Source organism: Pistacia vera, unplaced genomic scaffold, assembly GCF_008641045.1.
Source record: "Pistacia vera cultivar Batoury unplaced genomic scaffold, PisVer_v2 Contig281, whole genome shotgun sequence".
In the NCBI taxonomy this organism is placed as follows: Eukaryota; Viridiplantae; Streptophyta; class Magnoliopsida; order Sapindales; family Anacardiaceae; genus Pistacia; species Pistacia vera.
In genome coordinates, this window is record NW_022196092.1 from 19,333 (window position 1) to 91,421 (window position 72,089).

At 34.2% G+C, this 72,089-nt stretch overlaps 3 protein-coding genes across 3 annotated transcripts in view; 2 read left to right on the forward strand and 1 right to left on the reverse strand.

Annotated features, from left to right (window-relative positions):
- The first annotated feature begins 9,436 nt into the window (after positions 1-9,436).
- Positions 9,437-27,987, forward strand: LOC116134028. The gene is made up of 2 exons (XM_031419672.1): positions 9,437-9,941; positions 27,770-27,987. Exons 1-2 carry the CDS (start codon positions 9,437-9,439, stop codon positions 27,985-27,987), a joined length of 723 nt encoding a protein of 240 aa, XP_031275532.1.
- Positions 27,988-48,277: 20,290 nt separating this feature from the next.
- Positions 48,278-48,661, reverse strand: LOC116134029 (F-box/LRR-repeat protein At3g48880-like). Its single transcript, XM_031419673.1, has one exon. The coding sequence runs from the start codon at positions 48,659-48,661 to the stop codon at positions 48,278-48,280; it is 384 nt and encodes a 127-aa protein (XP_031275533.1).
- Positions 48,662-71,407: 22,746 nt separating this feature from the next.
- Positions 71,408-72,089, forward strand: part of LOC116134030 (peroxidase 65-like) — an 18,598-nt gene continuing 17,916 nt past the window's right edge. The window contains exon 1 of the mRNA XM_031419674.1: positions 71,408-71,728. Coding sequence (XP_031275534.1) covers positions 71,408-71,728 — 321 coding nt within the window. The remainder of the gene's footprint in view (positions 71,729-72,089) is intronic.

A 72,089-nucleotide genomic window follows, 5' to 3' on the forward strand; every position in this document is an offset into this window, starting at 1 on the left:
TTAGCAACAGTATTTCACTTCACAACCATAAAAGAACCAGTTAGCAAGACTTACTCAATAGGGGCTCTAAAGACGTGATTGCGTTGAAGAAACCGTATTTCCGTAGATTTGCAGTTGTCACGAGTTTCTTCGCGTCACGGCTAGCTTCGGGCAGGAAACCTAAAGATACGATCCTATCCAGGTCAAAGAGCAGCCCTAAGTCGATCGTCTTGTTAACTGCCAGAAAAGAAACAGGTCGTTAGAAAGAAAAACGCATTCCGAACTTAATGAGTTCGCCAAGGGAAAAGAGCCTACTCGGGTCCTGAAAGCGGCAATGGCCATCGTAACGAAAGAAGAAAAACTTTGTTTCATAAGCCCCCGCGTTGCTAGGGTAGCTGTGTATCCCCTTGGCTATAGTAGGTCGCCTGGACAAGTAATAAGAATCTTTGTCCTTGAACTTTTTCAAGAAATACGAGCAGCCAAGCTCCGCAGCGGTCAATTCGCCTAGCTTGTTCTCACGACACGCGATGTACATTGCGACAACAATCACATACGCGTTCGGAGTGAGCTACATTGACGCTATCTCAAAGTGATCCAATATTGACCTGACAAAAGGGTGGAAGGGGATTAACCCCCCACCCTTGATGATCTCTTCGGAGATCACAGCCAACCCACGGGATGGATATCACGATGAGTGTCCCACATCGTGAAAAACTTCCACCTCGATGCCGTACTGTTTTATTACCCTCTCGAGCTCTTCCCTGGTAAGTACCGAGTAAACCTTGGAAGTGACACTTGGAGCACCCTGCGAGAAAGAACTGGTTCCTTCCTCAGATCTGGTCATTAAGGGGTCCATTCTATTGGTCTGCAAAAGCGACAAGCAGGGGGGTCATTTAGCCATCGTACGCTACTCCGTACGATGACGTGGAAGGAAAAACTCCCTAAAAACCTAGAGAAAACCCTAATAGAATGATTTGAGCCACCATTCATGGCTCAAACCCGACATGAGCGTCTCATCTCTGATGAGTTACCAAAAGACTAACGCCATCTACCAACCACGGGAATAAGAAAACAAAAAACAATGAAAGATTCTTACCTCTCGGAGTACGAAAATGGCTTCTGCTTCAAATATCGGAAGAACGCTAGTTTGGAAGGCAAGGGTTCCAAGCTTGCGAAAATCTCTTGCTCTCTGTGAAAAAGACGAGTGTGGTGACATTGCATGAAAGAGATCTGGGTTTTTATAACGCATGAAGCGACCCTTGTTTTCCTCGGAATCAAAACGATGTTTGGGCGGCAAAAATTTCTCACCGTTGATCACATCCACATGTTGTAGATCAGTGAGGAAGTGTGAACATCATGATTACAGAAAATCAAACCGTCATCGTTTTCCGTTGAAAAACCCAAGCGACGGTACTCTCTCCCTCTCAGCATTAATTATGCCCCAATCTGCATTTAATGCTCAGATAAGGGTTGTCGTTTCAGCATATCACACATTTAATGTTCTGATAAAGCGATACTGTGTCAGCATACAACACATTTAATGCGTCTGGTTGGCACTTATCATGCACAGGACACGTATGTCAGAGTAGAGACTGCTTTATTAAATGCACCTATACCAAAAGCACAACGGCTAATGCCTGACGAAGTCAGGTCGCTCATCCTTAGCAAGCAATGACCATGCGAGGTGTTCGCAAAGAGTGCTACCCCAACCTCCTTTCAAACAGGTCGGAATCACCAGAATTTCCAGATCATCCAATCGCGGCATGACTTATAGTTTCCAAGGTTCGATCCTCAAACCTTAAAACTAGGGGACTTCTGTTATGCCTGAAAAATATAGAGCTGACGTAAGGTCCAGTGAGCCTGTAAAAGTCAGAACATAGGTACACCCGCAACCTGTTCTGTCAGAATAGTGGGCGCGCGCTAGGCCAGTCAGGAGCTGTGGTGATCCCACATGTCCAATCCCTGCTCCAAATCACGCAAATCACTCTAGAAGGTGGGCAATGTGACATAAAGAATGATTTGCACGGATAATCCTACCAACTCACGGATCCAGTAATCATTAGCTCAATGCATCCCACTATAAATTAAGAGTTCCTCTCTCATTCAGGGGATTCAGACATTTTACTCTTGAAAAGCTATTCTCTCTGTAATACAAAAGCATTCTCTTCCTTGTACCATCACTTGTAAGTCAGTCAGCTCATGCGACCTGACCTCTATCATTAATAATATAACAGTGGACGTATGACTTGCTTCTTTAGCATTCGAACCACTTTAAAAACCCTTTTCTCATTGCATTTACTCTCACTTTCCTTTATATTCACGTGTGTCTTCTGGGCCAACTCAACATTTCACACGTGCATTTCATTGGTGTAAAAATCACGCATCAACACATTTTGTAGTTTCAAAGCCAATTGATGATTTTCTTTCGTTAAGGTTTCAACCTGAATTTGAGTGAAAAGAAAATCATTAAGATCATTAACAACACTTAAATAGATATAGCATTTTAAATCATCTAAAAAAGCAAACGATATTCTACCAGAATCTTTATACCTTCTTCTGGGATTTGAAGTACAAATCTCTGTATCTGGTTTGCTGATTTTTTTATTACGTGTATCAAATGGTCAACCTTTGCTTTCAAATTTTCAATTGTATTACTTGGTTCAGGCTCTTTCATCTGCTGAGGTGATTGCAGTTCGATCTCTTGGTCGCTATCAGTGAAAACAACTGATTCTATACACGTTGAATGTCGTCATTGTGAGTTTCCGCAATTGGTCCTTGATATCTTGCAGAGCGCCTACCAGAACGTCTACCAACTTTCTTCTGTTTAGTTTCCACAACTGTTCCTTGAAGTCTTGTCGTCATTTTGTGATTCATCTTTTCCATTCTACTAAGATTACATAATAAAGCAGATCAAATACGAAACTGAAATATATTAACGAGAAAAACAACCGGTAAAAAAAAAACGCAAAGAAAAGCATCGTTATCTCAAACATGTAAATTCTGAAACAACAAATTTCTCAAACATATGGAAAACAATCGGACATGTACTATTATACTTTTTTATTACTATTTCTTTTGTTGGTTTTCCAGACGTAATAATTTATTAAATCGATGAAACGTTTCAAGTCAGTGCATTTTACCTCAGTTGGGTTTTTGATATTTTGGGGTTCTTTAATCGTCGTATTCATTTAATAGGACATATCTGTTTGTTTTCCATGTGTTCGTTTTCTCTTCTTATTTAAGTAATTCTCAAAACTGTGTGTATATATAAGTATCAATCTCAACTTCTATTCATATAATTTTATACGTTTGTACACTTTCTTTATCTGTTTTAGTTTTAAATGGTTCGATAATGGCTGGAGAAAAGGGAGACCTACAATAGATTTTGGATGACATCGACTAGAATGTTATTGATATAAATACTGTGAAAAAAAAAAAAATAAGAGAAGGCATGCATTTGCTGGTCCAGGTCATGAATTCTATAGTCACTGTTGTTTCGGATCTAAGAGCAAAAGATACTTTGCATTCTGCAGATGGGGAACTGCTTGGAATAGGAAGACGTCAAGAGAGAAGGTAATACAAATGTTATGTAATATAAAACAAAACAAAAAATATTTTAAAATCTAAACATTTCAGTAATTTATTTATTTGGAATTCAATTTTACATTATCCTAATATTTTCATATATATACAACTATAATGCGATTTGTATTTCTAGCATGTTTAAATATTTATCGGAATTCATTGTCTTTTTTTAAACCTGTTGGTGCAGCAATGGGTTACAGACAAAAGGAGTTCAAATAGATACTACCAAATGTTCACAGCAACATTGAAAATCTAAATGGTACAAGAGAAAAATTCAACGATATGATCGATGCTTTGTTTGAAATCGTGGACAATGTTAAGCTTATTGTTGCAGGTCTTGATACACGGGAGTATTCCATTGATCTCAAAATAGAAGAATCAGAATGTTCTGATCAGATGACCACAAAACCTGAATCTACACCATTTTTTGAACCTTAATAAATATATAAGGCAATGTACACATGTATTTTGATATTAAAATATATTAAACAGATCTCTGTTCTCATATAATTTTTTTTTTTTTTTGTTTACTCTTTGAAATTATTTTCCATTGGTTAAACAATAGGATTGCAATATTGTAATACCAGTATTTCAATATTTGCTGATACAATTCAAGTTAATGTTCTTAAGAGTGTACCGGTGATTAACCACGTACGGGCTATTTGCTGATACAATTCAAGTTAATGTTCTTAAGAGTGCACCAGTGATTAACCAAGTACGGGCTGTATAGCAATTTCAATAGCTCCACACACAATTTAGTAATAATATATCAGGGAATATTTTTATAGATAAAAACATAAACCACTATGAAACGTAACCCAGTAAACACCATCATTCAACACAATCCTTGATGACATCAAAAGTTCACCAAATGGATTCACATCAATACACTTTTCAATATTCTTCTTAAAGTTAATCCCACATTGCCGCAACATCTCCACTGAATCACTTGCAAACCACAAGTAGGTAAATTTCCACTGTCATCCGAAAACGTTAGTCCCGATCAAATGACTTTCTACATAACTTTCAATGTTTGGTACTTATAATCACTTATATTTATATTTTTGAAACTCCCAGACAAACGCAAAAAAACACTAGCAAACTCGGTACCCATGGCTACATAATCCTACTTATCAACAATTTCATGAATTTAATCAAAAACCTCTTCGAGATTATCATTCAGCACCTCTCAAACGCGAATCAAATCGCCCTTTGGGAAAATTAATATTTCCAAAACAAAAAATCCAGATCTAAACAAAAAAATTTCATACAAGTACTATAAGAATCAGATCCGTAAACAAATTGTAAGTAATAACAAACTTCAAGGAATGTCCACGTTTCAATCCTCTTTTACCAGATTTGTCTTTCTCTTGCAAGACAAAATTCTCTAAGAAATTGAAATCTTCATCAGGAAATCTGGACTTAAATGCATCACAACATACTTCTCGGGTGTTCAAAAACATGCGTGAGACAATATCAGAAGTTCTATCTCTTAACTACAACAAGGGTAGATTTCAGCTTGCTGTTGCAATCCAATAATTCTTTCTCCTTTCTTTCAAGAACATCATTTTCTAACTTTGCATTTGAACATGATTGTTCAATCACTGATAATTTCTTCCTATGAAACTCCAATTCATTCATAGCTTCTGCCATCTGTTTCTCTAAATCCATTATTTCCTTTATGATTTTTCCCCTCTGACCAACAAATCTTTTTTTGTTTCTTTCCAAATCTTCAATGATCTTATCAGAGGCTAGCCATTGCCTTTTGATTTCCAAATAAGCCATAATTCTATGTGGAGCAAACATGTCAACAACAACAACAATAATATAAATTTTTTTTAATAAATTAAAAGTAAATCAAATTCATCAATTTTAAATCACAGAATTTACCTCTTCTGAAGTAAGTTCTTCAAGATCTTTTTTAGACATTGTTTTTCCCTATTAGGAGGGGCTGTAACTTGAACTTCCTCATTACACACCTTTTTACGCTTGGTTCGTCTGATCAGTGGCAGCTCTTCTATATCTTCATATTTATCTTCATTTTCAAATGTAGATGGTCCCATAGAAATAGCGCCCATCAATTTGGGTGTAGAAGTTGATGTTGAAGCTGTTAAATTTGCGGATTCAATGTCGATATCCAGTACAACTAGTGAAAAAAAAAAGTTACATGAGAATCAGTTAATAAACAAATGAAAAGTGATGATATAAAAAATTGTAATACCTCTTTTGAATTGAAGAATGGAGTATTTCTCCAACATATCGAAAACATCAAATGTTTGTTGATTTTGAACAAACTTCTCCAATGTCTGGATGCCAACTTCCTTCACATCTATTTTCCCGAGATTCTGGTGGGGTATTGCAGCTTTTGTCCATTGTGTGGGTAGTCCACCCCAACCTTTTTCGCAACCCAACGGAAAATATCTATCACTCCATCCTCGCACTTTATTTGATAATCCAATTAACAGTACTCGGCCTTTTCTACCCTCGATAAAATAAAATGGACTATTCGGCCTCTTTTTCAATGCATAGAAGTAGTTAAAAATATAAAACATGGGTAGAATATCGTGCATTAAACAAAGACTTTCAAAAATCAAAATTAATCTCAAAGCATTGGGATGGAGCTAAGTGGGTGCAACGTTATAACAAATCATGAATTCTTCCACAAACGAAGAGAAAGGAGGCACTAGACTACACTGGAGAAAAATTTCAAAAAAGGTGAAAAACCCAGGAGGGGTCTCCGAATTTATAAAAGATTAAAAACCATCGCATGGTAATAGATCAAAATCGTTGGCGATATTGTAATGTTTTCGAAATTGCAAAAGATCAGTACAGGTAACTATGCTAGGAATTTCTATGGGTAACATTGTCAGACAGAAAAATGAGATACAGATAAAACCCAGTAGGAAAGACTGAAATTACCCACAAATTGTTGGTTGATGCAAGTAAAAACAAAGTTGAACAATAATATGAGGCGATAAAAACGATCAATTTTGAAGTGCAACTGTGATTACAAAGTCAACGATAAAATTCCCTTAATCCCTAATTTGCTTTTAAAGACAATGAACATGTTAAACGATGACGTTTTAACCAACCGGAAGATGTCCAACTCCAAATATAATTACACCCGATAAAAATATAATTGGTTATGAACTTCATGGTTTCATTATTATTTTAAAAAAAATATAAAGATTTCAAAATATAAAGACATATCAAACTATTAATTTCCTAATGATTTATTTTGTTACATTTAATTTGCTCATTAATGTATTGCTCTTAATAAACTGCAAGTGAGACGAATCTGATCCTATAAATAAATTATGAGGTATAATACGAGGCATTTATAAATACATATATAAATAGTTATGTGAATTTCAATAGACTCATACATTGTAAATGTTAAAGAATATCGTGTTTGATTGGTTATTTAAATTAATAACATTCCTATATATATATAGTTGGATGAAACGATTGCTCCTTATAGTTCCAATGTGATTCCTATTAAAGGTAATGAATATATTCTTTTTGTGAACTCTTTTTTTACAATTGTTAAATTGAATATTGATTGTAATATCAGATTCATATAACTCAAGTTTTTTATACAAGTGAATTTGAAGATTCTAATTTGTGAAAATATTTATATAAATTCTTGGAAAACCAGTAAAGAACTAACTCAAAACTTCATGGTTAATCATAATTTTTCATTAGAATTGTAATCAATTAAGATTTCCACGAGGTCAAAATTCAATTGATGAACCATTTATTTGTATATAATTCGCCTGTAAAATTGTGATCAATTAAGAAGAATACCATAATATAAGTATGATTGTAATAAATGCAGGTATGTTTTTCGTTTTAATGTTAGAGTCGATCATATTCTCAATTGTCAAACCAATAAATGGATGATATACTTTTGATAAACCATTGCCGAACCAACAACTTATTCATATTTATGATCATAAATGTTTCCTTCGTTTGGAAATCTCTATGTTGCCGAACTATTTTAATGTGCTGCTGTAACAGATGAAGCTCTGTTTTGGTTCAAATCTTGCTGCAAGATCATAATATTCTATGCTATAAAGTTTTAATAAAATATTTGTCCATCCACAAATTTACATAAAAAACTGTAGTAAATCAGTTGTTATCAATTTTTGCATACAATTATAAAAATCTGGACTCGGCAGAGGTGAAAAAAGGAATGCAATTAACACAATATATTTTTTGTTTTGGTCAAGTGTAAGATTATAAAATGGTTCATACGGATGAAGACATTGCAACTATATAGTCATACATTCAGGAATTATATTTGCGAGTGATTGAAAACTATAGATTGGCATATGATTCTGGACAAATAAGTATCGTTGATTTCAGAACAAAAGTATGCAAGGAGAATAGAAAATTGAGAATGTTTATATGGAACAAAAAAAAAGGCCTAGATTTCCAAAGTGAGTCAGAAAGTCAATCTCCAAAAAGAAAAAAGGTATATTTAATATTAGAACTTCATATAATTATTATGTAAAGACTAAACGAGTTTAGTGTATATCTTTGTTCTTTTAGTTTTTCATGAACTATATATTGCTGTTTTGGCGTATGAATTTCACAGCAAAATGATTCATAATAAAGTATCCAACAAAAGTAACTACCTTATTTATTTTGGTATAGTCATACAAATATTTCGTATATTACATGGTTCAATAAATCAGTTTCTATTTTCTTTAATTATATAATTTGTTGTGTAACATAGTCTCAATCATAAAACTTGTGTATCGAAGACAAAGAAAGATCCAATAATTTCTTTAAATGCTTCTATAAATATAACTGAGATATTTAATTACTGTTTTTGCCTTTTGGTTAAGCATTTCAATTATATAATTTGCTACATGGTATAGTGTTAATTATGTTATTATTATTTTTAAATTCAGATGAGAGATCTAAAGAACATAAAAAATGTGTATCAAACGCAGAGAAGTGTTCTACAAGTTCTTCATATGCTTCTGTAAATGTAAATGAGATGCGTGAGGAAAATAGTACAGAGAGAATGTCTGTATTAAAAAGGAAGAGAGGTCAAAAATATTATATTAGTGGTTACCTATATTTTTTTAGATTATGATAACTTAAATTGACTAACTAAATCTATGTTTTTCAGGTGCTTCTCCCCGTACAGAGCTTGACTCTAATATTCCAATTACTAATGCAGAACAATACAATCGTGAGGCTTGAATCTGACAACATATGTTTAAGCATTCAGATTGTTATATCTTAAAAACATAATGTTATTTCATTATTTTGTAAAAATAAAGGGGCAGAACTTTGTCGAACAATTTTGTCATTCCAAGTGTTGTTGAAAATTGTCATGATCTTTTTTTATTATTTTCATTCTCAGGTCAGACATTGAAAAAAAAAAAAGAAATCTTTATCAAAGGCAAATAGAGGTTCAAAATCTCGCTCGACAGAAAGAGGTAACAAGTGCCACATTGTTAGGTAAACATATTTAAATGTTAACTCAAGTATTAATCTTAGTAAAAAAAAAAATGTCATTCTGAGTTTCTAAATTAACAGAACATGTCAATTACTTTCTAAAAATAACACGTTATTTCTTTGCACAGTGGAAAAAGAGTCCTTGAACTTTGGTGAACCATCCTACAAGTGCATTCATTATGGATTAGTCATGTGGTATGAAGAGCGAACTGTTAAGAACCAAGAGCCAGCCATCCCTTTGTTTTCATTATGTTGTATGGATGGCAAAGTTTAGTTGCTGTTATTGAAAGAACCGCCAAAACCATTAAAAAGTCTATTGGATGTGTCCAGTGGTAACACAGGGATTAGTTTCAGGAGTAAATTAAGAATATACAATTCATTGTTTTCATTTACATCAATGGGAGGGCATGTTGACCATAAGATTAACCAAGGGGGTGGTCCTTACGTTTTCAAACTCTGTAGACAGAATTACCACCGAATAGGATTGTTACTTCCACCTGAAGGAAGGAAACCCCAGTTTACACAGCTTTATATTTATGACATAGAGGATGAAACCAGTCATAAATTAAATTCTGTACGAGGTAATACAGCCGATGCTACTGTTGACAGGGAATTAGTACATGAATTGCAATTGATGTTTGATGCGAATAGTGAATTGGTTAAAAGTTTTCGTTCTATCAGGAACCATATCCATTGGAATGATATTAGAGATGTGCATTTGCAGTTAAAAATGAAAAGGGAAAAGGATGGAAGACAATACAATTTGCCAACTGCATCTGAAATTGCGGGTTTAATTGTCAGTGATATTGGAATTTCAGAAATTGGAAAAGATGTCATTGTTCATCATTCGAAAAAGGGTCTTCAAAGAATTGCTGACTTGCATCCAAGCTTTATGGCATTAAGTTTTCCAATATTATTTATGTATGGAGAAGATGGATACGGAATCGACATTAACCATAAAGACTTTCCTGACAAAAAGTCTTCAAAGAGAAACATGCTAAGCATGAGAGAATATTATGCATTTCGATTGCAGTATAGATTATGTGAAAGGCATACTCTGTTGAAATCAAGTGGATTATTGTAGCAATATATTGTGGATGCATATATGGCTGTTGAAGAGGAAAGATTTTGTTGGATTAGAAACAATTAGAAAAAATTGAGGAGTGATTTGTACAGTGGGTTGATGGATGCTATTTCAAAGGATGATGTTAATGCACAGTATCTAGGGAAATCTACGTTGCTCCCTTCGTCTTACACTGGCGGTCCCCGATATCGTGTTCAGAATTATCAAGATGCAATGGCGATTTGCAGATGTTATAGATATCCAGATATTTTTCTGACGTTCACCTATAATCTCAAGTGGCTGGAGATACAATATCTATAGAATTGTATTGGACAATGTGATCAAGAAAGTAGAATAACTGTAGTTTGCAGAGTTTTTGAGATCAAAATGCTTGAGCTCATGCGAGATATAAAAAAAGGTGAATATTTTGGTGAAATAGTGGCAAGAAAGTATTCCAACGAATAATATTTCTACTTTTTTTTATAAATTGTAGTACATTATAATTTATGATATGAAATTATATTATACCAACTATTGTTGAACACGTTATAATTGTTTCTGTTAGTTATCTAAACTATCGAGTTCCAAAAGAGAGGCCTCCCACATGCTCATATATTGGTTTTTCTACATTCCCAATATAAGAATCAATTGGCATCCAAAATAGATGAAATAGTTTCTGCTGAAATTGTTAGAGTAGATGCCCTAGAGCCAATCAATTATTGTAGAATTGACTCTTTGTAATAATGTTCATTAATCAATAAAAGGCATTTTATTCTACATCGCATAAATCATTATTATTGTAATATGTATTGATATATGTCCTTAGAATGGTAGAACCGTGACAAGGGTATCAAGTGTTTCAAATCTTGATAGTGAGAACCCTATGAGCACATATGGTGGCCATTCTAGAAACGTTTGTAGCCCTAGTATTATTCTTCCAGGTAGTGGTGAATTATTTTGCGAATGCTTCTGACTTATAAGAGGAGCAACATCATTTGAAGATATTCAAATTGTCAACGAGAATATTCTCTACATTCAAATGTGCATGTTATGCATTAGGATTGCTTGATGATGATAAAGAGTGGAATGATTGCTTGGATAAGCTCAACGTGGCTACTTGAAGACAGTTAAGATAGCTCTTTATAACTATTCTTGTATATAATGAAGTGGTGATTCCAGGAGACTTGTGGAGAACAAATGCAGACGCCTATCTGAAGACATTCCCTACATTCTTAAACAAAAAACGGCGGATGACAGAATTAAGATGCACTAAGACACAAATTCAATCATGCATTGTTCGAGATTGATGAGCTCATGAAAAAGAGGAGAAAATCCTTGGCTGATTTCCCTGGAATGCGAATTTCGGACTATTCCATTTTTTAGAATTCACAGAATGATTAATTGCTAAAGAATTAGATTATGATATCGACAACATGAAAACAGTGCACAGTGATTAACACGGGTCTCAACATGGCCAGAGACGTGTTACGATTTAATCCTTGATTCATCACAATCAAAGTGGAACACCATTTTTTGTTTACGAACATGGTGGAACAGGCAAAACCTTCTGATGGTATACAATCATGGCCAATTAAGATCTGAGGGTAAAATTGTACTCGCTGGTAGCTACATCGAATTGTTGCATTGTTGTTATCTGGTGGAAGAAGATCACATTCACGTTTTTGAATTCATTTAGATATCGCTAAGGATGTACATGTGATATAAAAAAGGAGACACAATTGGCAAAACTACTTCGCAAACACTTTGATAATTTGGGATAAAGCACCCCTGGCAACAGGTATTGCTTTGAAGCTCTTGACAAACTCTAAAAGATATTTTGTCTGAAAAGATCAATCAAAGCAAATAGAATATTTGGGAGGCCTCACCGTTGCCCTGGGTGTGATTTTGGACAGATTCTACACAGTTATACCAAAAGGGAAAAAACATGACATAATACATGCCTGTTTATCTCATCTTCCTTTTGGAACATGTAACAGTGTTGACACTTACGAGAACATGAGGTTGAAGACAAACTTGGTGACCCAACGAATTGGATAACTTGAAGGTTTTGACAAATGGTTACTTAATATGGGAAAGACGACATTGCAGAAGATGAAATTTACATCCAAATACCTAAAGACTTGAAATCGATCAACATACCAGTCATAAGACCGATTATGAATGTTGTTTTCTAAATTTAGCTGCTCAAATAATATTGTTGATTATATGTGAGAGAGAGAGAAGAGAGAGAGTTGTTGTGTGTGTGTGTGTTGTGTGTGTGTGTGTGTGAGCATATTGACACCCAAAAATGAGACAGTACATAGATTGAACGACTATATCATCCAGAGTCTGCCAACAGATGGAAAAACATATTTCAGCTCGGACATCACTTGCAAGCAGTAGGTATCTCAAACAATGATGACATTCTCTATCCCACAAATTTCTTAATTCTCTGATGTGCTCTGGCTGCCCAAACATGAATTGCATCTGAATTGGCATTTCAATTATGTTACTGTGTATTTGAATCATCCAATAGTCATTGCAATGGAACCAGTTGATCATAGCCTATTTAGGAAGTGGTCCATACAACAATGATTATCATTGGTTAAACATTGGGGATTTTGTCGTAACGCCCCACTTGAGGTACGTATTTGTTGTTTCTTCCTTTGCCTCTTTTTGAGTTGTTTTTTTGGTAATATTGTTTGATGATGTTGTTGTTTAATGCTTGCCCTGAATTGGTAGAAAATGAGAAGTTTTAGTGTTTCAGTCTTCGCCGGGGCGAAGAAGAATCTTCGTCACGGCGAAGAGGTGTTGAAGCCATGGGAAGCTGCTGGACAGTTTCGCCGCGGCGCAGAAGTTTCTTCGCCGCGACAGGCCGAGTAAAATGTTTGTTAAGTTTTAGATATTTCTTCCCTAAGGGCTATTTGACCACTCTACCCCTAATTACAGGAAAAGTGGGGAGTTAAGTGTAGGATTTTTCATGGAGAATATGGTATATGGGGGTGAGTTTATAATGAATCAAAGGATATAGATGGATTCCCAAAGAAGTGTAAGGCAAATGGGAATGCTTTGGTATAAATTTCATTAAGGATTAAGAGTTAGCAAACCCTTCATTCTTCTTCTAAAAAACGCAACTCTCCATTCTTGTTCATCTCAACTCCTCTTTTCTTTTGATCAGAGTTTCAAAGGATTTTTGAAGTGATTTGGGAGTAGAAAAGCAACCTAAGACTTCCTAAGGTAAGGATTTCTACTTAAGTTTGTGATTTTTGAGTTTAGTTTATATTGAAGTTTAGGGTTTTTGTCCTTTTGGTTAAGAGTAGAGAAAAGTCAAGCAAAGCAGTGAAAGAAGAGTTGGTGAAGTCTCTCCATAACAAGTAAGTAAATCCCAACCCAAGTTGAGATTTAAGAATTTTCTTGATTAGGTTTTGGTAGAATATGTATGTATGTGATATACTGGATATGCCATGTATGGAAGTTAAATAGACTTCTATGCTTGTGAATGTTAATACCTTGCAAATATGAGAAAGGTTGTTAGGTTGGAAAGGTAGTTTGAGATGAATTGAAGGGGTGTATGGATCCCCTTTTGGAAGTGCTTTCTTTGACAGGTTTTTATGGTATGTGAAGGTTTTTTTCCCCATTTTGGATGGTTAGAAAGATTTAGATCATTGCTATAGTAAGTTTTATAGTGCACTTGAGTTGTTTGAGGAAATGCCTAATAGAGGTTTGAGTATGAGTAATGAACCTTAATTCTTGCAACATTGCATGTTGGCATTTCATATGCATTGGTAGTGATGAACCATCCATAGGCACTAATTGTGCCTTGAAAAGTGACCTAAGAAGTGTAAAAAATTGTGTATGCAATTACCCTATGAGTAGAGAGCTTGGTGGGTACAAACTACCTTAGGTAGATAGAATTGAAAGATGTAGAATAGAGTGATTAGAAGAGTAGTATAGTTGGGTTGATGCTTTGTGATCATCATCCGCCAGTTTGGGAATCGGGTTGATGTTTTGTGATCACCACCCGAATAGCCCTTAGAGATGGGTCGTGCTTTGTGATAGTCACCCGATGAGTAGTGAAATGGTAGATGCTTTGTGACCACACCCGGTTTAGTTGTTAGATAAATGGGTTGATGCTTGTGATCATCATCCAACATTTAGTAGAAGTGGTTGATGCTTTGTGACCATCACCCGTATAGGACTAGAGACGGTTATTGCTTGTGATCGTACCCAAAATTCATGGGAACGGGTAGGTGCTAGGTGATCTCCACCCGATAGTTAAGAAAACCGAGTAGGTACTTGTGATCCTCACTCGGTAGTCACTAAGAACGGGTTGGTACGTGTGAATTCCACCCGATAGTCATGGAGAGTGAGATGGTGCTGTGTGAACGCCATCCGCGGTACCTCGGTAAGATAAGGCCATGATGTTAAGAAACGAAAAGAAGACAAAATAGCATAAGGAAAGAATTAGAGTTGTACATACGGGACAGACAGATAGAGGGTTTTACTTACTGCACTTATTTTGTGCTCACTCCGTATTTTCCTTGTGATGCAGATCTAGGTGATGAGCAGTCGGGGGCATCGGCAAGCGAAGAGAATAGCTACACTGTTTCCCCTTTTTCTTTTTAAATGAATTTTTGTAAACAGTACTCTTTGTGTTAAAGACATAGATTATAATGAAAAGAAAATTTGGGGCCCAATTGTTATATTGTTATTTAGCATCATTGTACTAGTTTTCAGCAGTTGTTACATTGTCACAATCCCAGAATAATATGTCAATGTAGATATGAAGTGGCCTTTCAGGTTGAAGAGAAACAGTTACCTGTGACATAACTTCTGTATGACAATAAGCAAAGCGAGGGTCAATCACCTCAAACCCTAGGTTGTATATGAACCATCAAGTCTTACAACATGTCAATTGTACGTGGCACTCATCACTATCACGAGTAACTTCAAGACAAGGTATCAAGCATTCTGCTAGCCCTGCAAGAGATGAATCACAGAGACATTGACAATATTGTTTCAAAGAATCTTAATTGTATTGATTAATATGTTCTATATTATAGAATCTTGTTTATAATAGAAGGATTGATCATTGTATATATAGAACATTGTTTCGAGAGATTGAGTAAAATTAACTATTTTATGAATGACAAGGTCACATTAATGTTTAAATAATATAGTAATATAATTTACTTGAACAAAGCATATAATGTTTTTATATTTATGTCGTACGACGAACCCTACATTGAATGTATATCAGTATAAGTATATTTTTTAAACACGCACTGATCTATAAACATCCGAGGCAGCATGCATCAGATATTTAAAATTATATTACAATTAACTTTTAAATATTTACAGAAATAACATTACATAACTGGAGAATTTGTTTCACATACAACAAAATTAATCATCAACTGATACATCCACGTCCAGAATAAAACACCTTGTTGAGCCCATTTTGACAAAATTTGTGAAATTCTTAACAAACGGTTTAAATATTTATAGAGTGGCCATTAAGTGTACCAGAGAAAGGTACAACAACATTGAATCAATATAATCAAAATTAGACGCTTCTCCTCATTTTCAACTAATGTCTCTAAAAAACTAGAATCTTCATTTGGAAATCTGTGCTTAATTCTTGACACAAGCTTTTCTGGTGGCAAAAACATTTGACACCGACTCATAAACCTTTTCCTTACTTTTTCAGCTTGCAATTGAAGATTTAATCTATTATTTTCTTCAGACAATTCAATACTTACTTTTTAAGACTTCCTTTTGCTGCCGCTCATTTGCAAAAGACCTCTTCAGCATTTTTAAATGATTCTTGATAGTTGTTTCAATTCAGTTTTGACCTTTTCAAATGATCCTTTGATATTTTCAATTGTTCTGTCACATTTGCAAGCACTCGACAATCACATCTTCATTTTGTTTTTTGTCAATTTGCGACCACATCTTCTGAAATAAGCCAACGTTCTCTAATTTCTAAGAAACTTTATAAGCCTATTTCAAAAAATATTGAAACCACCTTACACATTATCATGCCAAATGTTTATTCACATGATACAGTGAAAAAACATACCTCTTTCCCTAGACAAAAGTTTTTGTGTCCAGATCTTCTTACAAAGATTTTCCATTTTCATTCAAATTCGTATGTGGAACCCGTTGCTGACAATTTTCTATGTTTAGTTTCACCAATTGACGAATGAAATTTCTTTTGATTGTTATCTTCTTCTCAGTCAGTTTAACATGCAGGAACCAGAATCAGGTTGTATGATGGAGACTGATGCAAGTAAAACAAAGTCTATACAGGCCTTAACGATTCTGACTTGAAATCATTGCTTGATCCTGCTTATACAGTATTCAGATCAGTCTTCAATAAATTTCTCAAGTTCTTGGAGCCAATTACTACAATGAAAAACAAACGACAGTATTACAATATTACTAACCACCAACAAGAAAAAGACCACTGGCATTTCATAACATGGATTACATAAAACAGTGACAGTATACAATATATACTAAACACATAAGATAATAACAAATTGTAATGAGAAAAACCCCAACTCACAATAATTTACTGACGATAGATAATCTGCAACACACCTACCAGAATAACAGATAAACAACCTGAGCAGAACAAACAAAATTGTAATAAAAGCACACCAATTTCAGCAATAAAAAGACCAACAAAATAATTTGCAACACACTGCAAAGAAACACATAAACAACTCGAATACAATAAATTACCAGCACAACTATCTAAGAACAACTTCTTATACAATAATAACATCTCGGAGCATGTAAAATAACATGCACTTTAATCAAAGTTAAAATGAATGACTAATTAATTAGACCAATGTAAAATAAAAACACCATTGTCACTATAACTAAAGAAAATGTACGACTTATCTTAATTTCAGTCAGTAAAAGACGGATGGGGAAAATGCGACACAAACTGCGACATGCTCTTAATGCTAAAACTGCAGAGAAAACTTAATCCCAAAATTTACTTCAAGTAATTAAAAATCAATAGCATTTAATGGACAACGTTTTCATTACTTACGAATTTCCAAAGCCAAAACGACAGTGCATATAAACTTTAATATTACCATTTTAGAGGCAGCAATTCAGTGCGACTTAATTAAAATGTAAAGGAAGGAAAATCAAATATTCCTTCAAAATCTCACTATCAAACATAATTAAAATCCACAATACAAATGAATTTGGCACTAAACGGTACGAACCATAGAATTTCAAATTCAATAACATAAGCAATAGCAATTTCCTACATAAAATACATGAATCGGAAACAATATTTCCAATTCAAGGTGGAAAAAAATGTAGATATATAATATAATAAATTCAAATAGAGATCCTTGTAATTTAATTCTAACAATGTAATGATTAGATAAAACACTTTGTTGTATTGATCAACAACAGAAGATCACTTAAAGCAACAAAGGGAAATTTGACATATTACAAATCATGCAAATAGATGATTGCTTTTCTAATGGGAGAAGATCGTCACTCAAGTATACATGTTGATGAACTCAGACAAAAGCATTAGAGGATGACACCTAAACCCAACGGACCAATTCTATATATGCCTATCACGAACTATTATGTAATATTATATACAAGCAAAACAACATGTAAAGAAGAGAGTACATACGCTTGTAGTTTTGACCAATAAATTATAGTCTCTACACTGTTTCTAATCAAGAGCTAGAGATTTCGTCTCATCCATTTCCATAGGCCTTCCTCATACTTGTCCACCTCGGAAAGCCTCTCACTCAGTACACTGGCACTGATGCACGAGGGCCAGTACATGTTAAGCATGTTAGAGCAGGTGCCCTGAGGCCAATCAATTATTGTAAAATTGACTTTGTAATAATGTTTATTTATCAATAAAGCATATTTCTTCTATATCGTGTATATAATGATATATGTCCTTAGGATGGTAGAAACGTGACAAGGGTATCAAGTGTTTCAATCTTGATAGTGAAACCCTAATGATCACATATGGTGGCATTCTAAGACGTCGTAGCCCCAGTGTTTCTGACAGTAAGCACAGATAATAGTAGGCTATCATAGTTTTGAACGACCTTGTCGAAAGGCATAACTGATCTCACTTGTCAAGTTGTTTTGGACAACTTGGTGCAAATGGGTGCTTGCTAAGGCAAGTTCACTAGACAGACCCACCAGAGGATTCATATGGATGGTAACCCCATTGTCCTATGGAATAAATCCTCTAACAGATGGTGGTGCATGTGATCCTTAGACTTGAGATCGCCGAAGCGCCTGTGCACCAATTGGTGTAGTTTGACACTATCTAATGTGTTCTTTCAGACTTCAATACGGTAGTGATTGGCTACATGAGAAGTGTATCGAGACTAGGGTGGATCGTAAAAGGATTCATCACTCCGGGTGCGGGAGAAAGTTCTCACTGGGTAATTCGTAAATATGCAATGACACTAAATCTGTGGCCACAGTGGGATTGAGGTTTGGTCAATCCATTTAATAATTTCATCATTGGCCCAATAACTGAATACAAATATTCGAGATATCGAGGTTGACACTATTTCTCTACCTCGTCCTCATGAGAAACATTGGATGAGAGGATTTGATAATACGGTAACCAACTGTTGACAGCTGTGGTTTCGCTGAATCCTGAATCATCGGGTGGCCAGGAGTTCTTGCTAAGGCCAATCTTGGTCTTATGTGTAATGAGGACGATTAATTGGTGTTAATCGCGATACTACTTATTGCCGATAAAAATGGCCCTATGGTCACTTAGAAAATATTTAAGAATCAATTGTAGAAGGTATTTTCGTCTTTAGATAAGGTAGTTGGTATTTTGTTCACAGTGCATTAAATTTGCTGAGGTTGTTTCCTTATTTAATTTAATAATATTAAATTAAATAGTGAGATTACTTCTAATATATCTCTTTATATATTTAATGATTATTTTATTATAAATGTTAATATATTATTAATTTAATTGATTTTAATATAATAATAATAAATAAATTAAAATACCATAAGAGTGTGTTTGGTTGCAAGGGTAAACTAGGTTGGAGCCCATGTTATTCCTAAGTGGAATAGGGTTTTAATTGTTGCACTATATAAGTGCAACTTAAATTAAACATAAGAGAATTTTCATTCATAAAACCCTCCACCCTATCTCTCTCTCTCTCAACAAAGAAACTTTTCTTGTTCTCTCTTTCTTGATTTCTGAAGCTTTGATTGTTCTAGCAAAATAATCAGGGTTCTGCGATTATCTTCGTGTGGACTTCGTGAGTGCGATCCTACTTAGATCGATGGCAAAACATCAGTGAAACATTATATGAAGTAGTAAATGTGATAGTAACCATGAAATATGGCAATAGTGTCCTGTCCGAATCAAGATATTCGTAAAGCTCCAACGTACATAAGTCTTCAATCCTGATGATTTACTTTATATAGATTTTTGTTATAAACATGTAAACAGTATAATCTAATACTCGTAGATCAGCAAAGAAGGGTATTGATTTCCGATTGAATTTTTGTCTTCCGCTGCTATGTGATCTATTACTTAAAATGGTATCAGAGTCTCGGGAATTAGATTATATTGTTTAATTGATGTTGTATATTTGTTTGATAACAGGTTTATGCATGATTTGAGTGTTTTTTTTTTTTTTTTTTTTTTTTTAATTGGAAAATGATGTAGAAATTCTAATTAGTCAATGATTAAATCATGGTTTTGATTGAATGTGTATTGGTTGGTTGGGTCCTGGTCTAATGTTAGCATTGATTTGATTGGATCCTTGTCATTATGTGAAAAATTGCAAAAGACTTTACTATGCCTGATTCACTATTTTGCACGTTAGCCGGGGCGAATAACATTCACCGCGACGAGATGCAAGAAGTAATCAGCTGCGCAAAATTCCAGAAAAAAGTAGATCTAGTTGCGGCGGAATAAAACTTCATCAACCGCGACATAAACTCTTTGGAGGATTTTTTTTCTGGAAGTTCACAACGCCGCACAAAAAATAAAACTTCACTGCAGCAACCATGTGTGCATGAACTCACCGGGGCGAATAATTTCTTCGCCGCGGCTAGAAACCTACTGATCTTTTTTTTGCTTTCCATTTTTCACATAGGGGCTAAATTTGTAATTTTTGAACATTTAAGCCAATATTCATTCCGGCACGTTTTAGGCGGTAACTTGATAAATCAACCCCACAATTCAAAATGAATTGTTTTTTAATGTATGCTGTTGCTTGTTTGATAATTGCATGGTGCCCCGTACATGAGCCTTAGACCTGATGTGTTTATTGTTTTTAGGTTTTTTGTAATCTTTAAAATAGGGCCTGCGTGTCCTGCCTTCTCTCTTATCTCCTTGTATTTCTTCTCTTATCTCACTCTCCCCTCGATGTAAATGATTTCTAATTTGTTGATGTAATTAATAGTTTTTTATTATAAAAGAATTATTTGTAATGTCGTGAAGAAGAAAGCAGGAGCAGAAGAGGAACACTTGAGGACCAAGATTTTTTTTTACAGACCCCTAGGTTGACCCACGATTCCTCTGGCTCAGGAAATCGGTTTTAGTGGCCATGTCCGGCAGTTAATTTTTTTTTAGAATGCATGCTAAGGTTGAATGTTTATACATGCCAAACAATGTCATTCTAACAAAGATAATACTGATGAGACATTAAATAAAAACCTTCAACTTATTATTAAGTCACATAGCCTTCCATCACCTAGTTTTAATCAAACCACTTTCGTTAGAACCTTGTTGCCAAGCGAAGGTACACTTCTACCAGTGGGAGGTTAAATCTTGGAGTTTTCCTTAATGATGAGGTCTTAAAATGACGTTTTTTGCTTGTTCGCCAGCGAAGGTTGATACACGTCATAGGCATAGTAGAGCAAGTACACATTTAGTGTACTGGGTGACATGAGTTCCCACTCTACTGATACTAGGATCATACTTGAGGACAATGGTTGGCCTTGATTGTGTGATTGGCTGTTGGCTTTTTCCATTTGAGGTTTATGGGAGCTATCAACTGGTTTGGATTAAGTTTGTTGGCCTACCTAATCAACTCTTGGCTTGTTCCCAACAAAGGTTTGAAATGCCAGGATGGATCTCGTCCACTAGAAAGCCAACGGCTTTCCCGAGTTAATAGTGAGGGCTATTGGCTTGAGAAAATAGTGGGAGTGTTTTTTAATAAAAGACCTATTAAAAATAATATACATTTATATCTTATCTTTTCTGCAATGTAGATTCACCAAAATGAGCATTATGAACCTGACCGATAATCGAGAAAGAAAACAGGTTGGATGATCCATTTCTCAGACTGGTATTATCTTCGGATTATACTAAGTCGAAAGAAATTGTATATCCTTGAAAGCCATACATGGCTGAGCCTACGATCCTGATGCCACTCAGGAAGTTAAGGATACTTATCAAAAGTCCCTTGATGATCTGATAGCTTTCATGTTTGATGTTAGCATCGATGACACAGTTCTAAAACGCAGCATGAGATATGGAGATGCTCATTATTCTACACCTCAAGAGCTTTAGAAATGCTTGACATAGAGGTACAGTGTCAAAAGCACTGTTTGGAAGTCGCCTGACAAGGGAGCCCAAGTTGGTCCTCAGTGCTCAAAATGATGAGCACATAGAAGGCTTGAGACTTTGGGTTGGCTTGATGCAGAATTACAAATAGATTAATTCTGAATCCTTGCCTTACTCTTATATCCGTTCAATGAAATTCAATATGAACCGATGGAAACTTGTCGAGCTTCTGAACATGCTAAGACTAAGCAGGACTTGAAAAAGCCAAGCCTTTTACTGGTTGCTGCCGTAAGGAAGGGTAAGGCAAGGGAAAGCCAACCCAAGCCAAGCCAAAGGACAGGCTCTGCCTGGAGTGGCATGGGAAGGTAGGAAGGTGTCTGCTTCTTTGGCAGGCCTGCCATTGGAGGAACACTGCAACGCTTTCCTCGAAGCAAGAGAAGTCGAGGCTTTGACTTGGTATTTTATGATTGAGATTAACTTCTCCCTCAACATCTTGGGTCATTGACACAGGATTGGTACTCACATTTGTACTGATGTGCAGACTAAGGCAAGTAGATGCTCGCCGGGAGAGGGACCTAGAGTTGGAAATGGAGCACATGTGGCTGCATTATTGTAACGTTATTGTTTTCTTTACCTTTACTTATTATTGAACTCAAACTGTATTTTGTACCTTATTTCTAGAAAATTATTTCATATCCGTTTTGGATATATGGTTCTTTTTGAGATTCTAATGATTGTTGTCCTTTAGTTTGAATGGTATTCTATTTGGAATTGCAAGTTTATATAAGGATATATATTCTTGATTAACAATAAGGATATTCTCAATTGAAACCAAGAAAGCTAAACATAGCAACACACAACATACCTCTGATATTGGTGTCATGTTAATAACCCTTGTTGCAAAACTTCAAGGGATGGAGTTTTGGACCTTTTGACTTCCAGTCATTTGAGGTTTGCGAGTCATGCCTTTGTAGGCAAGATGACCAGTCTCCTTTCACAGGACAAATGAAGGGCTACTGACTGTTAGGCATATCCTAGATATATGTGGTCCACTAACAGTTGAGCCAGAGTGTGATATTCATACTTCATCAATTTACTGATGTTTCAGTAGATATGGTTATGTCTACCTTGAGACATAAATCTGAAGCCTTTGATAATTCAAGAATTCATAAATGAAGTACGAATATGTTGGGCAAAGTTTAAAGCTCTTTCGGATCGAGGAGGTGAATACTTAAGCTCAGGGTTTTTAGAGTACCTGAAGAATGTGGGATAGTATCACAACTCACCCCTCCTTATACACCCAACACAATGGAGTTCAAAGGAGGATAATGACCTTACTTGACATGGTTAGGTCCAGATGAGTTTTAGTGATTTACCTGCATCTTTGGGTTAGCCCTAGAGACTCACGCCCCATTTGAACCTGTGCGTCAAAGTCTGTAGAAGACTCCATATGAGCTATGAGATGGCGAAAGCCAATTTGTCTTATCTAAGGTTTGGGGTTCGAAGCATGTATAAATTGACTTCGAACAAGCTGGGCCCAAAATCCTAAAATGTATATTTGTGGGGTATCCAAGGAGACCAGGATACTATTTCTACCACAGAAGAGCCAAAATTTGTTGCTCACTGATGTCTTCTTAAAAGATTTTTTTCTAAGAATATTAGTGGAAAAAGTAGAACTGATGAAGTTCTAGACCACAGATATACTAGAGAAGGACGAAGATGTGCCCAAGATGGTAAGACAGGAGTAGGTTACTCAACAACTTTGGATAAAGTGAACACCTCAAGTAGCCACAAGCTACTAGATCTAGAGAGTATGCCATGACCCGAGAGATACGGTTATCTTGTGACTCAACATGGTGACGTACTGTTACAAGACGATGAACCAGAACCTACGAAGACTCTATATCGATCCAGATTCTTTAAATGGCTTGAAGCATGAAATCTGAGATGGACCTCATGTACCAAACCAGTTGGTCTCTGGTGAAACCACCTAAAGGTAAAACCCATAGGTGTAAATGGGTCTTCAAGAAGAAGACTGACATGGATGGCAACGTGCACTTATAAAGCACGCTGGTTGCCAAAGGTTTCAAACAAATTCATGGATTGACTATGAGGAAACCTTTTCACCGTTGCCATGATTAAATCCATCCGGATGATGCTTGCATTGCTGCATATCATGACTATGAGATTTGGAAATGGATGTCAAAACTGCTTTCCTGACGAAAACCTTGAGGAGGATGTGTAAGACACAACTTGATGGTTTCGTTCTGATGCAACAAAAGGTATGCAAGTTGCAGAACCATTTATGGACTCAAGCAAGCTTCAAGAAGCTGGAACATTCGTTTTGATGAAGCCGTAAAAGAATTCAGTTTTATCAAGAAAAGATGAGCCTCTGTTTTACAAGAAAGTGAGTGGGAGCGCAGTAGCATTCCTAGTATTGTATGTCGATGACATACTTCTATGGGAATATATACCAACTTGTAGTCGTAAAGACTTGGTATCCAAGTGCTTCTCCATGAAGGACTTAGGGACAAGCCTACATCCTTGGTAAAGATCTATCAGAAGAGCGGGTGTTTGCTTGCCTAAGTTCAGAGTACATAATTGACAAGTACTGAAAGATTCAGTATGGAAGATCCAAGAAGGGATTTCTCCGATGTCACATGGTGTTTCTCTCTCTAAGGATGTGTTCCTAAAACAAAGATGAGAGAGATAGAATGAGAGAGCCCATATGCATCACAATTGGATCCATCTTTATGCCATGTTATGTACTCGATTGATGTCTCATGTGCTGTTAGTACTTGTAGTAGTATTACAACAGTCCAAGTGAGCGTCACTGATGCTCAAGAAATCTTAAGTACTTGAAAAGACTAAGGAGTTCTTGTTTATGGAGGGAAGATGAGCTCACTGTAAAGGATAAGTGATGCTAGTTTCCAAAGGAAAGATGATTATCGATCGAATCAGGATTTGTAGTTCTCAATGGGGTTGGTAGTGAGTGAAAAGCTCTAAGCAAAGCACTGTAGCGGATTATAATGGAGGTGAGTATATTGCTTATTCGATCGGCAAAGGAGGCAGTAGATTATAAGTTCTCATCAACTTGGTGTGGTTTCCAATTTTGTTCCATAGATTCTATTGGGACAACAATGGAGCAATTGCTCAAGCCAGGAACCAGGTCTCACCAAGTCCAGACACATACCAGACGTTCCTCTCATCAGAGAAGATGAGTTAGAGGAAAGATGTACAGATCAGTAAAGTGCATACTGATGATAACTCGTCGATCCTTAGCGAGCTCTATCTGTCTCAAAGCATGAAAAACACTTAAGGTCATTCGGTGTATTAAATACATGAATGATTGACTATAGTGCAAATGGGAGATGTATATACAAACTATATACATTCACATATATATACAAAACTTAATGCCTTGGAACCGACGACACGATTGGTTCCTAGGGCATACACTAACACCAAGAGCCATCTATCTTTTTGTTTTATGTTGTATGGATGGCAAAGTTTAGTTATCGTTATTGAAAGAACCGCCAGAACCATTAAAAGGTTTATTGGATGTGTCCAGTGGTAACAAATGGATTAGTTTTAGGAATAAAATAAGAATATACAATTCATTGTTCTCATTTACATCAATGGGATGGCATGTTGACCATGAGATTAACCAAGGGGGTGGTCCATATGTTTTCAAACTTTGCGGATAGAATTACCACCGAATAGGATCGTTACTTCCACCTGAAGGAAGGAAACCTGAGTTTGCGCAGCGTTTTATTTATGACATAGAGTATGAAACCAGTCATAGATTAAATTATGTACGAAGTAATACAGCCGATGCTACTGTTGACAGGGAATTAGTACAGGAATTGCAATTGATGTTTGATTCGAACAATGAATTGGTTAAAAGTTTTTGTTCTGTCAGGAACCATATCCATTGGAATGATATTAGAGATGTGCATTTGTGGTTAAAAATTAAAAAGGGAAAAGGATGGAAGACAATACAATTTGCCAACTACATATGAAATTGCAGGTTTAATTGTCGGTGATATTGGAATTTCAGAAACTGGAAAAGATGTCATTGTTCATCATTCGAAAAAGGGTCGTCAAAGAATTTCTGACTTGCATCCAAGCTTTATGGCATTAAGTTAACCAATATTATTTCCGTATGGAGAAGATGGATACAAAATTGACATTAACCATAAAGACTTTCCTAACAAAAAGTCTTCAAAGAGAAACAGGCTAAGCATGAGAGAATATTATGCATTTCAATTGCAGTGTAGATTATGTGAAGGGCATACTCTATTGAAATTAGGTGGATTATTACAGCTATATATTGTGGATGCATATATGGCTGTTGAAGAGGAAAGATTTCAATGGATTAGAAACAATCAGAAAAAATTGAGGAGTGATTTGTACAATGGGTTGGTGGATGCCATTTCAAAGGATGATGTTAATGCACAACATCTAGGGAAATCTACGTGGCTCCCTTCGTCTCACATTGGCAATCCCCGATGTCGTGTTTAGAATTATCAAGATGCAATGACGATTTGCTGATGTTATGGATATCCAAATATTTTTCTGACATTCACCTGTAATCCCAAGTGGCCAGAGATACAATATCTATGGAATTGTATTGGACAATGTGATCAAGAAAGTAGAATAACTACAGTTTGCAAAGTTTTTGAGATCAAATTGCTTGAGCTAATGCGAGAGATAAAAAAAGGTGAATATTTTGGTGAAACAGTGGCAAGTAAGTATTCCAACGAATAATATTTCTACTTTTTTTACAAATTGTAGTTCATTGATAATTTATGATATGAAATTATGTTATACCAACTATTGCTGAACACGTTATAATTGTTTCTGTCAGTTATCTACACTATCGAGTTCCAAAAGAGAGGCCTCCCACATGCTCATATATTGGTTTTTCTACATTCCCAATATAAGAATCCTTTGACATCCAAAATAGATGAAATAGTTTCTGCTGAAATTCCAAATAAGGAAACTGACAGTGTTGCCTTTGCAGTTGTGGAGAATACATGATCCACGGTCTGTGCGTTGATGGTAACAAGAATTCACCATGTATGGAGAAAGGAAAATGTAAAAAACATTTTTCGAATAAATTTGTCAATGAAATATCTGTGGATGACAATGGATACCGAATGTATAGAAGACGGAATAATGGAGCATTTGTTGAGAAAAAAGGTGTCAAACTGGATAACCGTTTTGTTGTTTCTTATAATAGGAATATTTTGGTTAAGTTTGATGCTCACATAAATATTGAGATATGTAATCAACATAGATCAATCAAGTATCTATTCAAGTATGTCAACTAAGTGTCGGACAGAACGTGAGTTTCTATGGAAATTGAAAACAATGGTCAACAGAACAATCAATGCCAGATTTTATAGGACAAAGAAAAAATAAAGGTATATCTGGACTATAGGTATGTACAAAATACATCAAATATAATGTTTTTATATTGTTTGTTGATATTTGTTATAAATACGATATTAAGTAATTCAATAAAAAACATTACAGATATATCTCTTCTATGGAAGCTTGCTAGAGGATATTCAAGTTTGACATGTATTACAGAGAACAAGTTGTTGAAAGATTGCCATTCCACTTAGAGAATGAACAAATAGTTATTTTTTATCCAAGTAAGTGTATGGTTCAAATTTTGGAAAGCAAGGTTGTTACGCAAACGAAATTGACTAAATGGATGAAGTGTAATCAACGATACCATTATGCAAGATCATTGATTTATCTTGATTTTTTGAGCGAATGGGTTTGGAAGGATACAGAAAGACAATGGTCCCCATGACAAAAATCAAGGTGTACTGGGAGGGTGTATTTTGCATTTCCAGGTAGTGGTGAGAAATATTATTTGCGAATGCTTCTGAACTTAGTAAGAGGAGCAACATCATTTGAAGATATTCAAATTGTCAACGGAGAAATATTCTCTACATTCAAAGATGCATGTTATGCATTAGGATTGCTTGATGATGATAAAGAGTGGAATGATTGCTTGGATAAAGCATCAACGTAGGCTACTTGAAGACAGTTAAGATAGCTCTTTATAACTATTCTTGTATATAATGAAGTGGTGAGTCCAGGAGACTTGTGGAGAACAAATGCAGAACGCCTATCTGAAGACATTCCCTACATTCTTAAACAAAAAACGCGGATGACAGAATTAAGATGCACTAAGGAACAAATTCACAATCATGCATTGTTCGAGATTGATGAGCTCATGAAAAAAGGAGGAAAATCCTTGGCTGATTTCCCTGGAATGCGAATTTCGGACTATTCCATTTTTTAGAATTCACAGAATAGATTAATTGCTAAAGAATTAGATTATGATATCGACAACATGAAAACAGTGCACAGTGATTTAAACAAGGGTCTCAACAATGGCCAGAGACGTGTATACGATTTAATCCTTGATTCCATCAACAATCAAAGTGGAACACCATTTTTTGTTTACGGACATGGTGGAACAGGCAAAACCTTCTGATGGTATACAATCATGGCCAAATTAAGATCTGAGGGTAAAATTGTACTCGCTGTAGCTACATCAGGAATTGTTGCATTGTTGTTATCTGGTGGAAGAAGATCACATTCACGTTTTTGAATTCATTTAGATATCGCTAAGGAATGTACATGTGATATAAAAAAGGAGACACAATTGGCAAAACTACTTGCGCAAACAGCTTTGATAATTTGGGATAAAGCACCCATGGCAAACAGGTATTGCTTTGAAGCTCTTGACAGAACTCTAAAAGATATTTTGTCTGAAAAAGATCAATCAAATGCAAATAGAATATTTGGAGGCCTCACCGTTGCCCTGGGTGGTGATTTTGGACAGATTCTACCAGTTATACCAAAAGGGAAAAAACATGACATAATACATGCCTGTTTATCGTCATCTTCCTTTTGGAAACATGTAACAGTGTTGACACTTACAGAGAACATGAGGTTGAAGACAAACTTGGTGAACCCAACAGAATTGGATAACTTGAAGGGTTTTGACAAATGGTTACTTAATATTGGAAAGGACAGGACATTGCAGAAGATGAAAGTTACATCCAAATACCTAAAGACTTGAAAATCGATCAACATACCAGTCATGAAGAAACGATTATGAATGTTGTTTTCTAAATTTATCTGCTCAAATAAATATTGTTGATTATATGTGAGAGAGAGAGAGAGAGAGAGAGTGTGTGTGTGTGTGTGTGTGTGTGTGTGTGTGTGTGTGTGAGCAATATTGACACCCAAAAATGAGACAGTACATAGATTGAACGACTATATCATCCAGAGTCTGCCAACAGATGGAAAAACATATTTCAGCTCGGACATCACTTGCAAAGCAGTAGGTATCTCAAACAATGATGACATTCTCTATCCCACAAAATTTCTTAATTCTCTGATGTGCTCTGGCATGCCCAAACATGAATTGCATCTGAAAATTGGCATTTCAATTATGTTACTGTGTAATTTGAATCAATCCAATAGTCATTGCAATGGAACCAGATTGATCATAGCCTATTTAGGAAAGTGGTCCATACAAGCAATGATTATCATTGGGTTAAACATTGGGGATATTGTCTGTAACGCCCCACTTGAGGTACGTATTTGTTGTTTCTTCCTTTGCTCTTTTTGAGTTGGTTTTTTTGGTAATATTGTTTGATTGAGTGTTGTGTTGAATGCTTGCCCTGAAATTGGTAGAAAATAGAAGAAGTTTAGTGTTTCAGTCTTCGCCGGGGCGAAGAAGAATCTTCGTCACGGCGAAGAGGTGTTGAAGCCATGGGGAAGCTGCTGGACAGTTTCGCCGCGGCGACAGAAGTTTCTTCGCCGCGGCGACAGGCCGAGTAAAATGTTTGTTAAGTTTTAGTATTTCTCCCTAAGGGCATTTGACCACTCTACCCCTAATTAGCAAAAAGTGGGGAGTTAAGTGTAGATTTTTCAGGGAGAATATGTTGATATGGGTGAGTTTATAATGAATCAAAGATATAGATGGAATTCCCAAAGAAGTTAAGGGCAAAATGGGAATGCTTTGGTATAAATTTCATTAAAAGGATTAAGAGTTAGCAAACCCTTCATTCTTCTTCTAAAAAACGCAACTCTCCATTCTTGTTCATCTCAACTCCTCTTTTCTTTTGATCAAGGAGTTTCAAGGATTTTTGAAGTGATTTGGAGTAGAAAGCAACCTAAGACTTCCTAGGTAAGGATTCTACTTAAGTTGTGTGATTGGTGATTTTAGTTTATATTAGTTTAAGGGTTTTTTCCTTTTGTTAAGAGTAGAGAAAAATTCAAGCAAAGCAAGTGAAGGAAGGTTGGTGAAGTCTCTCCATAACAGTAAGTAAATCCCAACCCAAGTTGAGATTTAGAATTTTCTTGATTAGGGTTTTGGTAGAAATGATGTATGATGTGATATACATGATATGCCATGTATGGAAGTTTAAATAGAGACTTCTATGCTTTGTGAATGTTAATACCTTGCAAATATGAGAAATGAGTGTTGTTGGAAAGGTAGTTTGGATAGATTGAAGGGGTGTAGGTATCCCCTTTTGGAGTGCTTTCTTTGACAGTTTTATGGTTATGTGAGGGTTTTTCCCCTTTTGGATGGTTAGGAAAGATTTAGAATCATTGCATAGTAGAGTTTTATAGTGCACTTGAGTTGTTTGATGAAATGCCTAATAGAGGTTTGAGTATGAGTAATGAACCTTAATTCTTGCAACATTGCATGTTGGCATTTCATAAGTGCATTGGTAGTGATGACCATCCATAGGCACTAATTGTGCATTGAAAAGTGACCTAAGAAGTGTAGAAAATTGTGTATGCAATTACCCTAGTAGAGAGCTTGGTGGGTACAACTACCTTAAGGGTAGAATGAAGAATGTTAGAATAGAGTGAATTAGAAGAGTAGTATAGTTGGGTTTATGCTTTGTGATCTCATCCGACAGTTATGGGAATCGGGTTGATGCTTTGTGATCACCACCCGAATAGCCCTTAGAGATGGTCGATGCTTTGTGATAGTCACCCGATGAGTAGTAGAAATGGTAGATGCTTGTGACCACTACCCGGTTAGTTGTTAGATAAATGGATTGATCTTGTGATCATCATCCAACATTTAGTAGAAGTGGGTTGATGCTTTGTGACCATCACCCGTAGTGACTAGAGACGGGTTATGCTTGTGATCGTTACCCAAATTCATGAGGAACGGGTAGGTTGAGGTGATCTCCACCCGATAGTTAAGAAAACCGAGTAGGTACTTTGTGATCCTCACTGCGTGAGTCACTAAGAACGGGTTGGTACTGTGTGAATTCCACCCGATAGTCATGGAGAGTGAGATGGTGCTGTGTGAACCCATCCGGCCGTACCTCCGTAGATAAGGCCATGATTGTTATTAGAAACAAAAATAGAATCAGAAATAGCATAGGAAAGATTAAGAGTTGTACATACGGGGACAGACAATAGAGGGTTTTTACTACTGAGCATATTTGTGCTCACTCCGTTATTTTCCTTTTGTGGATGCAGGATCTAGGTGATGATGCAGTCGGAGGGGCATCGGCAAGCGAAGAGAATAGCTACACTGTTTCCCCTATTTTGTCTTTTAAAATGAATTTTTGTAACAACTCTTTGTGTTAAAAGACATATGAATTATAATGAAAGAAAATTTTGGGGCCCAATTGTATATTGTTATTTGCATGCATTGTACTAGTTTTCAGCAGTTGTTACATTGTCACAATTCCCAAATAATATGTCAAATGTAGATATGAAGTGGCCTTTCAGGTTGAAGAGAAGAACATTACCTGTGACAGTAACTTCTGTATGACAATAAGCAAAAGCGAGGGTCAATCACTCAAAACACTAGGTTGTATATGAACCATCAAGTCTTACAACATGTCAATTGTACGTGGCACTATCACTATCAGAGTAACTTCAAGACAAGGTATCAAGATTCTGCTAGCCCTGCAAGAGATGAATCGACAGAGACATTGACAATATTGTTTCAAGAAGTCTTAATTGTATGGTTAATATGTTCTATATTAGAATCATTGTTTATAATAGAAAGGATTGATCCTTGTATATATATAGAATTGTTTATGAAGATTGATGTGAAAATTAAACTTATTTATATGAATATGAAAAGGTCACATTAATGTTTAAATAATATAGTAATATAATTTACTTGATACAAAGATATTTATATGTTTTATATTATTATTGTCAGTAACGACGAACACTACATTGAATGTATTATGTTATAAGTAAATATTTTTAAACACGCACTGATCTATAAACTATCGCATGGCAGGCACATCAAGATATTTAAAATTAATATTACATTAACTGTTTAAATATTTACAGAAATAACATTACATAAACTGGAGAATTTGTTTCACATACACAAAAAATTAGCATCAACTGAATACATCCACGTCCATGATAATAAACACTTGTGAGCCAAATTTTGACAAAATATTGTGAAATGCTTAACAAACGTTTAAATATTTATAGAAGTGCCATTAAGTGTACCAGAAAAGGTAACAACAACATTGCAATCAATATATCAAAATTAGACGGCTTCTCCTCATTTTTCAACTAATTGTCTCTAAACTAGAATCTTCATTTGGAAATCTGTGCTTAAATTCTTTGACACAAGCTTTTCTGGTGGCCAAAACATTTCTGACACCGAATCATAAACCTTTTCCTTATCTTTTTCAGCTTGTGCAATTGAAGATTTAATCTATTATTTTTTTCTCAGACAATTCAAACTTACTTTTTAAGACTTCCTTTGTGCTGCCGCTCATTTGCAAAAGACTCTTCAGCATTTTTAAATGATTCTTGATAGTGTTCAATTCAGTTTTGACCTTTTCAAATGCATCCTTTGATATTTTCAATTGTTTCTTTCAATTTGCAAGCCTCGACAATCACATCTCATTTTGTTTTTCAAATTTGCGACCACATCTTCTGAATAAGCCAACGTTCTCTAATTTCTAAGAAACTTTTATAGCCTATTTCAAAATATTGAAACCACCTTACAATTATCATGCCATAATTTTTATTCACATGATACAGTGAAAAAACATTACCTCTTTCCCTAGACTAAAAGTTTGTGCTGTCCAGATCTTCTTTACAAAATTTTTCCATTTTCATTCGAATTCGATGGACCCTGTTGCTGACAGTTTTCTGAGTGTTTCACACAATTGACGTAATGAAATTTCTTTTGATTGTTATCTTCTTCTTCAGTCAGTTTAACATGGCAGGAACCAGAATCAGGTTTCATAGGATTGGAGACTGATGCAAGTAAAACAGAAGTCTATACAGCATTAACGATTCTGACTTGAAATCATTGCTTGATCCTGCTTTATACAGTAATTCAGAATCAAGTCTTCAAATAAATTTCTCAAGTTTCTTGGAGCCATTACTACAAAAAAAAAACGACATATTACAATATATACGAAACACAAACAAGAAAATATACCACTGGCATTTCATAACATGGATTCATAAAACAGTGACAGTATTACAATATATACTAAACACAATAAGATAATAAACAAAATTGTAATGAGAAAAACACCAACTTCAGCAATAGATTTACTGACGAGATAATCTGCAACACAACTACCAGAATAACAGATAAACAACCTGAGCAGAACAAACAAAATTGTAATAAAAAGCACACCAATTTCAGCAATAAAAAGACCAACAAAATAATTTGCAACACAACTGCCAAAGAAACACATAAACAACTCGAATACAATAAATTATCAGCACAACTATCTAAGAACAACTTCTTATAACAATAATAACAAATCTCGGAGCTATGTAAGAATAACATGCACTTTAATCAAAGTTAAAATGAATGACTAATTAATTAGACCAATGTAAAATAAAAAACGACATTGTCACTATAACTAAAGAAAATGTACGTACTTATCTTAATTTCAGTCAACGATAAAAGACGGATGTGGAAAATGCGACAAACAAACTGCGACAAATGCTCTTAATGCTAAAACTGACAGAGAAAAACTTAAATCCCAAAATTTACTTCAAGTAATTAAAAATCAATAGCATTTTAATGACAACGTTTTTCATTACTTACGAATTTTACAAAGCCAAAACGACAGTGCACTATAAAACTTTAATATTACCATTTTAGCCGAGCAATATCAGTGCGACTTAATATAAAATTGTAAAGGAAGGAAAATCAAATATTCCTTCAAAATCTCACTATCAAATACTTAATCTCACAATACAAATGAATTTGGCACTAACGTTTACAGAACCAATAGAATTTCAAATTCAATAACATAAGCAATAGCAATTTCCTACATAAAATAACATGAATCGGAAACAATATTTCCAATTCAAGGTGGAAAAAATGTAGATATATAAATATAATAAATTAAAAATAGAGAAATCCTTGTAATTTAATTCTAACAATGTAAATGATAGATAAAACACTTGATTTGTATTGATCAACAACAGAAGATCAACTTAAAGCAACAAGAGGTGAAATTTGACCATATGTACAAAATCATGCAAATAGATGATGCTTTTCTAATGGGAGAAGATCGTCACTCAAGTATTACAATGTTGATGAACTAAGACAAAAGCATTAGGAGGATGACAACCTAAAACCCAACGGACCAATTCTATATATGCCTATTCAAGAACATATTATGTAGATATTATATACAAGCAAAACAACATGTAAAGAAGAAGTACATACGCTGTAGTTTCTGACCAATAAATTATAGTCTCTACACTGTTCTAATCAAAGAGCTAGAGATTTCGTCTCATCCATTTTCCATAGGCCTTCCTCATACTTGTACCACCTCGGAAAGCCTTCATCACTTCAGGTACACTGGCACATGATGCACGAGGGCCAGTACATGTTAAGAATGTTAGAGCAGGTGCCCTAGAGCCAATCAATTATTGTAAAATTGACTTTGTAATAAATGTTTATTTATCAATAAAAGGCATATTCTTCTATATCGTGTATATAATGATATATGTCCTTAGGATGGTAGAACAGTGACAAGGGTATCAAGTGTTTCAAATCTTGATAGTGAGAACCCTATGATCACATATGGTGGTCATTCTAAGAACGTCCGTAGCCCCAGTGTTATTCTGACTAAGGACACAGATAATATGGTAATGCTATCATAGTATTGAACGACCTTGTCGAAAGGCAATAACTGATCTCACTTGTCAAAGTTGTTTGCCGACAACTTGGTGCAATATATGGGTGCTTGCTAGAGGCAAGTTCACTAGACAGACCCACCAGAGGATTCTATATGGATGGTAACCCCATTGTCTATGGAATAAATCCTCTAACAGATGGTGGTGCATGTGATCCTTAGACTTGAGATCGCCGAAGCGCCTTGTGCACCAATTGGTGTAGTTTGACACTAGTCTAATGTAGTTCTATTCAGAGCTATCAATACGGTAGTGATTGGCTACATTGAGAAGTGTATCGAGACTATGGTGGATCGATAAAGGATTCATCACTCCTGGGTGCGGGAGAAGTTATCTCACTGGGTAATTCAGTAAATTGCAATGACACTAAATCTGTGGCCACAGTGGGATTGAGTTGATGGTCAATCCAATTTAATATTTCTATCATTGGCCCAATAACTGAATACAAATATGTCGAGGATATCTGAGGTTGACACTATTTCTATACCTCAGTCTCAATGAGATAACAATTGATGAGAGGATTTGATAATACGGTAACTAAACTGTTGACAGGCTGTGGTTTCGCTGAATCCGAATCATCGGGTGGCCATGATGTCTTGCTAAAGGCCAATCTTGGTCTATGTGTAATGAGACGATTAATTGGTGTTAATCGCGATACTACTTATTGCCGATATAATAAGGAGCCTATGGGTCACTTAGAAAATAATTTAAGAATCAATTTGTAAGAATGGTATTTTCGTCTTTTAGGATGAAAGGGTATTTTGGTAATTTCACAGTGCAATTAAATTTGCTGAGGTTGTTGCCTGTATTTAATTTTAATATTAAAATTAAATTAGTGAGATTATATCTAAATATATCTCTGTATATATTTAAATGAATTATTATTATTAATTAAATGTTAATATATTATTATATATTAATTGATTTTAATTATAATAATAATAAATAAATTAAAATACCATAAAAGGTGTGTTTGGTTGCAAGGGTAAACTAGGGTTGGAGCCCATGGTTATTCCTAAGTGGAATAGGGTTTTAATTGTTGCACTATATAAGTGCAACTTAAAATTAAAACATAAGAGAATTATTCATTCAATTAAAACCCTAGCCACCCTATCTCTCTCTCTCAAAAAGAAAACTTTTCTTGTTCTTCTTTCTTGATTCTTGAAGCTTTTGATTGTTCTAGCAAAATAATCAAGGGTTCTGCAGATTATCTTCGTGTGGACTTCCGTGAGTGCGATCCTACTTTAGATCGATTGGCAAAAAATCAAGTGAACATTAGATGATGAACAGTAGATAGTGAATAGTAACCATGAATAGTGCATAAATAGTGTTCCTGTCCGAATCAGAGATATTCGTAAGAGCCTCCAAACGTACATAAGTCTTCTAATCCTTGGATGGATTTACTTTATATAGATTTTTGTTTATAAACATGTAAACAGTATAATCTATACTCGGATCTAGGCAAAGAAAGGTGATTGATTTACCGATTGAATTTTTGTCTTCCGCTGCGTATGGTAGATCTATTACTTAAAATGGTATCAGAGTCTCGGGAATTAGATTATATTGTTTAATTGATGTTGTATATTTGTTTGATAACATGTTATTGCATGATTTGAAGTGTTTTTTTTTTTTTTTTTTTTTTTTAATTTGGAAAAATTATGTATGTAGAATGTCTTAATTAATCAATTGATTAAATAATGTGTTGATTGAATGTGTATTGGTTGGTTGGTGTCCTGGTCGAATGTTTAAGCATTCGATTTGATTTGGATCCGTGTCATTATGTGAAAAATTGCAAAAGACGTTACTATGCCTGATTCACTATTTTGCGACGTTAGCCGTGGCGAAATAACACTTCACCGCGACGAGATGCAAGAAGTGAATCTAGCTGCGGCAAAATTCCAGAAAAGTAGATCTAGTTGCGGCGGAATAAAACTTCACCGCGACATAAAACTCTTTGGAATGATTTGTGTTTTCTGGAAGTTCACAATCGCCGCAGCAAAATAAAACTTCACTGCAGCAACCATGTGTGCATGAACTTCACCGGGGCGAATAATTTCTTCGCCGCGGCTAGAAACCTACTGATCTGTTTTTGCTTTCCATTTTTCACATAGGGGCTAAATTGTAATTTTTTGAACATTTAAAGCCAATATTCATTCCGCACGTTTAAGGCGGTAACTTGATAAATCAACCCACCCAATTCAAAAATTGATTGTTTTTTAATGTATGCAATGTTCTTGTTTGATAATTGCATGGTGCCCGGTACATGAGCCTTAGACCTATTGTTTATTGTTTATTAGGTTTGTTTGTAATCTTTATAAACAAATAGGACCTGCGTGTCCTGCCTCTCTCTCTTAAATCTCCTTGTATTTCTTCTCCTTATCTCACTCCCCTCGTATGTAACGTGAGGTTTCTATTTTATTGATGTAAATTAGAATAGGTTTTTTATTATAAAATTATTTGTAATGATCGTGAAGAAGAAACGAAGGAGCTATGAAGAGGAATAACTTGAAGATCCAAGATTTATTTTTAAACCCTAGGTTGACCCATCGATTCCTCTGGCTCAAGGAAATCGGTTTTAGTGGGTCATGTACCGGCATGTTTAATTTTTTTTTTAGAATGCATGCTAAGGTTGAATGTTCAATAACATGCCAAACAATGTCATTCTAACAAAGATAATAATCTGGTGAGACATTAAATAAAAACCTTCAAATAAGATATATTAAGTCACATATGCCTTCCATCACCATAGTTTTAATCAAACCACTATTTGTTAGAACCTTGTTTGCCACAGCAAATGGTACACTTCTACCAGTGGGAGGTTAAAATTCATTGGAGTTTTCCTTAATGATGACGGGTTAACTTAAAATGACAGTTTTGCTTGTCCGCCATTGCGAAGGTTGATAAACACGTCATAGGCATAGTAGAGAAGTACACATGTTGAGTGTACATGGTGACATGCAGTGTCCACTCTACTGATACTAGGAATCATACTTGAGGCCGATGGCTAGGTCGTTGGATTGTGTGATTGGCTCGTTGGCTTACTTCACATTTGAGGTTGGTAGTGGGAGCTATCAACTGGTGTGGATTAAGTTTGTTGGCCTACATAATCAACTCACTTTGGCTTGTTCACCACAGCAAAGGTTTGAAATGGGCCAGATGGGATCTCAGTCCACTAGGAAAGCCAACGAGCTTTCCTAAGTTAATAGTGAGGGCTATTGGCTTGAGGAAAATAGTGGGAGTGTTTTTTAATAAAAGACTATTAAGAAATAATATACATTATATTGACTTTACTTTTCTAAATCGTAGATTCACTTAAAAATGAGCATTATGAACCTGTGACCGATAATCGAGAAAGAAAACAGGTTGGATAGATCCAATTTCTCGGACTGGTATCATAATCTTCGGATTATACTTAAGTCTGAAATGAAATTGTATATCCTTGATAAGCCATACATGGCTGAGCCTGATCCTGATCCTGATGCCACTCAGGAAGTAAAGGATACTTATCAAAAGTTCCTTGATGATACTGATGGCGTTCAATAGTTGATGTTAGCATCGATGACACAAGTGCTACAAAAACAGCATGAGAATATGGACGATGCTGCCATTATTCTACACCTCAAAGAGCTTTATGAAGGGAATGCTCGACATTAGAGGTACAACGTGTCAAAAGCACTGTTTGGAAGTCGCCTGACCAAGGGAGCCCAAGTTGGCCCTCACGTGCTCAAAATGATTGAGCACATGGAGAGGCTTGAGACTTTGGGGTTTGAGTTAGATGCAGAATTACAAATGGATTTAATTCTGGAATCCTTGCCTGACTCTTATGCACCGTTCATAATGAAATTCAATATGAACGTTATGGTGAAAGCTTTGTCGGAGCTTTTGAACATGCTAAAGACTGTAGAGCAGGACTTGAAAAAGTCCAAGCCTGTTTTACTGGTAGCTGCCAGTAAAGGAGAGGGTAAGGGCAAGGGAAAGGCCTAATCCCAAGCCTAAGCCTAAAGGACAAGATGCTCTCAAGCCTGCGGGTGGCATTGGGAAAGGTAGGAAGGTAGTCTGCTTCTATTATGGCAGGCCTAGCCATTGGAGGAAGCACTGCAAGGCTTTCCTCGCAAACAAGTAGAAGTCACATGCTTTGACTTGAGGTATGTTTATGATTGAGATTAACTTCCCTCCTTCAACATCTTGGGTCATTGACACAGGATATGGTACTCACATTTGTACTGATGTGCAGGGACTAAGGCAGAGTAGATTGCTCGCTAAGGGAGAAGGGGACCTATGAGTTGGAAATGGAGCACATGTGGCTGCATTAATTGTAACGCCTTATTGTTTGTCTTTACCTTTAAGCTTATTATTAGAACTCAAAGACTGTTATTTTGTACCTGTGATTTCTAGAAACATTATTTCAATATCCGTTTTGGATAATATAGGATATCGTTTTGAGATTTCTAATGGATTGTTGTCCTTTAGTTTAAATGGTATTCTATTTGGAATTGCAATGTTATATAACGGATTATATGTTCTTGATTTGAACAATAAGGATATTCTCAACGTTGAAACTAAGAAAGCTAAACATAGCGAACAAAACCATACATACCTCTGGCATTGTAGATTGGGTCATGTTAATCAGACCCGTATTGCAAAACTTCAAAGGGATGGAGTTTTAGACTCTTTTTACTTCCAGTCATTTGAGGTTTGCGAGTCATGCCTTTTAGGCAAGATGACCAAGTCTCCTTTCACAGGACAAAGTGAAAGGGCTACTGAACTGTTAGGCATTATTCATAATGATATATGTGGTCCACTAACAGTTGAAGCCAGAGGTGGATATTCCTACTTCATCAAATTTACTGATGATTTCAGTAGATATGGTTATGTCTACCTCATGAAACATAAATCTGAAGTCTTTGATAAGTTCAAAGAATTTAGGAATGAAGTACAGAATATGTTGGGCAAAAGTGTTAAAGCTCTTTGGTCGAATCGAGGAGGTGAATACTTAAGCTCAGGGTTTTTTAAATACCCGAATGAATGTGGGATAGTATCACAACTCACCCCTTTGTATACACCCAACACAATGGAGTTTCTACAAGGAGGAATAAGACCTTACTTGACATGGTTAGGTCCATGATGAGTTTTAGTGATTTACCTGCATCATTTTAGGGTTACGCCTTAGAGACTGCGACTCACATTATGAACCGTGTGCCATCAAAGTTTGTAGACAAGACTCCATTTGAACTATGGAATGGGCGAAAACCTAATTTGTCTTATCTAAGGATTTGGGGTTGCGAAGCATATGTCAAGAAATTGACTTCGAACAAGTTGGGCCCAAAATCCTACAAATGTATATTTGTGGGGTATCCTAAAGAGACCAGAGGATACTATTTCTACCATCTAGAAGAGCACACAATTCTTGTTGCTCGTACTGGTGTCTTCTTAGAAAATGATTTTTTTCTAAAAGGTATTAGTGGGAGAAAAGTAGAACATGATGAAGTTCTAGAGCCACAAGATATACTAGATGAAGGACAAGAAGATGTGCCACAAGCAGTGGTTAAACATCAGGAGGAGGTTACTCTATAACTTATGGATAAAAGTGAACTACCTCAAGTAGCACAAGAGCTACATAGATCTAGGAGAGTATGCCATAAGCCTGAGAGATACGGTTATCTCGTGACTCAACATGGTGATGTACTTGTCTACTAAGACGATGAAGCCAGAACCTACGAAGACGCTATATCGTATCCAGATTCATTTAAATGGCTTGAAGCTATGAAATATGAGATGGACTCTATGTACCAGAACCAAGTATGGTCTCTGGTGGAACCACCTGAAGAGGTAAAACCCATAGGGTGTAAATGGGTCTTCAAGAAGAAGACTGACATGGATGGCAAGGTGCACACTTATAAAGCACAACTGGTTGCCAAAGGTTTTAAACAAATTTATGGTATTGACTATGAGGAAACCTTTTCACCGATTGCCATGATTAAATCCATCCAAATTATGCTTGCGATTGCTGCATATCATGATTATGAGATTTGGCAAATGGATGTCAAAATGGCTTTCCTGAACGAAAACCTTGAAGAGGATGTGTATATGACACAACTTGATGGTTTCGTTCTTGATGGGCAAGCTGAGAAGGTATGCAAGTTGCAGAGATCCATTTATGGACTCAAGCAAGCTTTAAGGAGCTGGAACATTCGTTTTGATGAAGCCGTAAAAGAATTCAGTTTTATCAAGAACGAAGATGAGCCTTGTATTTACAAGAAAGTGAGTGGGAGCGCAGTGGCATTCCTAGTGTTGTATGTCGATGACATACTTCTAATAGGGAATGATATACAAAACTTTCAGTCGGTAAAGACTTGGTTATCCAAATGCTTCTCCATGAAAGACTTAGGAGAAACAGCCTACATCCTTGGAATAAAGATCTACCGAGATAGATCACATAGGTTGCTTGGCCTAAGTCAGAGTACATAAATTGACAAGGTACTGAAGAGATTCAGTATGGAAGAATCCAAGAAGGGATTTCTTCCGATGTCACATGGTGTCTATCTCTCTAAGGATATGTGTCCTAAAACAAACGATGAGAGAGATAGAATGAAGAGGATCCCATATGCATCAGCAATTGGATCCATCATGTATGCCATGTTATGTACTCGGATTGATGTCTCATGTGTGTTAAGTACTTGTAGTAGATATCAATCAGATCAAGGTGAGCGTCACTAGATAGCTATCAAGAACATCCTTAAGTACCTGAAAAAGACTAAGGACATGTTCTTGGTTTATGGAGTGGAAGATGAGCTCACTGTAAGACGATATAGTGATGCTAGTTTCCAAATGGATAAAGATGATTATCGATCGCAATCAGGATTTGTATTTTGTCTCAATGGGGGTGTAGTGAGCTAGAAAAGCTTCAAGCAAAGCACTGTAGCGGACTCTATAATGGAGGATGAGTATATTGCATTATTCGATGCGGCTAAAGAGGCAGTAAGATTATGAAGTTCGTCATCAAACTTGGTGTGGTTTCCATGATTGTTGATCCGATAGATGTCTATTGTGACAACAATGGAGCAATTGCTCAAGCAAAGGAACCATGGTCTCACCAGAAGTCCAGACACATACTCAGACGTTTTCATCTCATCAGAGAAATGGTTGAGAGGAAAGATGTACAGATCAGTAAAGTGCATACTGATGATAATCTCGTCGATCCATTAGCGAAGCCTCTATCGTAGCAGAAGCATGAAAAACACTTAAGGTCATTCGGTATTAAATACATGAATGATTGACTATAGTGCAAATGGGAGATTGTTAGAGTAAGTGGTGCCCTAGGGCCAATCAATTATTATAAAATTGACTCTGTAAAAAATATTTATTTATCAATAAAAGGCATATTCTTTTATATCGTGTATGTAATGATATATATCCTTAGGATGGTAGAACCGTGGCGAGCGTATCAAGTGTTTCAAATCTTGATAGTGAGAAACCTATGATCACATATGGTGGCTATTCTAGAAATGTTTGTAGCCCCAGTATTATTCTGACAAAGGACACATATAATACGATAAGGCTATCATAGTGTTGAACGACCCTATCAAAAGGCAGTGACTGATCTGACTTATCAAGGTTGTTTGCCGACAACCTGGTGCAACGCATGAGTGCTCGCTAGAGGCAAGTTCACTAGACAGACCCACCAGAGGATTCCATATGGATGGTAACCCAAGTGTCTATAGAATAAATCCTCTAACGGATGGTGGTGCATGTGATCCTTAGACTTGAGATCACCAGAGCACCTTGTGCACCAATTAGTGTAGTTTGACACTAGCCCAACGTAGTTCTATTCAGAGCTATCAATACGATAGTGATTGGCTACATTGAGAAGTGTATCGAGACTATGGTGGATCGACAAAGGATTCATCACTCTTGGGTGCGGGAGAAGTTATCTCACTAGTAATTCAGTAAATGGCAATGATACTGAATCTGTGGCCACAGTGAGATTGAGTTGATGGTCAATCCAATTTAATATTCCTATCATTAGTCCAGTAACTGAATACAAACATGTCAAGGATATCTGAGGTTGACATTATTTATGTACCTCAGTCTTGATGAGATAACAATTGATGAAAGGATTTGATTGCACGGTAACCAAACCATTGACAGGCTGCAGTTTCGCTGAATCCGAATCTATCAGGTGGCCATGATGTCTTGCTAAGGGCCAATCTTGGTCTATGTGTAGTGAGACGATTAATTGGTGTTAATCGCGATACTACTCATTGCCAATATGATAAGGAGCCTATGGGTCACACACTTAGAAGATAATTTAAGAATCAATTTGTGAGAATGGTATTTTCATCTTTTAGGACGAAAGGGTATTTTGATAATTTCACAGTGCAATTAAATTTGCTGAGGTTATTGCCTGTATTTAATTTTAATATTAAAATTAAATTAGTGAGATTATATCTAAATATATCTCTGTATATATTTAAATGAATTATTATTATTAATTAAATGTTAATATATTATTATATATTAATTGATTTTAATTATAATAATAATAAATTAATTAAAATGCCATAAAGGGTGTGTTTGGTTGCAAGGGTGAACTAGGGTTGGAGCCCATGGCTATTCCTAAGTGGAATACGGTTTTAATTGTTGCACTATATAAGTGCAACTTAAAATTAAAACATAAGAGAATTATTTATTGAATTAAAACCCTAGCCACCCTCTCTCTCTCTCTCTTAAGAAGAAAACTTTTCTTGTTCTTCTTTCTTGATTCTTGAAGCCCCTTGATTGTTCTAGCAAAATAATCAAGGGTTCTGCAGATTATCTTCGTGTGGACTTCCATGAGTGCGATCCTACTTTGGACGATTGTCAAAAATCACGTGTATAGTAGACGGTGAACAGTGGATGGTGAATAGTAATCATGAACAGTATGTGAACAGTGTTCCTGTTCGAAATCAAAGATATTTAAAATAGCCTCCAAACGTATGTAAGTATCCTAATCCTTGAATGGATTTAATTTATACAGATTTTTGTTTATAAACATGCAAATGGTATAATCTATACTCGAATCTTGGCAAAAAAAGGTAATTGATTTACCAATTGAATTTTTGTTTTTCGCTGCATATGTAGATCAATTACTTACAAAGAACTGACGTAATCGAGCAGTCTTTTGCAAGATAATTTTATCTAACTTCTTAATAATTTTTTTGGGCAACGGTGGAGGAAGTAGTGGACCTTCTATAAGAAGACATTGTGATATGTTGAGGATTTCCAGGTTTGGTATGCCATCCAATATAAGCAACAGGGCATCCTTAAATATCATTGAACATCTCAAGCTCAAAACCTTCAAATTTGGAAGAAATCTGGCTATCGTAGAAGCAAAGAGAACGTTAAAAGGACCCATGACCTCCAGTTTACTGAAGTTCTTGCAATTTATGGCCATTTCCTCTATAAGAGAAGGGGGATTTGCTATACTAGGCATTGTCAGAGATTCAAGACATCTCCATGTACGAATGGCCTTGCAGATTATGTCCTTTTTTATTCTGTTCCAAGCTGGCATAACAAGGCGCCTCAGCCATGAGCATCTGCAGACAACAATATATGGTAGATTACTTCCCAGTTCATTGTGAAAAAAAAAAAAAAAAATTAAAGATGATGATCACTGGTACCAAAGACAATCGAAAAGACTCTGTCAATAAACAGAGAGAATAAAAAAAATTACCTTTCAACAAGGTTTTAAACATAAACATAAAAAACATTACCTTTCAGCAGTATAAATAAATTGTTCGTCCCCTACATACAAATTGAAGTGAAAAATCAAGATTCATGAATACCCATGCTGGTTGTTCGCCATGAATACCCATGCAGATTGTTTGCAATGTGGCACATTTTGGAAGATCTAGAATTGCTCAATTTTGACACATTGGACATTCAAATTGCTCTATCTTGACATGCTGGGTTGGTATTTATTGCATCATCTATAATTAATAATTAATAATAATACTAATAATGATAATACAGGTGCATTGCATTGACATTCCAAATATGTGAATTAATAACAAGTATACAGGTGTATTGGATTGCTATTACTTATTGCATTGTATTGACATTGGAAAACTCTCTTTGTATTGAATTAGTATCTAATTGCGTTGGTATTCGGAATGTGTAAATAAGGGGTTATAAAAGGGGCGCATGTTCAGTTATGGATCATCGCAATTTGTTGATTGGTGTCAACAATATGTCTGGTCTTTTGTTAATTGTTAGATTGAATGATTGTTTTTGTTCGGTCATTTTATTTGAATGATTAATTGTATTTCTTTCGAACAGTCAGTTTGTTCCTTGATAATTTTAATATGAAGATTAATTAACTTTTGTTGTTTCCGTTTCTAGGCACCAGTTTTTATATGAATGGATAATTGTTTGTTAACGATGTTGACATGAAGATCAATTACATTTTATTGTGTTTGTTTTCAAGGGGATGAGGATATGCGTTTGTTATTCCGTTTGTAGAGTCGTTTTTCCATTGCGTCCATTCTGTCGATCGATCGGCATGAGATGTTGATTCGATGGGGCCTGTGCATTGCGCGGGTATGTTTATTTAATATTTTTGGAATAGGTTGTAAAAATAACTTCTATATATGTACAAGTTTTAGAGTAAATATAACTTTTATATATGTACAGAAATTAATAATTGTACCTTTATAATTATTAATATCAATTAATATTATGGAGATTAATTATTTGAACTTAAAATTTATATTAAATTCATTTTCAAGTTTGATATTGACGATTTTTCTCATAGTATAGGATTCTTTCCAAGCTAAGGTTTGAAAACAGACTAATTTCCATCTTTATACGTTTTTCTAGATCTTCAACAAACGAGTCAATGTCTTATCAGAACACTCATCCACGTAAACATATGGTTCGAATAGGATTTTGATGAAATTTGATCTCAACATTGACAAATTAAGAGTATTCCAAAGTAGAGGATCACAACAAGCTGAACGCCATGAATTACAAATGTGAGCAATCCCTGAAGTCAACTGGAAGATATCAAAAGACAGGAAGATTTTCACCAATATGTCAGTGTCCAACTCCACCCATCTTCTTACAGCAGAGACACCCTCTTTCATTTGACCAGTTGTCCAATTATCTCATAAAAATTTCAGAGCATCAGCGCACCTGCATAAGATATCCACATAATGCATGTGCAATGCATAAAATATCAAGCAATACATTAACTTATATAAATTTTAAAAAGATTCATACTAATCGAATGTATCAAAAACTTAATATACTTGCATAGAGATATAGATGAATGCAAACCGTTTAAATGATTATGGCTAAAAAAGTCTATAATCATTGAATACAATAATCAATTTTTCTCGATAGAAACAACAATGAAACAACTCTGATATACATAACAAAACCAAATAATCAATGTTCAACAAAATAGAAATACCATCATTAATTTACAAAAATACTACTGATTACACTTTCCTTTCATGCGTTACAAACGATTTGCTACTGTTTCGTGTCTCATCGTCCAATAAGTTGTCAACACTTTTTCAATCAACGTGTCTGTCTTTTATTAAATGTCTATTAATTTTCCCGGAGCAACTGTTAGATTGTAACAAAAATTCTTGCATAAAACATGAGTTCAAATTTATTGCCTCCGTTTATTTTCTTTTTCTATTTAGATAAAACAAGTTAATATATATTCTAATGTGAAGTAACAAAATTTTAATTAGAAGACTAAAATACTAGAAAAAACATAAACAATATTTAATATTTTAATAGATATTTAATAACAATATTAGGCAAAACTGTTTATAAAAATGTTAAAAAATAAAACATATTCAAAATTAATAATTAACACAATAATATCTACCAAATCCAAACACGCAGAAAACGATTCGCTATCCAGTACCCACACAAAAATTATATAAACCACTAAGACCGTAATAATCATAAATTCCATATACTTACATCGAAAAAAAAAAACACTGCCAAAACATCATGATTCCTTACAAAAAGAATGAAAACACAACTCACAAATCTATTACAATTACCATCTCAAATTGTGCAACAAATCATTACAAAAGCAACTCAGAATAACAACACCACCCTTCAAGCAATACGGTTGACATAAATTTTACTAATATCATCGCATTTCGTTAATTTGTTCATTTCATTATTTCCTTAGTCATAGAGAAAACCATATTTCAACTTCCAATAATTGAAATCGATTATGCTGAATCACTTGTGTCTTTAGTTCTTAATAGTTTTCTATTACAATTTTCTTAAAAAATTTTAATTGTTAATTTCTTGATCCTACAGGTAATGATATTATAATTACCAACTTTTGAAACAATTATTTACAACTTTTTTTTTTTATTTTTTTTTTTTTTTTGTGGATCTTCTGTTTGGAAAACACCTTTATTATTATTATTATTATTGTGGATCTTGTGTTTGAAAACCATTATTTACCTTACAAATTACAAATGGAAATCTCTAAATGACCAAACAAACATAAAGGAAGTCTTACATAGAAGAAACATCTTCAAACAACGATACAAACTACCAGCAATAACAACAGCAGGTCTTTCCATTTTGAAGATCCTTGCAGAAGCAGATAATAAGCTTGCTTCGCTACTGTTTGGAACACATTTATTCTTCGTGGAACATGATAGAAATAGAGGATTACAACTACTCATTGCAGCTTGCAAACAAGATGACTTGCAAGCAATGTATCAAACTGTAATTGCTCTAATCACTATGCACGACAATAAAAGTATAAAAATTATATGACCTATTAATTTTGCATGTTTTCTTTAAGTATCAACAACATTTTAAATGACAACATTTTTCATCATTTACGAATTTTACAAAGCCAAAATGATAGCGCACAGTAAAACTTTAATATTACCACTTCAGCCGAACAATGTCACTATAACTTATCATCAAAGTACAAAAGAAGCGAGACTCAAAGATTCCTTCAAAATCTCACTATCAAATACTAAACCTGACAATAGAAATGAATTTCACAATAACAATTACAAAATAAATAACATAAATTGAAATATATAAAATACTCAATTGCGTATTAGTTTGAAACCACTTCATTTTGAAATAACATTAATGAATAACGAAAGATAAATTTGAAACAAGAGAAAGTAAAATTTTAACATGTGTACATAATTATACAGACAGATAATACTTTTCCCATAGGAGAAGATCATCATGCAAGTATTACAATGTTGATGACCTAAAATGAAAGCCTTAAGAGCATGATAACCTAAAATACAATAGACCAATTCTATATATGCTTATTTAACAACATATTATCTATATATTACATACAAGCAAAACAAAATATTAAAATTACAGTCTCTACAGCGTCCTAATCAAAGAGCAAGAGACCTTGCCTCATCCATTTTCCATAGACCTTCTTCATACTTGTACCATCTCATAAAGCCTTCATCACTTTGAGTAAGCTGGCACATGATGCACGAGTGCTCAATACATGTTAAGAAGTCACGTAATCGAGCAACCTTTTCCAAAATAATTTTATCTGGCTTCTTAATAATTTTTTCGGGCATCACAGGAGAAAGAAGTGGACCTTCTATAAGAAGACTATGCGAGATGTTGAGAACTTCCAGATTTGGTAGGTCATCCAATATAAGCAATAGGCCATCCTTAACTATCAATGAGCATCTCAAGCTCAAAACCTTCAAATTTGGAAGAAATTTGACTATCGTAGAAGCAAAAAGAACATCAAAAGGACCCATGATCTTGAGTTCATTGAAGTTCTTTCAATTTACAGCTATTTCCTCTATAAGATAAGGTGGATTTACTATACTAGGCATTATCAGGGATTCGAGAGATCTCCGTGTAAGAATGACCTTACAAATTACATCCTTCTTTATTCTATTCCAAGCTGGCATAACGAGATGCCTCAGATGGGGGTACCTGCTGACAACAATATATGGTGTGTTACTTCTCAATTCACTTTACCCAAAAGAAAATTAAAGGTGATGATCACTGGTACCAAAGGCAAGGCCAAAGACTCAGTCAATAAATAGCGAGAATAAAAAAACAAAATTACCTTTCAACAAGGTTTTAAACAGAAACATAAAAAAAAAAACCTTTCAGCAATATAAGTAAATTGTTCATCTCCTGCATACAAATTGAAGTGAAAAATCAAGGTTCTTATCTGTCCTCGACTTAGTCTCAACGAAATTTTCAACAAACGAGTCAATGCCTTATTAGAACACTCATCCACGTAAACATATGGCTCTAACGGGATTTTGATAAAATTTGATCTAAATATTGACAAATCAAGAGTTTTCCAAAGTAGAGGATCATGACAAGCTGAATGCCATAAATTACAAACATGAGCAATGCCTGAAGTCAACTACAAAACATCAAAACACAGGAAGATTTTTACCAATAAGTTAGTGTCCAGATCCTCCCATCTTCTTACAGCAGAGGCACCCTCTTTCACTTGACCAGTTGCCCAATTATCTCATAGAACTTTCGGAGCATCAGACACCTGCATAAGATAGGCACATAATTGATGAAAAAAATATCATCCAATACATTAAGTTATATGCATTTAAAAAGATTCGTATTAATCAAATGTATCAAATACTTAATATACCTATGTAGAGATATAGATGAATGCAAACTGTTTACACTTAAGATAAATTAATACTTGACATTAAATGATTATGAACAAAAAAGTTTATATTCGTTGAATAAAACAATCAATTTTTCTTGATAGAATAAACAATGAAAGAACGATATCTGATATATAGTGTATAACAAAATCGAATAATTAATGTTCAACGAAATAAAAATACCATCATTAATTTAGAAAAATACTAAAAACGAGTTTCAAAAATAACAATGCTAATTCTCATTAATAATTAACGCGATAATATCTACCAAATCCAAACGCACAGAAAATTGTTTGCTATCCAATATCTACACAAAAATTATATAAACCACTAACACCATAACAACTTTATAATTTCAATATACTTAAACCAGAAAAAACACCGCCAAAACAACATGATTCCTTACCAAAGAACAAAAACACAACCCACAAACTTGTTACAATTACCATCACAAATATTGCAACGAATCATTGCAAAAGCAATTCAAAATAACAACACCACTCATCAAGCAATACGATTAACGTAAGTTTTAATAATATCATCATGTTTTGTTAATCTGTTAATTTCATTGTTTTGTTAGTCATATAGAAAACTGTATGTCGACTCCCAACAATTGAAATGGATTATGCTGAATCACTTGTGTCTTTAATTGTTAACAACTTTCTAATATATAAAAACCAAAATACATGTTAGAATGGATATTTAAATGAACCATATTTTTCACACTTTTTTATTGTTAACTTCTTCATCATACAAGTAATGATATTATAATTATCAACTGTTTGAAACTATTATATACACCTTTTTTTTTTTTTTTTGTGGATCTTGTGTTTGGAAAACACTTTTTATTTTATTTTGTGGATCTTGTGTTTGAAAACCATTATTTAACTTACAAATTACAGGTGCAAGTCTCTAAACCAACAATCAAATGTAAAGCAAGTCTTACATAGAAGAAACATCTTCAAACAACGACACAAACTACCAGCAATAAAAATTGCAAGGCTTTCAATTTTGAAGATCCTTGTAGAAGTAGAAAATAACCATGCTTCACTACTGCTTGGAACGCATTTGTTCTTCATAAAACATGATAGAAACAAAGGATTACAACTACTTATTGCATCTTGCAAACAAGATAACCATCAAGCAATGTATCAGACCGTCGTTGCTCTAATCATTATGCACGACAATAGAGGTGTAAAAATTCTAATGGAATTAGTGAAAGTAAACAATCAATTCCACAAACTGAAAAAATTATAGGGAAGTGTTCAAGTCCATGACTCCAACTGCGGCAATTCTTATTAAAAGGAGAATATTTCAGATTTGCAACAAAGAGAATCAAAATTGTATACATTGGACCAAATCAATGTAGATTACCAAATAGTATGTATGAAATATAATTTTTAGTGAGCTCTTTATATTATTTATTACACATGTAAAAATATCTCAATAAAAGTGTTATTCTCTATACTCATTTGTATCATTGGATTGTCTACACATCCTTGACAAACATCGATCTAAATATATTATAATGTAAATTAACAAAATCTATAAATAAAAATTCCTATCGCACATTGAAAAAAACTCCGATTCTATTACGAACCAAGTTAAACCCCATGCTGAATGATAACATCCACTTGAAGCACGATGGGCGAACCATTATTCACTATACAAACGATATATTATAATATCATCCTCACATTTCTGACTTGAATACTTAAAAAATAATTATTATGTTTGTTACTGTTTCGTATCCTCTTATACAGGAACTTATTAATGTTTCTTCGATCAACGTGTTTATTTATTCCTAGACATTTATTTGTTTTCCGAAAGAAACTTTGGTATTCTCAAAACCAGATTCAGATAACAATACTGACTCCTATTAATAATAAACATCAATCCAAATACATTATAATCTTAATTAAAAAAAATAGAAATAATCATTTCTATTACACATTTAAAAAAACTTTTGTACCATTATTGATCAAACAAGATCAAAGTCGAACTATAAGCATGTTTCATAACCATATTACCGAACCACAATTAAAAAATTTAAAAATATATCGTGACATCGTCGTATCATCTCTGACTTAGATCACATTGTTTGTTTACATAATAACTCAACATCTTGCCAAACCATTATTAACTACCTAACAAATATGCTACATACTTAACAAAATATTTATTACGGTTTTCTTTAATATTGTACGGATAGTCTACTAACATTTCGTAGTACCTTATCCAAATAATTATTAACACTTTTTCGATCAACGCGTTTATTTAGTACCAGTTATCTGCTCATATTCCACCTTTTCGTATCCTATTCTCCTATAAATATTGCTCTGACATCAATCACCCATTTAACTTTCTTAAGATACTATACACTTTAACTGTTCATTTCTTCTCCAAAACTTAATTCAAAAATGGCTGACAGAACATCACAAGCAAAAGAATCTGTAATGAATTCCAGCAATGACCTCAACAACAATAATTCTCCATCGAAGCAACTAGAAGGTATAAATATTGCACATCTTTTGTATGCTATATTACAAAATCACAAACAAAACAATCATATATATTTGCCACAATATAAAGCCATTAATTTTTTTTTTTTTTTTTTTGATATGTCGAGAATTCATCTCATAATTATATTTATACATTCATGTTACCGTTTCCATATATTTATAAAATTTGATTGTATATTGTTTCTGCGATTGTTTTAAACATTTTTTAGGGAATGCCGGAATTGAGGGAGATTTTCAAAAAAGTTGAGAATAATCTGGATGATCTACATATTGCACGAGACAAATTCAGAGAAGTTATTGACCAGATGTTAAAAATCATGAAATCTACCATGGATATTATTTATAACATAAACAAAAGAGAGTATGCATATGCACTAAACGAACTGAACAACTATAAGAAAAATAGAAAATAAAGACTATATCGTCCAAACCCACTTCACATTATGAAAAAGTGATGTACTTATTTCTTTTATAATCAAAGTTTTATTCTCTATATTCAATTTTATCTTGATTTTAGTGTACTCATTAATTAATTGAAAATTGTGCTCCATGATAACACCTTAGTTTTGATTTAATTCTTCCATCTTCACACATTGGATGAGTACTAATAATAATTATAAAAGTACATTATATAGATAAATCATCTTGACGGGAAAGAATCCAATACTGTGAGAAAAAAAATTACCAGTCAATGTTAAACGTGAAAATGAACTCAATATAAATTTTAAGTTCAAATAATTAATCTTCATAATATTAATTGATGTTAATAATTACAAAGGTACAATTATTAATTTTATGTTAATACAACTCTGTACATATATAGAAGTTATATTTACTCTAAAACTTGTATAATCTAACAATTATCATCTCTTAATATAATTAATTTATTCTGTTACAATAAATTTGTTTACAATCTCGAGTAACATGTTAAGATAAATCATTTTTTTATCAACCAAATTAAATTTGATTTTGTTATGTGATAACATCAATACGCTAAACCCTAAACCATTATTCACAATCCAGGCAATATATTATAATATCATCATGACTTTTCTTACTTGAATACTTAACAAAATATTTATTACATTTACTACCGTTTCATATCCTCTTATCCAAAAAGTTATTAACGTTTTTCAATCAATATGTTTACTTATTACTAGACATTTATTGGTTTTCCCAAAGCACCTTTTGTATTCTCAAAAAAGAAATAAATTCTTTTAAATTTTAAATAAATAATTTACATAACATTAAAGTGATACGAACTTAAATCACTCATACAAGTTAAGAAGACTACCTGAATATTATGTGGTCTAATCGTACAATCGATGTTGTTTTTCCAATTTATTCTTCTAGTCTTTCTATCAAACTAATGCCAGTTAGATGTTATTCTTCTTAAACAGCCATGTTTATTTATTATAATATTTTTATTAATGTTCTATCTGCTTCTTTTGTATTCCTAATTAAACAAAACATAACTATAAATAACATCAATACCCTTCTCATTACACTTTTTGATTGATGTGATTGATATTTTGATGATATCTTGTGTTGTACCGTGTGCGTACTAATCAAATATCTAAAATATTTAATATACCTATATAGAAATTAACATGAATGCAAACCGTTTACATTTAAATATAAGTACGACTTAACATTAAATGATTAATATAACTATCATTATTTTACAAAACTATTAAAAACAAAATTCAGATAAGAACGCTGACTCGTATTAATAATAAGCATAACATTATCTAACCAGTTGAAATACCAAAAAAAAGAAAAAAAATTGTCCGCTACCTACACGCGAACTATATAAATCACAAATACCATATCAACAACATAATTTCCATATACTTGCATCCAAAAAAAAAGCACCAAGACATCATGATTCCTTCCAAATTAACAAAAAAAACAACCCATGGGTCTGTTACAATTACCATCAGAAATTCTATAACGAATCATTGTAAAAGCAACTGACAAAGATCACACCGCTTTACAAGCAATACAGTTAACATAAGTTTTACTAAAACCATCGTATTTCATTAATCTATTGATTTCATTGTTTTCTTACTCACACAGAAAATGATATTATACAATATGGTTAAATATACAAGTAATAACAATAAGATAGTACTTTGTTCCGCAGCAATCTTGTAACAATAACGGCTAACAATAGAAATGACTCTATCGAACCATCTGCATCTTTAGTTGTTAATAGTTTTCTAATAAACAAAAAAACAAAAGGCATTTTAGGATCCATATTTAAGTGAGTCATATTTGGTACATTAGTTATTCTTAATTGCTTAATCATAAGGTAATGGTATTATCATTCCCAACTGTGGATTTTTTCTTTTAACTATTATGAATCTTGTGCTTCAAAACCATTACTTACCATACAATTTATAGGTGCAAATCTCTAAACAAACAAGCGAACATAAAACAAATATTACAAAGAATAGACATTTGAACAATGACACAAACTACCAACAATAACGACAACGGGACTTTCAATTCTGAAGACACTTGCAGAAGCAGAAAATAAATAAGCTTTGCTACTACTAGGAACACATTTGTTCTTCATCAAACATGATACATATATGGGATTGAAACTACTGATTGCAATTTGTCAAAAATATGACATGCAAGCAATATATCACATTGCCGTTGCTCTGCTTATTGTACATGATAACAGAGGTATACAAATTCTAATGAAATTAGTAAAACTACCTAATCATTTCTACAAACTAGAATATTGCAGGAAAGAATTCAAGTCATTGACTCCAACTGCAACAATTCTCATTAAGAGACGAATATTTGGGACTTGCAACAAGAAGAATCAAAATCATATACTTTGGGACAAATCAACGTCACTAGAAAATATCACATGTCATAGATATAACGTGGATTACCAAATAGTCTGTATGATATTTAATTTTTAGTAACTTTCGTATGTAATTTCTTTTGCATGTACATATTTAAATGCTTTTTAGTTTAATATGAAAATAAAAGTTAAAACTCATTCAATTATCAACGACTGATCCAAATATTTAATAACTTATAAAGAGAAATTCATTACAAGATTACAATGATCAGTAAAACGTAAACAATATTTAATAAAAATATTAAACACCAATGATTATGACAATTTCAAATAATTAAAAATGTTCGATAAACAACAATCTAAATATTGTTCCTATAACATATAAAAATAAATTTCCATTTCATTATTCATTAGATTGAATTCTACGCCAAACCATAACATATTTTGGAAACCCGTCTACCGAGCCATTGTTAACTATTTATTACGCTTTCTTTTAATGCACCACAAACAGTTTTACTACAAGTTGTCAAGACTTCTTCAGTCAACGTGTCTATCTGTTGGTAGATGTTTGTTAATTTTCCCAAAGCAACTTTCATATTGAGTGATATAGTACCCCAGAAATTGTTTAAACATTATGTTAAAAAATTGAACATATACAACAAACATCAATTTAAATATATTATAATCTTAATTTAAAAAAAAAAAACTAGAAATAACCATTTTTAGTACACATTTAAAAAAACTTTTGTACCATTATTAATCAAACAAGATCAAAGTCGAACTATATGCATGCTTCCTAACCATATTATCGAACCACAATTAAAAAATTAATAAATATATTGTTACATCATCATATCATCTCTGACTTTGATACTTGACAAAATATTTATTGTCCATCATTTGAAAATGTATCAATAAGATTTTATTATTAGTAAATCACATTGTTTCTTTATCATAATAGCTCAACATCTTGCTGAACCATTATTAACTACCTAACTAATATGTTGTGCACTTAACAAAATATTTATTACGATTTTCTTTAATATTGTACAGATACTCTACTAACGTTTCGTATTACCTTATCCAAATTATTATTAACACTTTTTCGATCGACATGTTTATTTATTACCAAATGTCTGTTCATATTCCACCTTTTCGCATCCTGTACTCCTATAAATATTATTTTGATACTTGACAAAATATTTATTGTCCATCCTTTGAAAATGTATCAATAAGATTTTATTATTAGTAAATCACATTGTTTATTTATCATAATAACTCAATATCTTGCCAAACTATTATTAACTACCTAACTAATATGCTACACATTTAAGAAAATATTTATTACGATTTTCTCTAATATTGTACAGATAATCTTTAATATTGTACAGATAATCCACCAACGTTTTGTAGTACCTTTTCCAAACAATTATTAACCTTTTTCGATCGACACGTTTATTTATTACCAGATGTCTATTCATATTTCACCTTTTCGTATCCTATTCTCTTATAAATATTGCTCTGACATCAATCACCCATTTAACTTTCTTCAAATACTATACACTATAATTGTTCATTTCTTCTCCAAAACTTAATTGGAAAATGGTTGACAAAACATCACAACCAGAAGAATCTGCAACGAATATTAGCAACGACCTCAACAACAATAATTCTCCACTGAGGCAACCAGAAGGTATAAACGTTCCACATCTTTTGCATCCTAAATTACAAAATCGCAAACAAAATCATGATACATATTTGCGGGAGTATAAAAGCCAATAATTTTTATTTTATTTTATTGATATGTTGAGAGTTCATCTAATAATTATATTTACGCATTCATGTTAGCGTTTCCATATATTTATAAAAATTGATTGTATATTGTTTCTGCAATTCGTTTAGACTTTTTTCAGGGAATGCCAGAATTGAGGGAGATTTTCAAAAAAGTTGAGACCAATCTAGATAATCTGCATATTGAACAACTATAAGAAAAATAGAAAATAAAGTCTATATTGTTCAAACCCACTTCACAGTATAAAAAAGCAATGTACTTATTTCTTTTATAATAAAAGTATTATTCCCTACATTCAATTTTATCTTGATGTTGGTGTTGCTCATTAATTGATTGAAAATTGTTCTCCATCGTAACACATTACTTTTGATTTAATTCTTCCATCTTCACACATTGGATGAGTACTAACAATAATTATATAAGTATATACATAGACATTCCAAAAATCTAACAATTTTCAAGAAAAACGTATAAAGATGGAAATTAGTTTGTTTTCAAACCTTAGCTTGGAAAGAATCCTATAATGTGAGAAAGACAGTCAATATCAAACCTGAAAATGAACTCAATATAAATTTTAAGTTCAAATAATTGATCTTCATAATATTAATTGATATTAATAATTATAAACATATCATTATTAATTTCATGTTAACACAACTCTATACATATAAAAGTTATATTTACTCTAAAACTTGTACATATATAGAAGTTATTTTTACAACCTATTCCAAAAATATTAAATAAACATACTCGCACAACGCACAGACCCCAATCAAGTTGTATTTAATATAATATTAAATTGGGCCTAGGTTTGTTTATCGACTCTAGATTAAAACAAAAAACAAAAAATGGATATTAGAATTAATGTTTTTATGATTCAATTGCGTGCTTGAGTCGATGAAACCTTAAAAAGGTAACAGTTAACCTTGTAGCCGATGTTAGCATTTGATTCCGCTTACCTTCAATTCGTGAATTTAGTCTATACAAACCTATATGAATATAATAGCACCCAATCTTTCCGATTCCCTGGTTAAATAGATGGTTTAATAGTTTTGGGCTGTTTTGAGCCCAAAGCTCAAAAAATTTAACCGATTAGGCCTTCAAATTTTGTAAAGAATGCGATTAAAATTTAGTTAGTTCAAGGCTTAACCCATGTCTCAAATTCTCAATTGCCTTGAGCAACCCAAAACTTTCAAGGAATATACAAAATATAGCCTATGTCTTTGTTTATAAAATAAAATAAAATTCTAATTAATGTATATATGGGAATTTAAAAATAATATTAGAACCCTTGACATCACATTTTGTTTATTAAAATTAGTTATTATACATAAATGTAGTAAATTTAGACCATTAGATCGAAACCTATAAACTGATTAAGAATAAATCTAAAATACATAATTGAGACACCTTTAAAATGATATATGTTAAATCCGATACGATATGAGAAGAAAATTTAGCTCGGTATATACAATTATTTGGATTGGAAATTAAAAAAAAGAAAAAGAAAAAAACTCAGCTCAAACTTCAATAAAGGAAGTAACATTTGAATTGGAGTAGTCTCTTTTACCATCATACATATTTGTTTTTATCTTTTTGTTCTTATATGATAATAAAATTTTGCTCTTAAAATATATTTTAAGAATAAACGGAAAATTTGATTACTAAAAGATTTATTTTTAATGAATATCTAATTTAGGCTTAATTACTCAATAATTAATTCTCCAAAACTATTGTGAAAGCATCTAATTAAACTACTATTAATGGCTTAATTAATAAATCTTTTTTAAGTAATTATGATAATGAGAAGGAAGGCTTTTTTTAAGCTATTAATTGATATATGTACCTTGTTATAAGGAGAAAACAAGATTGATTGCTTGTGGGGTTTCGTTATTTCACCGCTATCCTGTCTTTATTCCAAATAATAAGAAATTCATAATTAATTAAACATAATCAAATTGGTTAAAATTTTCAATCAAAGTCTTTTATTTAGAAAATCATATATTTCTAATTGATTCCAATAAAGCTAATATTTGTTGAGATTGTGGAGCCAAATTCAATTCAAATTAGAGTTAAATTAGGACATGGGTTTTCCTAATATATGATTATGTAGAATTGTTTTCCTTTAGGAACACACTTGTGAATTTATAATTATATTAGAAATTAAAACATAATTCTTATTAGGATATGAGATTTGAGTCCTATTAGGAATTGTGTCCCATGATTACCTATAAAAATGGGGTTAAGTCTTAGAGTTAGATATCACAAATTGAACAGAAGGCAAAGCCACAATCGGAGAGTGAGAGCCACCAAATAGGGTTTAGTGAGTGAGCCAATTTGTGAGGCTTGTGAGAGATTCTTGTAATTTTTTTTTCTTCTTCATAGTGAAATTTCGCAACGGCAAAGTGGACGTAGCTCTCATACAGAGAGTGAACCACTATAAATCTTATGTTTGTGTGTGTGGTTATTTTTGTCATTTCTTCGCATTATTTTTTGCTTTTAAGGATTTATGATTTGCTAGTATTCAATTAAATCCCCCCAATAATATTGACATAATTGCTCAACCAATTAATTAATTAAAAGCACATATATACCAATATCAAGGACCCCATGATTTTAAGTTTAATTTATATCAATGTTTTAAAACCCAACCCAGGGTGAAACTCGGCAAAGTTGCAGGGTCCTAGGCTGACCGGTTGACAAAAACTTCTAAAATTAAGCAAATACACCCCTAAAAATTCCAGTAAGTCCCTATAGGTTTGAAATTTAGCAAACACACCTCAAATACAAATCGGTTGGCGACTGGTTGGCGGCGATGACACCCCAGATGTAACCCTAATCGTCCTTTGAGCCAATTCCCTTTAAAATATACCCAAGATCTGGCTGAAATAGGTTCAATTTCGGCCAGATCACACCGACGCCGGCATCAGCATTCTAGCTAGATCTCATCGACGCCGACGCCGATGTCGACAACCCTCCCTATCACCCAAAAATTACTCCCCTCTTCCTCCGGACCAAAATCCACCTCACCCCACCCCCGTTAGCCTCGCCGACAAAAGCTGGTTGTTGCCGCTGCCAGTTTTGTTCGATTTTCGATCGATTTACTCACCGAAAATCAACTCCGTCACCACCATTGCATTCATTGGAACTTTCTCTTCAAAAGCCTCAACATTCCGACTGTCAATTGTTTGCCGATAATCCTCCCAAATCTAGGGTTTTGGGTGAATAGGAAAAATATAAACCTGGCCTATTGAAGCTTCCAAGTCTCGATTGAACCGGTTAAACCGGCCAGACCGGGTCTTAAAACATTGATTTATTTGCTTGACTTGTCATTGAAGTATAGTTCCATTAGTGAATGATCAATCTATAAAGTGAAAGATCTTCGTTTCGACACACTTTTGTCAATTATAGAAATAAAAGTTAAACTAAGATTACATGGGTTATACAATGACTAATCCTCAAGGGAGCTATCCCACAATAACTCACTATCATAGCCTCAAGGTAAATCATAGACAAATGTACTACCTTTGCATCCAACAGGAAATTGAACTTAAGACTATGGGTTCTTCCCATTTGTAGCCCCTCTTGGTTCGCCTTACCGCCCATGGGTGGGTGTATCAACATTACTTTGATTTTAGGATAATGAGATAAGTGAATAGCTTCTCTGTAATCAATCTCGTATTAACACATAAATTGTCATGCTATTTGGGATGTAAAGCTGGAATCCCAACTTGCATGGTAGCGTTACTATATACTATTATGAAGCAAATAAATTATGGGATAATGTAAAATTAGTTAAAGAAGACTTTTAAAAAGAGAACAAGTTAGAGCTAATTAAAATTATGTTCTATCTCTGGTTTTGCATTTTGTGAAGTTAGCAATTGATCACCGATATTTGTTCGTTCTGTACTCTATAAACTTTAAAATGCTCGCACCTAAAATTCATTTTACAATATATATATATTCACAATTATAAAAATTAATATACCGTGTGCGTTGTTTGGGGGTTGCAACGCTCTTTTTTTTATCAATTAGTCCCATCAAGGGGCCTACTCTTTGCACATTATTAGAAGAAAAGTCGATTAGGTTTATGTGTGGATGAAGTAGAACAAAAGAAGATAAAAACAATAAACATAGGAGAGTACTTGTTTTCACAAGCTATGATAGAGAAGACTGATGATCAGTACTTCTCAAGGGCCAGTGCTCATTGAAATTGAGTTTAAATTAAGCTACTATTAATAGCTTAATTAATAAATCTTTCTTAAGTAAGTATGATAATGAAAAGGAAGGCTTTTTTTTTTAAGCTATTAATTGATATATGTACCTTGTTATAAGGAGAAAACAAGATTGATTGCCTGTGGGGTTATCTAAGAAATTCATAATTAATTGATCATAATCAAATTGGTTAAAATTTTCAATCAAAGTCTTTTATTTAGAAAATCATATATATCCATTTGATTCCAATAAAGCTAATATTGACATAATTGCTCAACCAATCAATTAATTAAAAGCATACATATATGCCAATATCAAGGACCTCATGAATTTGAGTTTAATTTATATACTTGACTTGTCATTGAAGTATAGTTCCATAAGTAAATGAATAATCAATAAAGTGAAAAATCTTTGTTTCGACACACTATTTTCAAATATATTCTAACTTTGTATCCCAAGTTATGTGACTAATTATGTTCAAATATAAGATCTCTCGGTATAGCTAACCCAATAACTAAAGAGTTTGTCATCTGATTACACAAGGAGAGGTGTATCGTTATTGATTTGATTTTAGAAAAAAAGATAAGTGAATAGCTTTTTTGTAATCAATCTCGTATTAACACGTAAATTGTCGTGTTATTTGGGATATAAAGTTGGAATCCCAACTTGCACAGTAGCATTATTATATACTATTATGAAGCAAAAAAATTATGGGATAATGTAAAAATTAGTTAAAGAAGACTTTTAAACAGAGAACAAGTTAGATAATTAAAATTATGTTCTAGCTTTGGTTTTGCATTTTGTGAAGTTAGCGGTTGATCATCCACGTTTGTTTTGTATTCTAAAAACTTCAAAATGCTTGTACCTAAAATTCATTTTACAATATATATATATATATATTCTAAATTTCAATGAGCACTGGCCCTTGACAAGTGCTCATCATCAATCTTCTCTATCTAGAAGAAAAATGGAAACAGAGGAGTTGGGAAACTCGTCACACCTATAATAGGCTGTGATACTCTGTATTTATAAGACTTTGTATATCTTTACAAAATAATGGTTACATTGTAAACTGCTATAAACAATGCTATAATCATGCTAATGTTAATTACAAGATTTCACAAGATCATGGTTGTTATCACGCAAGCCTTTAACTATTGATTTGTTTCCATATTTTGCTATCATGCCAGAGCATTGCCGAGCTGTAGTATTGATGTCTTTTCCGAGTCTTCATCCACAATTGTAGCCTTTGTTTTATCATCCCCCCTCAAATTGAGCATTGTTGAAATGCACAATTTGTCACATAGCAATTCTAAAGCTAGTTTTAGTTGAGGTTTTGTGAAGACATCTGCAATATGAGATTGTGTTTGCTAACAAGTAACCCAAGTGACACACGTTCCCTGATATAGTGGTAATCCACTTCAATATGCTTGCTTCTTGCATGGAATACTGGATTAATTGTCATGAACAGTGAACTCATATTTTCACATAACATAATTGGAGCTTGAGATAGAGGGACATCCAGATCACGAAGGATGAAAATGAGCCACGTAATTTCAGCCGCTGCTTGAGCAAGTGCTCTATATTCAGCTTCGGAACTTGACCTTGAGACTGTTGGTTGCTTCTTTGAGCACCATGAAATGATGTTGCTTCCTAGGTAGGTACAATAACTAGTTGTTGATCTCCTAGTGACGTCGCACCCAGCCCAATCAAAGTCCGAGAATCCATAAAGATCAAGAGAACTGGAAGCTTGTATATGAAGACCAAGATTAATTGTCCTTTTGACATAGCGTAGGATTCGTCTTACCAAACCAAAATGTGACTCAGTAGGCGCATGCATAAATTAGGAGACATAATTCACACTAAAACAGAGGTCTGGACGTGTCAAGGTTAAGTATTGAAAAGCTCCCACCAGAGATCGATATGCATGAGGGTTGGGGTGCAGAGGTGAATCAAGGTCAGGTTTGGTTTGGGTACACAGTGGGGTCTTGATAGGCTTTGATTCTTGCATCCCACTGCATTCCAGGATGTCGACAACATACTTGGTTTGTTGTAAAAACAACCCAGTTGAAACGGCCGAGACTTGAATTCTCAGAAAATAATAGAGGACTCCGAGATCTTTCATTGCAAATTATGCATGTAATTTGTTAATGAAATCCTGTATTAAACTTGAGGAGGAACCTGTTAATATAATATCATCAACGTAAAGTAAGAGAACCAAAGCTCCTTGATCTGAATGGAATACAAATAGACTTGGATCAGTTGTGCTGCATTGAAAACTGTATTGTAGAAGGTAGGAGCTGAATCTGTCAAACCAAACTCTTGGACCTTGTTTAAGTCCATAGATTGCTTTGTTCAAATGACAAACTGAATCTGGAAAATTTGAGTCTTTAAAACTTGGGGGTTGCTCCATGAATACCTCCTCGGTTAAAGACCCATGCAAGAATGCATTTTTTACATCAAGTTGTCCGATATCCCACTTTTTTACAGTTGCAATGGATAAGATCAACCAAATAGTTCCTGGCTTCACAACAAGTGAATAAGTTTCAATAAAATCAATCCCGGGTAATTGATGATACCCTTTAGCAACTAATCTCGCTTTGAGACGTTCCACTTTGCCATCAGCTTTGAGTTTTACTTTGTAAACCCATCAAGATCCAACAACATTCATTGATGTTGTACGAGCCACCAAGTTTCATGTTTTTTGTTGTTCTAGAGCAGCAAGTTCATCAACCGTTGCTTGTTTCCATCCAGAGTGTGAGAGAGCAGATTTAAGAGACCTTTTCCTTTGGTATTGAATCAAAGTCATGTAGAAGTGCATACTTGGGGTTTGGTTTTCGAACTCCCACCAGACTGCGTGTAATCATGGAATGAGGAGTGCTTCCAGAGTTTTGAGGAGTTGGAGCAATTATGGAGACAGAAGTAGTATTGTCAACAACAGAATTGGGTTCCTCAAAGTGTTCAGTGGTAGTGGACCGAGAGAGATTATTAGCAGTGATTGAATGTGAACCCGACACAAGATCACCTATAGTGATTGTTGTTTTGAGTTGAGCATTTGGTGTTGGTAGTGGTGCTTCTTCTTCAGGTTGAGTGAAATGATCTGAGTGCTCACAAGAAGGAGTAGACCATGAGTCAAATTCTCGAAAGGTTATGGGTTTTATTCCAGCTGTTGTGTCAAAGGGATCATTGAAGTTTTTGTAAGGTAAAGATGATTCATTAAAGACCACATGTTTGGAAACATAAAACCTTTTATTTGATGGAGAATAACAATTGTAGCCTTTGTGTCTATCACTGTACCCCATAAACACGCATGGTAGTGATTTATTATCAAATTTCTCCTTCTTAGAGTCCTATATGTATGGGAAACACCTTGAGCCAAAAACTCTTAATGATGAATAATCAAGATTCTTGCCATACAACCGATAGACGGGTGAGTCCCATTATAGTGTGGCTGTTGGAACACGATTGATTAGAAACACTATCGTGGTAAAAGCTTCAACCCAGAAAATTTTAGGAACATTGGCATGAATTAACATAGTAATGTCGAGTTCTCTAATTACCCGATGCCTTCTTTCAACTATACCATTCTGCTTAGGTGTATAAGGACATGATAGTTGATGTTTGATTCCTGAATTTTGAAGATGTGTTTTGAATCTGTGATTAACAAATTCTCCTCCCCCATCTGTTTGAATTATCTTAATAAGGCCATCAAATTGTCTCTTTACAAACTTTTCAAAGAGAATGAATTGATCATAAAAGTTTGATTTTTGCTTTAATGGAATTAACCATACAAACTTTGTGAAATCATCAACTATAACAGTATAAACCCGAAACTGATGCAAAGAGGTAAAAGGAGCAAGTCCCTATAAATCAATATGAACTTTCTCAAAAGGTACAGAAGTTTTTGATTCAGATAAAGAAAAAGACAACTTAGATAATTTTCCTAATTGACAACTCTCACATATGGAATTGTCTTTATTGGAAATAGTCCTTATTAATGCTTTGTTTCGAAGATGAGCCATTGTAGCAGCTTGAACATGCTCGAGATATTGGTGCCAGATGTCTTCTGAAGCAACCTGAAATCTGGAGGAGAACAAAGCCACTGGAGGTGTTCGGATTGCATACAAATTACCCTTTTTTAGCCCCCTCATCAACACCTGCTATGTCAACTTGTCCTTAATCACAAAATCATTATTAGAAAATTCACAAGTTATTGAATAATCAGATATGAGTTGTCCAATAGATAATACACTCCTTTTTAACTTAGGTACAAGAAGAACATTCCTTAGAATAATAGCAGACTGTCCAAACCCGAGTAGTGCATCACCAGTATGAGTTACTTGTAGAAATTCCCTATTTCCTAACATAACATGATCATTACCAGTATAAGGTCTGAGATTATGTAGGTTACCTTCATTAGAAGTCATATGTGTTGATGCGCTAGTATCTGATGTCCATTCCTCATGGTGTGCCTCAGAATTAAGTTACAAGGTTGTGAATGCTTGAGGCATGTTGTCTGGTTGGATAGAATGACTGAACCTATACCAACAACGGATAGCAGGGTGTCATTTCTTGCCACAAATCTGACCAGTGATGTCCCTGTGATTCTTTCGACGAGAAGTGTTTGAAGAAGAGCCATTGTTGAAGTCTTTGTTGGGCTAATTAGCAGGGATGAAGCCTCTTCCTTTGGAGGAAAAATTGTTGGTGGGTTTGGGATTTTTTGGTGCATTTTTGGGGACATTTTTGTTAGCATAAAAGACAATATATTAAGAGGATTTGGGAGTGGGAATGTTTAGCCTTGTTTCATAGCTTTGCAGCAGGGGAATTACCTCATTATAGGATGGCATTGGTCGTTTAAGCATTGATGTAGTGAAGGGTTCATAGCGTGCACCAAGTCCTGTAAGCAATGAAAAAACTTTGTTTTTGTCATCAACCATGTGCCCAATGGCAGTAAGGCTGTCACATACCTCTTTGAACTTTCGAATACATTCCTTGAGAGACACTTCCTGGGTTTTCTTCATATACGTGAGTTGTTGATTCAATTGAAATTGTCTTTCTTGAGAAGACTGGGCATACGCTTCCTTGAGTGCTGCCCAAACTTGTGCTGAGGTATCAAGGCCAATAACATGGCTGAGTGCCTGTTTTGCAAGAGTGTCAATAATCCACCCTCTGAGTAGACGATTTGTAACGCCCAACATGGAGGTACATGATTTAATTTATGTTTTTATAGCCTTTAGTTAATTTTTGTTAAAGTGATTTTAAGAGAATATGAAGAAAATGCCTTAAACTTGCATTAAGGGTAAAATGGTCTTTTCACTCAAAATTAGTTGAAAAAGTGGGGAGTGAAAAGAGATAGAATTTCATAGAGAATGCATTAAAAATAAGGGCATTATGGTAATTGACTAAGGGACATAGATGAAATTTCTAAGAAAGAGTAAGGGCAAAATGGAAAAGTGTGTTTATAAACTAAAGTGTTAAGGGTTTGAAACCCTTATTTTCTTCATTCCACCGCCACACTCCTCCCCCATTTTCTCTCAAATTTTCATTCAATCCTCCAAGGATTTTGAGGGCTTTTGAGTGGTTTTTCATAGGGTTTTGATTTTAGGCTTCAAAAGGTAAGAATTCATGCTCTTTATCTATGATTTATTTGTGTAAAAGTTGAGTTCTTATAAAGTTTATGCTAGGGTTAAGAGAAGATTTGAATCCAACAAGAGTAGAGAGCTTAGGAGAGACTACTCAAGCATAAGGTAAGTAAATTCCACTCAAAATCCAACTCAAATTAAAGTTTAAGAAAATCAAGTGAGTAGAGATTTCTTTTAAATATGCATATGTTACGATTATTGAGAAATTGAGATGAGATGGATGATTAGTTATGCTTGTTGTTAGATATACTTGAATATGAGGAATGTATGTGATTGGTTGAAATTGGAAGAATTTGAGAAACTTTTGGAAGTGTTTTTGCCGTGTAGGTATGGTGATGTTACAAGAGAGTTTTTCTCTCAATTTGGATGGTTTAAGAAACAAATATAATGATAATTACATTAGGGTTTGTTTATGCACAAGTATTATTTGATAAAATGCCTAAGAGAAGTATGAGTTGAGTAGAGTAGAAACCTTAATTTTATGCAACATTACATATGTGCATTTCATAAGTGCATGTAAGTAAGAAATTTTAAGCATGAGCCATCCATATGCATATAATTGTGTATGTGTAGAAACTTAAGAAAGAATAAAGAATGAAGAATAAAGAATAAAACACTCTAAGAATAAAGAGAAATGAAGAATAAGCATTAAAGAATTAAAGAGTGTTAAAGAAGAGAAAAGAATAGGTTGTTGTGGTGGGGAACCGTGAGTACTAAGAAGAAATTCCCACATACACGCCACCTTAATTGAGTGGCATAAGAAAAAGAAGAATTGTACGACCTGTAAGAGTGTACGTGGATAAGGGTTGTACTGAGAAGAATTCTTACATGCACGCCACTTTAATTGAGTGGCTTAAGAAGAAAGAAGAAGTTGTACGGTCCGCAAGAGTGCATGTAAATGAGGACTGCACTCACTCTCACAGCCAAGGTTCCAAATCCATACATCAACCAAGTCCGATCAGCAAAGAATAAGAATAAGAAAAGAAAGAATAAGAATAAGAATAAGAATAAGAAAAAAAAGAATAAGAATAAGAAAGAATGAGAAGGCTTGAACAAGCCAAGAAAAGAAAAACAAGAAAGAAAAGAAAAGAATAGAAAGAAAAAGAAAAGAAAAGAAATAGAAATAAGAAAGAAAAAACATTTTATGCATTATTGCATATGCATTTTATTCATGCATATTGCCATGAATTTCATCATGGTTAGGAAGAATGGAAAGAATAAGAAAGAAAGAACAGAGAAAAAAAAAAAAAAAAAAAAAAAAAAAAAGAGAAAGAAACAGCGAAAGAAAAGAGAAGGAATTAAGTAAGGAAAGAACCTAAGAAGGAGAAGTAAGGGATTTACTTACTGAGCATTTTTATGCTCACCTCGTTGTTTTTCCATATTTTTGCAGGAAATAGGTGAGCAGCGGTTGGAAGGACGTCGACAAGCGGGGAGGATTGGCATTACTGTCCACTGTCGCTAAGTTTTTTGTACTTGTCATTTTGATATATGTAAAGAATTATGTTTTGTAAGTAAAGAAAAATTTGGGCCCAACTATTTTCATATACTAATTATGTATGTTTTCATAGTATATATTATAAAATATACTATTAGAAAGAAGTCATTACACGATCTGTTGTTTTCTAGTGTTTGTATGCTGGATTAGTAGTGGGGTTGTTACCATCAAGTGTTGGAAGTACAACAGCTGGGCATGGGTTTTCTCCTGTGAGAAAATCTGTAAGCTCTTGACTTTCAGCAAGTGCAAGCACTTGCTCACGCCATAGTGGGTAGTTTTCAGGTCGAAGCCTAAGTGTGACAAATTTACTACATTCAACGAAGTGGAAGACATTGTTTTGCTCTGATACCAAGAAGAAAAATGAAAACAGAGGAGTTGGGAAATTCATTACACTTATAACAGGCTGTGATACTCTGTATTTATAAGACTTTGTATATCTTTACAAAAAAATGGTTACATTGTAAACTGCTATAAACAATGCTATAATCATGCTAACGTTAATTATAAGATTTCACAAGATCATGGCTGTTATCACGCAAGCCTTTAACTACTAATTTGTTTCCATATTTTGCTATCATGCCAGAGCATTGCTAAGTTGTAGTATTGATGTCTTTTCAGAGTCTTCATCCACAATTGTAGCTTCTATTTTATCATATCTTAGCTTGTGAAAAACAAGTACTCTCCTATGTTTATTGTTTTTATCTTCTTTTGTTCTACTTCATCCACACATAAACCTAATTGACTTGTCNAAGGTGGTTTGAACTCAAGAAGTCAATAAGGAGGTGAATAAGATATTTTATAAATCAAATTCAGGTAATACCAATACTTAAAATTAAGTATGGTTTTATTAATAAGATGAATGGAGTTGAAACTTGCAACCCCAATGGCAATTATAAAGTGGCACTGGCACATCATATAACGAAAAGAGCTGGCAAATGTTGGGAAAAGCATGCATGGGCAGCTTGGGAATGGGGTCACTGGAGTTGACAATATTTCATATCACAAATGGGAAACTTCATCTATTTCCACCTCAAAAATTCCGTTTAAAATGCTTCTTTGGTCCCTGCTTCTATCTATATATATTTCATATTTGTGTCATGCATTCACTAGTTCAAACATTTGGATTTATGAACTTCAATTATTGTGATCATAACTCCCCTTATGTTATATTTTAATTTGGGGAGAACATGCACGTGTGCAGAGAGTGAGAGGGGTTGATTTGAACAAGTTTCTATTGTGGTTAAATTTGGTCCGAGACGCACCCAACCCAATTTCGGCCCAAACTTAAACAATGCTAAGCAACTGGGCCTCAATAGTTTTGCACTTATTAATCAAACAATTGTGAAAAAGATGTAGGAGCATCGTCCCATGCCTCGATATGATTAATAGCAGAGTATAAGGTTTGAGCTCATCAAACAAAATTCAAACTACTGGCAGGAGATTAGAGATGGGCAAAACTCAAAAGGCATGGCATTAAAATTTCTGAGCAACTGATCCATCTCCATGCCCGTGAGCTCTCTCTTTGGGATTCTTAGCAACAATGGGACAAACGATGCTGTGCCTAGACACTTCATTCCACGTGATTTACTCTTGTCCACACTAGTCCAAAAAGCTTTTATTTTCATCTCAGAACAAATATACAGGTGATAGGTAATCACCAATGAAGCTATTTAGCTTTTGTCAAATTACAAATTAATAGGCCGACTTGTTAAATCAAATTTCATTCTGTCAATATATATGTTTTGTTTTCAGATCACATGAAGAGCAAAATATACTGTCAATTTTTCGTTTGAAGCAAGCTTCTCTTTCATTCTTTTTGAATTTATTTTGAAGTTAAAACAACAAAAAAGAAAGGCCAACACTTTTATGTGGTACACAACAAAATCAAAGATTGTGTATGCTGTCTTTTCTTGTTGTCTTGGTTGTTCCTTTGGTTGGTTCTTTCCATAACATCAGATACTAAAAACAACAAACTCATTAATGATATGTATATTTATTTGTACACACAGTATATATTATGTATCAATGTTGCTGAGGCATCACATGCATTATCAACTTCATTTTTAGTCTGCTTCATGGCTGTAAGTTCATATTTGTCCCCTAATTTTTCAGTCAACCTCTTAATCCTCTTCTTCTTCTTGCACTTTGTTTTGATCCCTTGCAGGGCAAGACCACCCAAGGCAGACAGTCTTAGCTTTGATTTCTATGAGAAGACTTGCCTAGATGTAGAGAAAGAAGAAAAATTAAAGCAGAGGAGTTGGGAAATTCGTCACACCTACAACAGGCTGTGATACTCTGTATTTATAATCTTTACAAAATAATGGTTACATTGTAAACTGCTATAAACAATGCTATAATCATTCTAACATTAATTACAAGATTTCACCAGATTTCACACGATCATGGCTGTTATCATGCAAGCCTTTAACTACTGATTTGTTTCCATATTTTGCTATCATGCCAGAGTATTGCTGAGCTGTAGCTTCCGAGTCTTCATCCACAATTGTAGCCTCTGTTTTATCAAAGAAGATTATTCACAATGTGGTATCGCAGAAGCTCCTTGAAGCACCCGTCACTGCGGCTGGTGCTCTTCGCATATTCTTCCATGACTGCTTTGTTGAGGTTCCAATCAATGCCTTTTCAGCTGCATTACTTAATTAGTTATTATCAGTACAGTATAATCACCATAAATATATATTTTGTTTCTATTTCATCAACTTCATTTTAAAAGAAAATGATAATGAGAGCACCACTAGTCATCTCAGTTGGTTCACTACTTAATTTTTATTCTAAATATTCTATTATGGTATATGGTATTTTCATATTACCTATCCCATTAATTAATCATTTATATCGATGACACTTAAAACTGTTTATTAATACATTCTTTGAATTTATCCTTTAAAGGGATGTGATGCATTAGTGTTGATTGCATCAAGTGAAGCCAACAAAGCGGAGAGGGATTCAGAAATCAACCTATCGTTGCCTAGAGATGGTTATGATGGGTTCTTTCGGGCCAAGAGAGCTCTAGAGTTGCAGTGCCCTAGAATTGTCTCTTGTGCGGATGTCATGTCCATTGCCACCGGAGACCTAATCAATTTGGTCATTATCATCTTTACTTATTCACCAGTTTTTCCATAAAGGGTTCACCAAATAACTAGTCCAACCTTTAAGAAAAACAATTAAATTTTATATTAAAAAAATTCAATATTGCACAGGTGGGAGGCCCAAGATAGGAAGTCCTAAAAGGAAGAAGAGATGGACTTGTTTCCAAGGCTTCAAGAGCAGCTGGTGACATTCCTCAAGTCAACCAAACCATCCCTGAAATAGTCTCAATCTTCAAATCCAAAGGCTTAACCATCCTGGACATGGTGGCCTTATCAGGAGGTCACACTATAGGCTTCTCACACTGCAAAGAGTTCATGCCAAGAATTTATGACTACAACAAAACATTTGACGTTGACCCAACTATGGATCAGCATTTTGCACAGAGTCTTCGGGGTTCTTGCCCCAAGAAGAAATTTGATCCCATTGTGGTTGCACTCAATGATGTTACTACACCATTCATTTTTGACAATTCTTATTACCAAAATCTTCAAAAGGGGCTGGGGCTGTTGGCGACTGATCAGATGTTGATTTTAGACTCAACGACTGGTGGTTATGTTAAGAAAATGGCTGAAAATCAAAATGTATTTTTCAATTACTTTGTTTCTACCATGATTAAGCTGGGGAGTGTTAGGGTCAAAAATCGTCTTGGGCTTGACGAGGCCCAATAACGAAATAAACATGTCATGGCCTAAGGCCTCAACCCAATCCCGATTAGGCCTACGCTTAAAATCACCTTGCAAACTACCCACTATATGAGTTGGGCTATCCTATAAGTTAAGCTAAACTGGGTTTCAGCCCATTAGCCTGCAACAGTCTATAAATAGGAAATCAGAATCCCATTCTATTTCCTCTTCTACTAAGATTCCAAATCTTACTCAAACTATTAAACGTGATCTGATAAGGTCAAGAAATCATATCTCTTTCATGATAGGGATCATCTCC

Coding starts and splice junctions, on each gene's coding strand:
- LOC116134029 (XM_031419673.1), bottom strand. CDS start 48,661: ATGGGTCCTTTTGATGTTCTTTTTGCTTCTACGATAGTCAAATTTCTT.
- LOC116134028 (XM_031419672.1), top strand. CDS start 9,437: ATGGGAGGGCATGTTGACCATAAGATTAACCAAGGGGGTGGTCCTTAC. Junction 9,942..27,769: donor TCCAAGCTTTATGGCATTAA/GTTTTCCAATAT, acceptor TATATAATGAAG/TGGTGAGTCCAGGAGACTTG.